Source organism: Cinclus cinclus, chromosome 4 (genome assembly GCF_963662255.1).
Source record: "Cinclus cinclus chromosome 4, bCinCin1.1, whole genome shotgun sequence".
Classification (NCBI taxonomy): domain Eukaryota; kingdom Metazoa; phylum Chordata; class Aves; order Passeriformes; family Cinclidae; genus Cinclus; species Cinclus cinclus.
In genome coordinates, this window is record NC_085049.1 from 65,120,381 (window position 1) to 65,184,687 (window position 64,307).

At 43.0% G+C, this 64,307-nt stretch overlaps 2 protein-coding genes across 2 annotated transcripts; one reads left to right on the plus strand and one right to left on the minus strand.

Moving 5' to 3' along the window:
* Positions 1-5,630: 5,630 nt before the first annotated feature.
* On the plus strand, positions 5,631-46,406 carry LRGUK (leucine rich repeats and guanylate kinase domain containing). The gene is made up of 21 exons (XM_062492536.1): positions 5,631-5,810; positions 6,950-7,057; positions 7,748-7,829; positions 8,906-9,006; positions 9,393-9,474; positions 11,636-11,760; positions 14,603-14,746; positions 16,983-17,063; positions 17,688-17,774; positions 20,295-20,401; positions 24,495-24,614; positions 26,790-26,886; positions 28,018-28,131; positions 29,948-30,149; positions 30,613-30,720; positions 33,580-33,707; positions 38,243-38,301; positions 41,002-41,118; positions 45,587-45,732; positions 46,018-46,082; positions 46,308-46,406. Exons 1-21 carry the CDS (start codon positions 5,631-5,633, stop codon positions 46,404-46,406), a joined length of 2,352 nt encoding a protein of 783 aa, XP_062348520.1.
* A 1,642-nt stretch (positions 46,407-48,048) lies between these two features.
* Positions 48,049-60,463, minus strand: SLC35B4 (solute carrier family 35 member B4). The gene is made up of 10 exons (XM_062492382.1): positions 60,286-60,463; positions 56,910-57,023; positions 56,315-56,417; positions 55,053-55,102; positions 54,363-54,444; positions 52,663-52,723; positions 52,158-52,267; positions 51,901-51,976; positions 51,111-51,186; positions 48,049-50,246 (listed from the first exon to the last, which is right to left on the minus strand). Exons 1-10 carry the CDS (start codon positions 60,360-60,362, stop codon positions 49,997-49,999), a joined length of 999 nt encoding a protein of 332 aa, XP_062348366.1. The 5' UTR covers positions 60,363-60,463; the 3' UTR covers positions 48,049-49,996.
* Positions 60,464-64,307: the final 3,844 nt, after the last annotated feature.

Here is a 64,307-nt window from a genome sequence, read left to right on the forward strand (position 1 = left end):
TGATTAGAAGTCCTTATTAAGAAAAAAGCCCTGGGGTGTTCCTCTCAAGGAACTCCTCCTTGGCTGGGACACAGCCTGGGTCAGCACTGCTCCCCCACAGCTCAGGCCACCCGTGGCCTGCAGCCCTTGCACATCTTCACAACGTCCCCACGGACCCCGGAGGATTCCAGGGCCAAGTTCCACCCCGGCCATTCTCCTGCAGTTCAAAGTGCATTTCCCATCAGCCCAGCCTGTGCACAGCAGCCACACGCCGCTCAGGAGCGCTCAGTCTGCTCTCCAGAGCTCTGAGTATCTCATCTCCCTGCAAAATAACCAGGGAAAGGCACTCGGATACCCACAGGATCTGACAACACGAAGAGCACATGGGGACGTCAGAGAGGGCTCAAATCTCATCTCACATCACCAATGCCTTTCATGTGCTTCTTTCCCTGCTGCTTTCATACTCCGAAAGCTCACCCAACTCTAATGTTCCTTCTCCACACAGGAGCTTGTTCCAGCCTTGCTAAGTGTCAGAGCCACACGCTCGGCTTTTGCTGGACAACCCTGAGCTTCCACAGTCACCTTCCTTACACTATTTGCTTCCAGCGCTTCCTACCCGCACTTACAAGATTTTAGTAGAGCAAAACATCAGCTTGATTTATGATGTAGTATTTCAACACTAAGAACCCAATGCTGTGCTTGACGCACAGAAAATGGTAATTAGCATGAAAATGGAAGGAAAAGATACTGAAAATCTTGCATAACACAAGACACCAATGACATGATGCCATCCAGCGCGTGTTACAATGCATGGAACTGCTCTGGGGGAAATAAGAAATTATTAGAGCAGAAACTATTGAACTATATTAAGGCTTCACAGAGGTGATTTAAACTAAGAATCATAGAAGGTTAAATCCCATCCTTTGAAGCACCTCTCATAAGACAGCTCCACTTCCAAGAGTAACTGGTTCCTCAGGAATAACAGCTTGCTTTTCCAGGGTTCCTGGAATATAGCTGAGATGCCACAGTTTAAGGCCGTGCACTTCCCACTCTGAAGCCACGAATCCAAACACAGCACTGCTCCGGAGCCCTGAGACACAGCCATGGATTCTGGGGCTACAGGATACAGTGAAAAATTGCACAGACACCAAGAACAGTGCAGCACAGGCTGGCAGAAGCAGCATTACTCTCCCAGAAAGTGCCATTCTGCAGCCAGGTTAGTGCCTCAGAGAATTTAATTGCCATGGAAAAAACAAAGTTTTGTCACAGCTGAAAAACAAAGGAAAAAGACCCCAAACCCACTGTCCAGACTACAAGGGTGAACATCCACAGCAATACAGCAAAATAAATGGGAATTTCAGAAAAAAAAGAGACATTCAAACTAGTCCAGATGAACAATCACTGTCTATTGAAACAATGCTTGCATGAAAGAACTGCGGCATGGAGCCTAAATTCAGGATAAAGTTATGGAAGAATACTTCAAGACCCCTTTTAAGTGCTAAAACCAACTAAACCCAAGCACACTTTAATTATCTAGACAGATTTGAAGACGGCTGAGTGAGAGTCTCCAGCACTCAAGTTCAAGTCTCAAGTTCATTATTTACTCTGTTAAGCTGAGGCACAGTGGCAATGAGGGCAGAAAATTGGACTGTTCAGGCCATGGACTTGGGTGTTTGTAATTTCCTCTACTGAGCTGCAGCATGTTTGGCACAGCCAGATCTCCTCTCAGGCTGCCTCAGCTCATCCCATGGCACCCAGTCACTGTCAGAGAGGTGGAAGCAGGGCTGGGAAAAGGAGAGGGAAACACAAAGCAGTAGGAATCCTGCCCCTGGTGCTGAGCACTTCCAAAGGCCTGTGGTGACTTTAATTAACATTAGGGTTATTTTCCATGCCTCTGTCCTCCAGCTGAGGCAGGGCTGCTGCTCTTGTTCCTGGCTGAGTCCCCTCTCCATGGCTGGGCTCAGATGGGAGGCCAAGCCTGAGCTGACCAGAACCAGGACTAAGAAGAAAAACAGAGCTCAGCCCAGGACGGCCTCAGAGCAGAGACTGTCCCCTGCTGAGGGACATCCCAGAATCCTGGGGACAGCTCTGGCCATTCATGAAAAGAAGGTATTGGAGCATGCCCGGGAAGGGAATGGAGCTGGGGAAGGGTCTGAAGAACCAGGAAAAGCTGAGGGAGCTGGGAAAGGGGCTCAGCCTGGAGAAGAGGAGGCTCAGGGGGGACCTTGTGGCTCTGCACAACTCCCGGACAGGAGGGGACAGCCAGGGGGGATTTGGGATCTGCTTCAGGGAACAGGGACAGGAGGAAAGGGAACGGCCTCAGGCTGGGACAGGGGAGACTCACAGTCGATATTGGGAAAAAAATATTCCCCAAAAGGGCTGCCCAGCCCTGGCACAGCTGCTCAGGGCAGTGGGGAATCCCCATCCCTGAAGGAATTTGTATGTGGCACTTGGGGACATGGCTCAATGGTTGCCTTGGCCGTGCTGGGGAACATGGATTTGATGACCTTTGTAGTCTTTTCCAACAACTCTATGATGTCCCAAGCCACTCTTGACCCCTCATCCAAGACTTTCCTGCAGGGTGCTGGCAGCTCTTGCCACATGGGGCCTTCTCCACATTCCAGTCAGTCACCTCTGATGTGACACAGACATGCCTGCCATCAACTCTCCAGGGCAAAATTTTGGGAAGGTTCAGCAAGAAACACAAGAAGATCATGGGGAAATAGTAAATCAAACCATCAGCTGCAGGGATTTAAGGAGTTTGGATATGCTCCCAGCAGGAATCCCAGGAACACAGCCCTGGGAAGAAGCTGAAAGGGAAGGTGTCACATAAATTCCCACCTCTGCCCCACCACCATGAAAGCTGGACTTGCAAAGCTGAGTTTAATGGGATTTAAGCTGGCTGCTTTCCACCTCACTCCTCTTCCTAACTCAGGAACATTTAGAGCTTCCTCCTCCTCCTCCCCACACCCAGCTGGGTCCTTTTATTGCCTAGAGCTTCCTGAGTGAATTTGTGTGGAGCTTTTACAGGTGCAGAGGGCTGCCCATAAATCTGCTTTGCACGTGGCATGGATTTGGGAGCTGATTGTTTTTATAATTGAATAGTAAATCAATGTATTTAAGGCCAGTGTTTGCCATTAACACTCCTGAGTAGGAAGTGCTCCCTCTGCCAATAGTGGGGAGGTTTTAGGAAGACAATAACTGCAGATTTACAGTTTCAGCTTTGGGTTTTGGGGTTATTTTTAATGGTCATTCAGTGTTTGCTGTTCCAGAACCAGGAGAATTTGGGGAACATTTCACACCCCAGCTGAGCAGTGTTTGAAATTCAAAACAAGATGGAATATTTGGGGAAACACCTTACCCATGTGTGCCCCATCAGCCCCGTCTCCTGTGGGGATGACCCAATCCCCTGTGTGCAGGAGGGCAGCAGGGGATGATGATCATGAAGTTTGCAGATGTGGCCTGTGAAGCAGAGGGGTTTGGTAAGGAGAACAACCTGGAGATCACAAATGCTTGGAACAGCCACAGCAGCACAACAGGGAGTGAAAAATCACTGCCCTTGAGCAGCTCCTGCTTGGCTTTGCAGTTCTGCTGATCCACAGTTGTTCTCCTGGATCACAACAAACCCCAAAGCCTCCTGATGCCTTGAGAGGCTTCCTGGAACAGAGGCTGGACAGTGTTAAAGGAATAAAGTAGGGATTTATTAAAAGGCTTTCAGAGGCTTCACCTTGGGCAGTAGTAGCCACCTGGCAGAGGCTCCACCCAAGATGGACCCCGAGTCACCAGTTTTCACACTTACAAGTTTTGGTCCATTTCCATATTGGGGCTAATTGTCCAATTCCAGCTCCAGGTTCTGCAGTCCCACCCTCCCACATTACTCTCCTCAATTCACTGCTGTTTACACTTTTTATATAAATTACACTTTTTATACCCAAAGCTGTAACAGTGTCCTTTGTTCTGGGGCTGAAAAATGATTATTTTGTCTGACTGATCTGTGGGGACAGCTCACTAACCCTTTCTATGAGATTCATAGTTATATACCAGTGCAGTACAGAATCTGGAAAATGTGAAAGCTAAAACTGGAGGCATCACTCCCAAACTCCACTAACAGACAGAGCTCCTCCTTCCCTTCCAGGGTTTCCTGTCCTTTCTGACCTCTCCAGCCTTGCCCTTTGCTGCCTATCCCTGAGGCAGCCGGACCTCAGGGGAAAAGGAATAAATCCCATTTAGGGGTTTTAATATTTATGACCAGGGAAATAATAAAAGGATGCAATTTGGGGTGGCTTTATAGCACTTATCATAATGTTTCCCTGAAGCAAAGAGATAAAAGTCATCGAGTAATGTCCATAAGGAGTTTTTATATCTTCATTTTTTCCTTAGCAATAATCACCTCATTCAAAGATGGGTGTCACTTTACCAACAATGGAAATTCACTGCAATAATCCCATCCCCAATGTTCAATTGTTTTACCACATAGATAAGTTTATACCCCATGTTTATCTTGCAGGGACTTGTATTTGGACATGTCTTCTTCTTCTTTTCCCCTTTGTTTTCTGCCTTTTCATTCTACCCTATCCTGCAATGTAGAAAAAAAAAATGTACCCAAAATCTCAAGCATCTTTAGCATCTTTACTTCAAATTTGTATTAGGAGTGGATTGGTGTAAGATACACGTGATATAAAAACAGGACAACATGCAAAGATATCTCAAAAGCTGTACTTTTGCTTTCCCCTGTTGTGACAGTCTCATTATTTCCCCAAAATCTGGCAAAATCATAGCGATTTTTTTTCCCCCATCAGTTCTGAAGTTGTACCTTTTTCTTAAGGAAAAACAGTGCTTCACCACCAACTATGGAACGTTAATGGTATGTCGTGGCAGAAAGTATAGTAACACATGTATATTTCTATTTATATTTATATTTTTGGGGTGTGTATATATATATATATATATATATAAAACTAATATTCCCAGGTCTGCTCCACTGCAATTGGAGGCACAAAACTCACTTAAAGTCATCCCTTCGGGGTAGAAGAGACACAGCCATTTACTGATCCCTGACAAGATGTTTTCCCCTTCAATCTTTTTGCCCCGATTTCCCACTTTTATGCTATTTTCAGCCCTTCCCAATGGGATGGAACAATTGCGTGTTACAGGTGGGGTTCTGGGGACTGAGGTCATACCTGTGAGACACGTGTAGAAGGCATTTACATTCTCAGGGGTGTCAATGTTAATAAGGAAATCGGGCTTAATGAGGGGCTGGCTTTCTTTATGGTTGACCAAAGGTGTAGAATAAATTCCTTGGTCTCTCTCCACACACTGAGGCGGCACTAAAGGCTCGCCAGCGAGTCTCTGTGTGCCCCTTTATCTCCTTAAACTGACTTATTTATAAGGTTTAAAAGTTTGTTCTGCAACCCGAGGCGGGAGCGAGGCCAATGGATGCCTCACTACAACTCCCAAGATGCTCCGCGGCGCCGCTGAAAACTACAATTCCCATGCTGCACCGCTACACGATCTGCACTCCTATTGGCTGGCGGGGCGTTAGCGCGAATCGTCTCCACGGCAACGCGTAAACAAATGGCGGCGACCAGGCATGAGCGGAGACGGGACTGATAGTGGACTTCTCTCCGTCTCCTCTCTCGTTATTGCAGCTCATGGCGGGCAGCGAGGAGAAAGGGAGAGCAGGCAGCCTCGGGGAGCCGCTTCCTCCTTCTCACGAGCCGCCGCAGCCCCTCGCTCAGGAGTTCCCCGAGGAGCAGCCCCAGCTCGGCCCGCCTCACCGCGAGGATGAACAGGAGGAGGACGGCGAGGAGGAAGAGTCAAAGCTCTCAGAGGTTCAGACCAGGGCTCCCCAGCTGTTCGGGGAGGGGTGTGTGCTTGTGAGGGAACTGTCCTTTCCACCCTCATCACTCAGTGTAGGTGTGGGGGAAAGAAGGGTGAATGAATGGGGGCATCAGGTAATTTGGTCTGTGTCTCCTCACGTCTCATTTCTGCCTTGTTTAGGGTCCCTTCCATCCCCGTGGTGTCCAGGGTACTTCTGGATTGTCCCTCTCTCTCTCACAGAATCAATTAGATTGGAAAAAAAAAGTGAAGGTCGTCAATTCCAACCATTCACCTAACACTGCCAAGTCTCCTGGCCATATGAGATTAAGGATAAACTGGCACACGTGTGGCCAAATTAACCTTTTCCTGTTTAAATTCCCAGCCCTAAGCTTCAGTAAGCCCTATGGACACGTGTGAATTGTTTTCTCCCTGCCCTGCTAGGCTTTAAATCCCAACACCTCAAAATATCACCTCCTATTTTGCTTTGTGGAAATTTTCCTGTGCTCTCCCTTGCTATAATATAAAGGTGCTATAATGCAATTATTCAATTATTTATCTCGGTCCCTGGATTAGCAATTGTTGTGTGGCTCCTCCGAGTTCATAGGAATTTCACAAACCATTGTCTGATTTTCTCATTAAGCCCGTGCCCTGGTTCATTAGTGCCATCTGTCAAGCAGCCTCTTTGGCAAAGACTTTTTTTCCTCTGAGCTGAGCTGGTCATGCTGAACAAATGGAAAGGGCTTCCAATAATGTGCATTTTGGGGTGCAGCACCCTGCTAGTGCTGGTTTGCTGAGGTGTTAACATGCATAATCAGTGGGCTCGACAGCTTGGGGAATGGGTCCTGTACTTCAGCCAGGAGGGAAGAAAATTTAAAATTCCAGTAAAATCCTGATGAACCTTCTCAAATGGATGGAGGCTGGCATGTGGCATGGTTCTGTTTAGCTGCTTTGAGGGCAAGGTTCATCATTTTTCCTAATAATCATTTTTCTTAGTGGGGTGGTGAAGTGTTAGAAGCAGCATTTGATTGAGGACTTTTATCAACCCTGATCCCATTTGAACCCCAGCAGCCTCTGGATTCTCTCAAGTGTGGAATTTCCCTTCATAAACGTCTCCTTAACCCATTTTCCCCTTTTTCCGGTGTTTTTTTAGGATCAGTTGAAGGGGGTGTTGGATGAACACACCGCTGCTGAGGGACTCCACACCTTGGGCTACTCAGCCCCTGGGACTGAGTATGTTTATCTTCATCTGTCACTTCCTGTAAGTACAAGCAAAAAATCCATCAGTTTAAGGTGCTTTTCTGCACAAATATTTCCCTTTTTTTGCAGCAGCAAATAGCTGGCCTTGTTTAAAAAAAAAAAAAAAAGTCAAGAGGCAGATTTTTGTCTCTGCCTGTTTCACGTACAGGGGCTTTGATAAGGCTCAGAGTGGTTCCTGCTGATTGCCAGGGTGGAAGGTGGTTTGGTTTTTTTTTTGGTTTTTTTTTTGGTTTTTTTTTTTTTTTTTTTTCATGTAGTAGAATCAGCAGTGAGATTTTTGATTTCTTTTTCTCCTTATCCATTCCTCAGGTATGAAAAATGTATCTTCCTGCTTTAGTCAGCTGGAGGAAAAAGTAAAGGAATGTGTAAAACACCTGGAAATGCTGCATTCAGGAAGTTAAAGTGGTTGTGTCTTTTCAAAGCTCTCTCCTTTCCCTCCCTTTTCCACACAGCTTTGTTTCCCTGGCATTTTTCCTGACTGCAGCTCTCTTTTTGTTGTTTCAAAGTCGTTTTTGTGGCATTTTCTCCATTTCTGGCTGCTCCAATATCACTTTCTGTAGATGTCACCTTGTTCTGCTGCAGCTGGAGGGACCTTGGGGCATCTCTCCGATGTGCCAGCTGGGTTTACACAACCAGTTATTAAAATTATGATTAAAATTATTATTGAAATCCCTTCCTTTCCTTTTTCCAGGGTCGTGAGCTGAGGGACATCAGCATTCTCTCTGGATACATTCACCTGCAGAAAATGGAGCTTTCCTCCAATAAAATCAATGGTATGGAGTAAATAAACCACAAATTCTTGGGTTGTGAAACCGTCTCAGATGAGAAATGTGCTGGACCACAGAGTTTTAGTGTGACAAAGCCTGGCTGACATTTTAGTGGTGTCAAACATTCCACAGAACCAGGCTTGATCTCCTCCAAAGCACCCAAAACATCCACGGCCCATTAAGACCAGCATATGTTTATCAGTGGGAACATGGAGCTTAAACTCTCAGTTTATTACCCAGAGATAAAATTCCAGCAGATATGTCAAGGTGAAGGTGGAGATTTGACATATGCAGGTGGCAGAATATTCAAGTTATGCTTAGTTTGGTTTTCCTAGCCTCGAGTTTTCCCTTGTCAAGGTTTCCTGTGGGTGACAAAAGGTAAAAAAAATACCTTTATTATTATTTTTTTTATTATTTTTTAATTTTTGCATTTAGGGTGTCAAATGGAGACTGAGATAAAGACTCCACCAGCTGCTCCTTCTAGAACTCTGTCCAATTTTTTTTTAATTCAACATCTAGTGGAATAAGATGTGGTGGGGCAACCACATTATTTCTTTCAAGTTCCTTTCACTTGAGGAGCTGCAGTCCAAGAATAGCAGCACTTTTGTAAAGCAGATCCTCTCCCTGCTCATTTTAATAAGAGGCTTTTTGCTGTTTTCCTGTGGAGGCCAGATATGAACAGAGCAGGGACTTTTCCATAGCAACCACTCATTTACTCCTCAGTTGTGGCCTAAATGCTTTTTTCCAATAATTGATAACTCAAGACAGAGTGAATCTGTCATTGTAGAGGTAGATAGAATATATATTAAAAAAAAAAGAAAATAAATTCTTGCTTAAAGGCAAGTCGGCTGGCATAATGAAAATTAAATGTGGAACTTGGATGTTTAATCTTTGTGGTTTATAAACCTTTTTATTTCCTCTAGGAGAAGGTGTTAATATATCTGATTTCTGCATTTGACACATCACTTTCTGAATGTGCAACTCCAAATTGACTCTTAATTTGTGCAGGATGTAATTATCACATTTTGCATTGATGATCTTTGTATTCAGGCACAGGATTTGACATTTTGTTTCATTTCTAGATCTTTCCTGTATCAGTCACATGCCTTATTTAATAGAGCTGAATGCTTCCAAAAACCAACTGACCACATATTTCAATTTTAAAGCACCTAAAAACCTCAGGGTAAGTCTTCAAAAAAAAAAAAAAAACATTTTGAAGGTTTAAATTCAAAACCGTTTTCTGAATCTAAGTCAGGTGTATTTGAGCATAGACAAAAGTAAATTTTTATACCCTCTTTATTCTTCTTTCTTACCTCAGTTCATATTTTCCATTTTCCTTTTTCAAACGTTTGGGTCTGCCTTCTATTTATGTCTTTTATTTATATTTGTATGTCTATTTATGTGTATTTTATTTATATTTTTGCTAATTTATTTGTATTTTATTTATGTCTCTCATTTTTTTCCACACTGAACCCCTGCATGTGGTGGGAAGGTAGAACACACAGCAGACTCCCAGCCAGAGTCACTGCCAAAGAAATAACCCCAAATTCATCTCTTTTTTTCCTTTAGGAAGTAGATTTTTCACACAATCAAATCCCAGAAATGCAAGATTTGTCAGCATACCACTCACTTACCAAACTCCTGCTGGATTGTATCCTTTGGGGAATCTTCAATGGGACAAAAGTTGATTTTTTTTTTTTTTTTTGCTGTTTCTTCAAATTAATACCTGCTTTCTTTGTATTTTCCCCTTCATGTCAGTTCTGTTCTTAGAACTGAGATGAAATTGTAATTCTGGTGCTGAGACTGATCTTAATTTACTTAAGCATTGATGGTGTTAAAAGTGGGCACATTTGGGGGATTTTCCTGCTAGAGGGACGCAAAAACTCCTTTTTGTATCATGGAAAAGTGAAAAGGGGAGATGTCCCTTATACAGGTAATAAATAATAATAAAAAATGGATTCTTAAATCCCAAATGTTAACAGGGAATCAGCTTGGAACACTTAAATTAAAAAAAAGGAATTTGTTGTTTCATCTTGGACCCAATTACTTATGCAGGCTATTTAGTGAAAATGGAAATAATTTTTAAGAGAGAAAAATTCCTGGAATTTTTGAGGGAAGCACGTGGAGCAAAGGTTGTTCTGATCCCCACTTCTACACCCATCCCAGTTTGTGGAATTAGATACACTTTTCCTGCAGAAACCTGAAAAACAGGAACCTGTAAATTGACTTTCAGTGCTGTTTTTCCAAGGCTTCCCTAAAAATCCCTTCCTGTGCTTTCTGGAGCTTCACGTTACCCTGCTGCCTTCAAATTGCTTCCTGAGGGCTCCTGAATGTTTCTTTTTTTTCTTCAGGAATTGCATCCCAATTTTCTGCTCCCTGAAAAGGTGGGGACAGGAGATTGTGGAGATTTTTCTCTCTCTCACCCATTACCAACTGAAATTAATCCAATGCCTATTTCAGATAAAGCATTTGAGGGTACCCACTTTATTATTTGTTTCAATTATTCCCACTTTACATAGTAGGTGCAGGTGACACAAATCATGTCACTAAATGGCACCAAACCACTCTCCATTTGCAGTCCGAATTTTCCATCATGGAGCAAAAATCCCTCCAGCAAAATGAAAAAGGGGAAAGGGAAAAAAAAAAAAAGAAAAAAGTATATTTGTCTTGTGGATCTGATCTGTAGGTTTTGGTTTGGTTTTGTACTGCCTTGGATTTCTTCATTTGTCAAGGAAGGTGTTGGTGAAATAGGGATAAAAATGTTTTCATATACACAAGAGAATCCCCTAAAACAGAGGAAAATGAGGTCAGGATTGGAAATTCAGAATTCAGGCCAGCAAAGTGGCACCAATCTGTTTCAAACACTCCTCACCTGGCAGACAGCACAATCATATTTTTAATCACACATGAAAAAATCCTCTTTGAAATACCCTGCAGAAGCAGAAACATTTGGCATTTATTTCTCATTGACAGTAACTAAAGTTTCCTTACTATTTTTAAGTGAATTCTGATGCACGTGGTCAGGTCATCATCACTTTTTTTTTTTTTTTTTTTTTTTGTGCACACCTGACATCTTTCTAAAGGAATTGTCAGGGAGGAATTGCTAAACCAGGAAGAGACACAACTTGGCCAAAAATATGTGACAAAGTTTTATAGAGAGTCATTAAAGGGCAAAAATATTATTATTATTATTATTATTATTATTATTATTATTATTATTATTATTATTATTATTATTATTATTATTATTATTATTTAGTGCTGAGCAATTTACTGCCTCACATTGATGCTTGTGGCTTAAACTTGAATTTTTCCTTGTTCAAACTTTTGCCTAACTCCAGTCACCAAAGAATCACATCCTGGGGCAGAGTTTTACCTGATTTTGGGCAGATCCAGAGTCAAGTTCCTCTCACTTCATCTATTTTAAGGAGAAACTGGAGCTGGATTTGTTGTCAAAGGTTCTTTGTTTAAGGAATTTGAGGAGTTCTGTTCATGCTGAAGCTTGCTGAGAGGAATTCTAATTACTTGTACTGCAATGTTAATTCAAAATACACTTTCTCCTCTCAGGATGGATGGCCAGGACAGAACAGGTATAATTTAAATATATAATGAAATAGCCCCATAAAATTATGTCCTGAATAATTTCTGTAGGATGCTTCAAGAAGTGGGATTTAAACCCCCTCAGGATGAATCCTTTCCTACCCAACTCCCCACACCATAAAATCAGACTCAGTTTGTTAATTAATCACCTAATTACTGCTCAGGTTTTGTGTTCAGCCCTTTATTTTTCTTTTCCTGAAAGCAGTGCACAGTTAATGAGATTGAGGAGATCAGAGGGCTGGAGAAGTGTCACAGCCTGACCCAGCTGGGTTTGTCACACAACAGACTCACTGCCATCAGGGGTCTGCAGAATTTACCCATCAGAATCCTCAATCTGGTAAGAAACAATTCTGATGTTTTTCCTGCCTGTCTCTTATCAAGGTATCAATACCTTAATAAAGCTGAAGATAATGATGTAACAAATTTCCAGAGATAGCTGTAACACTGTACTTTTTTTTTAAATTAATAATACATATGTTGACAGAAACACAACCCAAACCTATTTTTGTGCAATCCAGCTGCTCTCAAACCAACAGGCTGCTTTTAACTATCTTTTACTTTGTAATAAGGAGTGAAAAATATTTAATGGGACTTAAAAAAGCACTCCCAAAAAACCTGTATAGAGCTCCTATTGGCTACATTGGCTTTAAGCACCCATGTAAATATTTGAAGTGGATTGACTGAATCCCTTATCAGAAATAGAAATATTCTTTTTCAATTATTTTAAGAAATTTAAAGGTTTTTATTCTGTTCTGTAGAAACAGATATAGAAAATACAACTCAGATTGGCCCTTGGCTGCTGCAATATTCAGGGGAAAACTAGAAATAAAATTAAAAAATAAAATCAGAAGCACAGCTCTAATGAACTGGACTCTTAGAAATTTTCTTTTTAAAGAAAATTTACTTTTTAAAGAATCTATCCCCAAATCCCTTTTGTTCCCAGAATTTTCTGTGCACCTCTGGCCCAGCATTTTGAAACTCTAGCTCCAAGCTGTACCAAATTAACCAGAGGTCTAACGAAGCTCAGGAGCAGAGAGGGAGCTTCCATGCTATTAATAACCTAATTGAACATTTAAAAGTCAGGAAAAATGTCAAGGACAGACAACTGGATTAACATTAGAGTCATCTGGCTTATTTATTTTAACAGTTCCTAAATATTTATTAATAGAAGATGAAGCTTCCAAGCTTTTAGCACAAGGTGAGGCTTGATGGCAAAATCAAATTTGCAAGGTTATGGAGGAATAATCCTGTGGAGAAGCCATCTGGGAATGTGTGGCCACTGGGACAGGGATGAGCATTGAGTTGTTATCCCTGCTTGGAATTTGTGGCCAGAAATGAGTCTCTGATTCCTGAGGCCCTCAGGCATGAAACCATCTGGACACCAGTGAGAAATCAGAGTTTGGAAAAACTCTGAATTTTGGTTATGGGTTGATATAAATGAGGAACAAAGTCTGGATATTTAGCAAAATGGAGATTGTTTTATTTGATCTAGACAGAGCACGCAGCGCTGGGGAAGGTGAGGGGTCAGCGCCCACTCCACGCTCCGTGGAACCTTGGTTTGCAGCTCCTTTTTATAGGATGCTTGTCCTTGTAGTCTCCAGACAGTTTGTCATCTGGTCTTGGTAAATAAGGGACACTAGACCTGGGGAGGGGTCTGGTCTTAACAGATAAGTTGTAATTGATTACACCAAGGCAGGAAATCTGGTGTTGCAAAATCTTTCAGGCTGCAATTGATTATACAAAGGCAGGAAATCTGATTTTGCAATATCTTTCAGGCCGTGGGAAAACCTCGTTTTACAAACTGGTATCAAATACAATTTACTACAAAACACAATATTTGTAACAGGGGATTTAAACAGAATGATTTAATCATATATATTTTTCTCTATCTAATGTCCATGCTTCATTTCAGACCTTAGTATTCTGATTCATACAAACTCCAATGCTTTTATGATTAACACAAATCTTTTATTATTTAGCACATGGGTTCTCCAAATCTGGGGGCATTTTATGTGGGAAAGTCTGGAAGAATTTACAGGAAAATAGGGGATTTTTTTTTTTTTTTTTTAATATTTCTGTGCTGTCACTGACAGTGAATGGAGCCATCACTTAATGTACATTATTATGGATTTATGTATTCCGGAGAAATTTTTGTATTATATCAGAGAATCAGGAAATCAGGAAAGGTTTGGGCTGGAAGGGACCTTCAAGGTCACATCCAGTGCCACCCCTGCCATGGCAGGGACACCTCCCACTGTCCCAGGTGCTCCCAGTCCCAATGTCCAGCCTGGCCTTGGGCACTGACAGGGATCCAGGGGCAGCCACAGCTGCTCTGGCAATTCCAGCCCAGCCAGGAATTCCTAATTCCCAAGATCCCATCCATCCCTGCCCTCTGGCAGTGGAAGCCATTCCCTGTGTCCTGTCCCTCCAGGCCTTGTCCCCAGTCCCTCTGCAGCTCTCCTGGAGCCCCTTCAGGTCATGGAATGTTCTGGAAGGTCTCCCTGTGTCCTTCCCTTCCCCAGGGGAACATTCCCAACCCTCAGCCTTTCTCCTCTCTACCCTGCCTTAATTTTTTTCATTATTTATTCTGTAATCACCAGTGTAAATAGAGCCATGATTACAGAGGGAAATTAAATGTATTTATAAATGTATATATTTTCCATAATTTTCCATGCATCCCTGTGTTCTGAATTTTGAGCTGGATGGTGACAAGAGTGTTCTTGGGCCAATATCAGCATTTAAAAAAATGTTAGAGCTCTTTTTATTGCTGTTGTCTGTTCAAGGGGAGTTGGAGATAAGCTAATTAGGAGAGAGATGATTCCTTTTTTATTTCCATGAGCAGGATTGTGACATATCAGGATGTGCATAAGGCTAATGCAGAAAGGCCTATTTGTGACAGGATTCTCCATGAGAAAGGATCCTCAAATCCAAGAAATAACTTCTTTTTTTTTTTTTTTTCCCTCAGAACTGATGTTTTTCCTAGAGGTTTATCAGTGGGAATGTAACGCACCAGGATGTGCATGAGCCTAATGCATAAAGGTCTGTTTTTGACAGGATTTTCCATGACAAAGAATCTTCAAATCCAACTTCTTTTTTTTTCTTTTACCCGTCAGGGATGTTTTTCATAGAGGTTTATTTGCAGTTTCTCTGCTTTCATTTTTTTCCCCTTTTTTTCTTAGAGCTTTAACCAGATTGAGAAGGTGAATGGGTTGAAGAACTTGAAAAAACTGCAGAGGGTGGATCTGTCCAACAATAAAATAAACAGTCTTCAAGGCTTGGAGGAACATGATCTACTGGAGGTGATTAACCTGGAGGACAACCAGGTACCAGACTGAGCTCAGCTTCTTCTAATAACACAGAATAATTTAATTTTTTAACACTCAGTTCCTGGAAGGGCTCCAAAAATCATCCAGCACTGCAAGAAATTAATATTAGAAAAGATGAGATCTTTTCTTTTGGTGTTTCCCACGTTGACTCTTGGTGTCCTCCCAGCCCTTATTTAATATCTTAGGTGAGTTTCTCTTTACTCAGGTCCCACTTTGGAGTTCCCACACATGGAGAATTTACAGTGCTCCCCTGGGTGGATCACAGAGGGATGAGTTTGCAGCTTTTCCAGCACAATTATTCTGGAGGATCTTTATTTACACCACAGCTCTGCTGCTGCCGGGCCTTGGGGAAGGGGGGGAGTGTTAATATTTCTCAGCCCAATTTTATGACCACAGATCCTTCTGAGCTGTTAGCTGGAAACTCCCTGCAAGGCAGACCTGCAAGAACTCTGTTAAAAATGTAGATTTTGTTATGCAGCACAATTTTCTGTACTGGAAGTACAATGGCACCATCCAACTCATTTGAATTTTGAATGCCAAGCCAAATATCCACAGTAATTTTGATATTGATCTTCCAGCATCCTTAACTGGAAAAAAAAAAAAAAACAACATAACAATTAATGAATCACTTTGACATCAGAGATGTGTGAAAAAAAAAAAAAAAGATAATCTAAGAAAATAAATATACAAGGCAGCAGTGGAACATTTTCTGTCATTTTCCCATCCTTGCAAGAAGATTTAATTCAAGTCACTGTGGGTTCTTTTTCTCCCTGTGTTTAGGTTGACATTTAAAGATACCTCAATTGCAGCAGACAGGAAATTCTCTAATGGTGTAGTTTTTATTAACAACACCACTTCCATTGCCTTATTTATTTTCCACTGTTCTTTCCAGCACATAAAAACTCTTAATTTTACCTCATCAAAATTTGCCTCTTTGAATGATGTCATTGAAACTGTTTAATGAGTCACTCCTTTATGAACTTTGCCTTTTGAAGAATAATTTAAAGGGGAGTTTTAATTCATTAACGCATGGAGTTACTTCAGTTCATGACCACTCAGAATTATCTGATTTTATTTTTAAAAATGAGCACAAACAGGTTTAGCTGCAAATGCGTCCCTCGTAAACATTCAGTGATTTTCAACTGTTGATGGTTGAAATTCTGGGATTTATTAAGAAATCCACTCAAATCACATTTGACTTGGTCAGACTGTCCTGTGTGGGCTTCTGCTTATCTCAAAGTGAGTTTTGACTAGGCCATGGTTGAGGTTTATGTTTTTAGACACTTTAAAAGGATTGAGGATGAATTAAGGAGAATCTGGAGTCTTTTAGGTTCAGTTGGGTTTTCAGGATTTAAAAGGGGCTATGAGAGAGATGGAGAGAGGCTTTTACATGGAAAAATACAAACAGGAGAAAAGGGAATGGTTTTACACTGAAAGAGGAGAGATTTGGATTGGATTTGGGGAAGGAATACCTGGCCTGGAATTCCCAGAGCAGCTGTGGCTGCCCCTGGGTCCCTGCAATGTCCAAGGCCAGGCTGGAGCACCCTGGGACAGTGGAAGGTGCCCTTTCCCCAAGGCACTGGATGGGTTTGAAGGTTCCTTCCAACCCAACCAATTCCACAATGATTCTCTGATTCCATCTTTCAGCAGTGAATGAAAATCCACACAAACCTGAATTAACCCAAATAACTGAGTGCCCAGCTTTCCTTTGTGCACAGATGAGACCCCAAGTGACCTGGACCCACTGGACACCCTGATTTATCCCTCTGGACACATCCAAGGACAAAAAATCCTGTTCCTTTTTAGCCAAGTGCTGCAAGTTCTGTAGGATGAACTTGAACTTCACTGAAAATAAACTCTTAGAAGGATTTTTTTTTTTTTAACTACCCAGCCAGAGCATGAATTTAACTGCAGATTTGCCTCATTTAAGCATATCAGCACATAAAAAGCCAAATGTGTTTGGGCTTGACATTTGAACAAACTGGAAAAATGCAGGTGCTTGGAAACTGCTGTGTGGATTATCCTGCTGCTCTAGCTAACAGCCAAGTTGTCTTCTTTTGTGCCTGGAAGTGCCTCATTGGGTGCAGTTAACATGTAAACCCCTTTTGGGATTAATAATGATTTTTTTAATACCCAGATTTGAAGAGCAGACATTAAAATGCTGCATTTTCCCTGTATAGTTCTCATGGATTCTGTTGCTGCTGATTTATTCTCTGCTTCTGTCCCTGCTCAGGTGGCTGAGCTGAGTGAGATTAAATGGATTGAAGATCTGCCTCTCCTCAGGGTTTTAAATCTTCTAAAAAACCCTCTACAGGTAAGAAAGACCCCAAAATGAGAACCTAAACCTGATGGTTTGAATCCTTTTACCCTCATTTTCTGTCTCTAGAAGTGCCCTCAGGACAGGGCATTTGTCCTGAGTGATCAAAGACAATTCTATCCCAACTCTTGTGATTTCTAAATTTTGTGTGAATTTTACAGTCGTTCCCAATGCCAGAAAGAAGAAAAATATAAAGAGTTTAATTTTTTCTTGTAATTGCCAGGTTTTTATTGGCTTTTATGAGCCTGGTCTGTTGTGGCACACAATGAAATTATCAGGAAAAAAATTACCTGAAATAACTTTTCCTGGTTTTCCATAATCTGAAAGGCTTTTCCTGCTGAGATGTCCTTCTCCTAAGCAAAGTATGATCAAATCCCTTTCCATTTTTAAATTCCCATCTTGGCCTTTCAAATATTGTGGTTACAAACATTTGAACAACACAGCTTTTGCTGCAGCATCTGAGCTTGTGAAGGGTCAGTTGGGGCAGTATCTTGACACCCTTCAGGGTAAAAAAGACTTTTATTTTGCATTGTGTTAATGAAAATTTAACTTTAACAAGAATTAAATATTGGCTGGATGAAATTAAGCATTTTGTGTCAAAACAGAAATTTTTTCCCTCAGGAACAAGGTGGTTATTGGCTCTCAGCAATTTTCATGTTGCTCCAAGTCACAGAACTGGATCTCAAGAAGGTTTCAGTGGAAGAAAAGGTAATCAAACATAATTTCATTCTGGAAATTTTTAAAATAAAGATTATAAAATCCAGGCCTGCAGCTGTAGCAAACCTCCTCCCCAGTATCCTGCTGGACAGAAATTCTGTTGGATTAGAAACCTTTCTCTGCTGTGGTGCCCTAGCTGGAATTTGGTTGCTGCATGTGCTGCGTGGGCCCAAGCCATGCTGGAATTGTTGTATTTCAGGGAATTATCAGTACAAAATGATCCTTTCAGGAAATCCATCACTCCCAGATTTATCTGTATAAATTTTGGGGTTCTGGTTTAGTGCCAGGCTCTCTCCATCCTGATCATACAGATGATGATACCAGAGTGTAATTCACCCCAACTACTCAAGATGTTGATCTTTGTCTTTTGTGCCAGCTTGTGTTCCTCTCAATATAACTTTGAATATATTAATGAAATTTTTCCTTCTCTATGGACTGTAAAAGCAAACCTGAGTGAGTGGTTTAGATCAGCATTCCACTTCTGAGTGATAAAAGTTTTTTCACAAAATCCTTTCCTCGTGTTGTTTTAGGATGCCTCCTCTAGCCTCCAGAATTCTCTTTTCAAACTGAATATGGAGGCACCAGCTCTGTGTCTCACTAACACAAAAGGGATGTACAGCAATGTGGGTTAGATTAGGAGTGTAGCCTGCAAGTGGAATTCCTACTTGTCCAACTCGCCGTGTTTGGTTCTCACTGTGGAATAGTCTTGCAATAAAAGAACTGAACTTCCTTCAGGATACCCTTGACCAGCTGATGTCCACCAGGATGCACCCACTGTGCTCCCTAATTCACTAATTCAGAGCAGAGGACCAAATTACAGCTCAAATGAAATGACTTCTCTCCTCCTACTTTCCCCCTGAATAGTGAGGACATGGAGTTCTGAGTTCTGAATATTTCCCCTCCTATCTCCCCATGTTTCTGGCTAATAAATGGAATTCCAGGCTGGAAAGGACCTCATGGATAATCAATACAAGGCCCAACACCTTGTCCAGCCAAATCCTAAAAGTGACCAGCACTGGTGAATCCACCACTGCCCTGGGGAAATTCTTATGGAATCCAGAATAGTTTGGGTTGGAAGGGACCTCAAAGCCCATCCAGTGCCACACCTGCCATGGGCAGGTATTGCATGTTTTGGTGTTTTGTTTTTGTCGGTTTTTTTATTTTGGTTGGGGGTCTTTTTTGGTTTTTTGGGGTTTTTTTTGTTTGTTTGTTTGTTTATTTTTGGTTTTGTTTTTTTTTTTTTGGTGGGGTTCTTTGTTTTGGTTTGGTTGTTTGGGGACTTTTTGGGTTTTTTTTTGTTAGAATTGGGTTTAAATGCTTGAGACACGATATTTTTTGTTTGGACTTAGACGTTTATTAGTTTTTATTTACATTATGGTGAGCTCTACAATACTTTCAGCTAACAAGTTAAAAATAGAGATGTATCTTATTTTTCACAAGGCCTTTTAAGGCCAAACTGTATAATTAAGAACAGACACTTAAATTATTTTTACTTTAAACTTAATAACTAATCACCTGTGACCTGCAATGTGGATTTTTTTTATCCAATTACAAAAAATCACCCAGACCCATGAAGAAGAAGGTGAAGAAAAAGGACAAAACCTCCACCCTAAAACCTCCATCTTGCTTTGTATATATTGCTATAGTCTAAAACCTTAAATCCTAAGTTTTCCACCCTGTGCTGTTACATACTTCTGTTCAAACTACACACCCATGATCCCAGTTCTGTCATTCCATTTTGGAGCCTTCTCCAAGTCCTCAGGTCAAAAGCAGTGTTCTCCTGGGGGTCAGGGCCTGTCTAAAATTCTCAGTTTCCAGGGTTCCAACAGGCAGGGACACCTTCCGCCATCCCATCCCAGCTTGTTCCAAGTCCCATCCAAACTCCTTGGTGATTCCAAAGGCTGTCCAGTCTCACTGTGGAAATTTTATGTCTCGTGTCCCATTGGAATTGCCTCATTCATTCTCAGCCTATTTCTGAGTGTGTGGCAATAATAAACCCTCAAAAATACACAATTTGTTAGTGGTCAACAGAGCTTTCAACAGGATGGATGGAGGGAATCCTTGGAGTGTGAGTGCTCTCCCTCCCAGAAAAGACAGGAATGCATTGTCAGGAGTTTGCTCACTTTGTTGATGCCCATCCTGTAATAAACACGGCGCTTCAATCCCCAAGGATTTGAGTTTGGCACCTTCCACCAGCACTGAGAGGATGCAAATTAATGGATAATTAAAACCACAGTAAACTGCTTTTGCATCCTAAGTGGCATCCTGTTTTCTTCCCAGGAAAAAGTTGACTATATTAGAGATGCTGTGTCTGGCTGCCTTCCATCCATCCCTCAAATCATCCTTCAATCCCCAGAAAAGATTTCTGCTCCCAGGCAAGCCCAGCACAAAGCCTGACTCTCAGGAACACAAAGCCATCTTTATTCCTGGTTATCTGCCAAACATTTAGCAGCTGGAAACAATTCCATCACTTCTCCCTTTCCTTTTTCCCCCTTAAATTTTTGGGAACAGGTCGCTGCTGTGAATAAACAGGACCCTCCTCCAGAAGTTGTGGCTGCTGAGGATCACAGGACTCACGTTTTGTACAACATTCCGCAGCCCCAGACAGTCCTGCCCAGGTGAGTTCATTTCACAGCTGCTCACTCAAGTAAAGCAGAAGTTTGTCATGTTCAGAGGGACATTTTTTCCCCAAGGAGAAACCTGGAAACGAGGCAAATCTGATTTGGTTCCAATTGATTATGAAACAAAACTCTTCATTCACCTCTAAAATATGAGACAGATTTTCCACAGCTCCACTCCCTTTCCTCAATCTGTTGGAGCAGATGGGCATTTGCAGCACTAATGAGAGATGCAAAATTCCTGTCCTGCACCACAAAAAGATGCAGAATTCCTGTCCTGCACCTCAAATGAGAGATGCAAAATTCCCTGCTCTGCCCAGGATGGCCCAAAACTGAAGCTGTCACAGCAGCCTGGGACACAGAAATGATGAATCCATTTTTTTCCCCCCACTTCTGTCAGCTTGGGGATGATAGAAAGTCAAATTCTAAGTGTGGAAAACGAGCTGGGCTGAACTGGGAGGTTAAGAAAGAGCTGGAAAATCCAAATTTTTATATAGATCCCTAATGGGAAAAGGAGAAACAATCCTGAAAGTGGGGAGAAAAATGGGATAAAAGGCAGGGAAAGTAAAAACCTCAATTAGCTGAGCTTCCCACCAGGATAAAACACTAAAAGCCCACCAAAAAATCCCCCCAAATTTAAATTTATTTAATTAATTAATATTTCATGAATGTGGGTAACAATTAGAGATTGAAGTAATTAGTGGCTCTTGTTCTCTTTGGAAATCAGATTTTTCTCCCTCATTTCTGCTTTGCCATTAAAGGGGCAAAGGTGCTGGAAAAATCACTGGAAGCAGCAGAGCTGGAAAACTTCTCCTTCCCCTTCCGCTTCTCTCCCCACTGCTGGCATCCTGTTGGGATAAAATGATTTTATGTGGGGGCTTTGGGGCACATTTCCTGTTCATAAGGGGAAATTTCCATGTTTTACTGGAAGGAGGAGATGATTCCATGAAAAGCATGGAAGGGAGATGCAGGTGGATGCTCTTGTTCCAGTGTCACCATTCCCAGGTGACTTCTCCCAGTCTCATTTGTCCTCTGGAAAATGCAATTTTGCTGCTCTGTTATGATATTTGAGGAATTCTTGGAAAAATTCTTCCACATAAATTGATTAAGAACACTATAAATATATGTGGATTATTTTTATATTGGCTGCAGTGGGCACTGAGATCAACCTTTGTGCCCCACACCCTGTTTTGGTGCTGAATTAATTCATAACTGAGTAACCTGATAGAAAATCCAGGATTTAGTAACTTAGAAATATGTATTTTTATTTTGACTCTCTTTTCTGGGATCATCCACAAAAAACAGGAGCCTTCCCAGTAATGAAAACAGCTCTGAGAATTATTTTAACAACAAAAATACCCAGAGATGTATTTATTTCACAAGGATGGAGATTTCTTAAAATAAAAAACAAAATTGGCTTATTTTTCTTCTTCTTCAAAAAAAACCCCTAAAGACATGGATTTTTTTTTTTCCTGGGCTGTGTTTAAATATTTGCTTAGTGGATTTTGGGTTGATGGAAAGAAGGAATTCTGCCTTCTGCCAGAGGAATTGTGCACACAAACACAAAAAAACATCATTGTGGGACTGCCCTAAAAATTGGCCCGTGCTCAGCTGGACAGAACTCCAGAGTCATTAATGACATCTGCCTAATGATTATTGCCTTTTCCACCCTAAAATGCTTTTTTGGAACCAGGTTGGGGCAGTTCATTTGCATCTCTCTTTCTCCATCAGGTTATAATTAATTCTGGGTTAGCGATATCTTGATTATAACAAATAAAACCTGAAAGCAAAACAAAAGGTTCTGTTCTTGCCTGCCCTGCAGGCACAAAACATTGAATTTCCTATTCTATTCTTCTCTCTCCCAGTTTGTGAATTTAGCTGTAATTATGTGGTAACATACCAGTGAACATTATGGGTATTTTCCCCTCCTAGAGATGTAGGTGACATTTAAAAACTTTGCTCAGAGTGACAACAGCTACATGGGGAGCAGAAATTTAATTTAATATCCAGTCTGTTGGGCCAGGACAGGATGATTTTCGGTATCTGGCTGTTGGGGAGAAACCCATTCAGAGAAGGACCAGAGCATGATTCTTTTTGACAATTAAAATAATTAATCATTGGAACAATTTACGAAGATTTCTCCACAAAAGGAAGGTTTTTAATTCAACTATGATTTCTTGGAACCAACAGTATCAGGCTGGAAACAGGAACCAGCTTGGGGAATTCCAAGTGGGATGAGGGCAGGATGATTTTGATCATCAACAATAGTCCCTTCTGGCCTTAAAATTGATAAATCTTTCACAGCAGTGCCCACAAAGACAAAGAAATTCAAATTATGAGCCCAAGACTTCTCCAGACTCTTCTTCCAAGCTGTAGGAACCCCTAAATTTTAGTGTTGAGAGCCAAGAAGTGGTGATGGAATGAAATTCAGGATTATGGAAATGTTCTCCAAGAAGTGGTGATGGAATGAAATTCAGGATTAAGGAAATGTTCCCCCTGTTCTCCTGATGAAATCATAAATCCAAGGAATTTGAGGATGTGGGGAATTGGGAATTTATGGAAGAGAATTGGAATTTTGAGAGTGATCTTGTCAAGGGATGATTTATTTGTAAGATTTCCTTGTAGAAGGAAAGATGCCAGAAGAATTCTCCATTTTCCAAGCCTGGAACAAGTCCTGTGCAGTGAGAAGGCAAAAAAAAAAAAAAAAATCTTTATTTTAAGGTTTGGGGAATCCTGGCACAGCATTCCCAGAGAATTCCCCATTCCTGGAAGTGTCCAAGGCCAGGCTGGATGGAGCTTGGAGCACCCTGGGATAGTGGAAAATCTTGTGAAGGTTTGGAACGAGATGGGCTTTAAATTCCCATCAAATCCATCCCATTCCATGATTTTCACAAGAACAACTTGGGACAGAACAAAAAGACCCTTTCTGCAACATCCTGATCAATTTTCAGCTTTTTTTTTTTTTTTCCCTACCCACTTCAGCTTTTTTCTCCCCTTTGAAATGGTTCTTTCAGAATGGATTTTTAAAGTGTATTTTTACCTTCTGCAGGATTTTAATGTATTGTGCTAATCAGCTTTTTGTGCTAATTATATCTGTATATTCTGGTAGGTAACAGAGCTGCTTTGCTGCTCCTAAAGCAGGAGTCAAGCCATGATTTTGGATTTTTTTTCTTCCTTGCTTAAATTGGGATGTTGTCCATATTTCTTAAAGAATGAGTTCTTTGTGAGAGGGATCATAAAAGAAGTAAATTCTATTTTCAGGCGTCTGTTCACCAGTTTTAAATCACATTAAATTGACACACAGGCAGTTTTCTTTCACTTAAAATTTAGTTTAAACTACTGTTAATTAAAAATCACTGACTTTGGAATTACTTCAATTATTCTTGCCTTATTTCGAAGCGTCTCAATTTTAAAATCTACCTGAGATTTAAGGATGAATTTTAAAAATTTAAAAATTCATCTAAAATTCTATTTTTAGCTGCCTAAATAAATTGCTGAACACAAGTGCAGAAATCCTCTTCAATCTCCTACTTACAGCTGGAAGTGGAAAAAATGAGGATTTAATCCTCAACTCAGTGTGGAGAAAATGGAGAATTTCATATTTTTGCAGCACTTTGGCTTCTTTTATTGTGGTTTTATTTGTGTTCAGTGGAGTTTTAACGATATGAGTGGGTTTTTTTCTATTTAATTAAAGAATTTTTACACCTTCACATAGCACAGGACATGGAAGTCAATGAGGTCATGCAGGAGAGTTGAAAAATCTGTAGGATTGAGTTTATTCCACATTTATTCCAGTTATCCTGCTCATTAAAATATTCACATTTCTGGAAAAAAAAAAGCCCTCAGCAAATTCCAACCCTTTAGAAAAGCCTGTAAATCAGGTGAGATCAGAGTAACAATAACATTATTGTTTTGGAACAAGAGGCTTTAAAGCAGATTTTTTTTTGTGCTATTTTTTACATTTTGAGCACGTCAGTTTTTGACGAATATGAGATGGGTTGAAGGGGTGATAAAATCTCTGCCAAGCTTTATAAAAAGCTGGTGAAAATTGCTTTTAGGTGATTTAATTCCCTCTGGTTTGCCTTTCTTGCAGCACTTTGCCTGGTGCTGATGAACCCTACCCCATGCTGGTGTTACTGGGCCCTCTGGCAGGTGGGAAGAGGCAACTTTCCCTCAAAATCTGCAGAAAATTCAAGAATTCCTTCAGATTTGGGTAAGTTCTGCTCCCTGAGCTTAAAAAAAAAACACCAAAGGATTAAGGTTGGAATAGCTGCTGGTTTGGTTTGTGGAGTTTCTTTGTAAAGAAGTTAAAAAATAAAAATTTTGCTGGGTTTTCTTCTCTTCCCAAGGTTTGGCTGCCTGAAGTCATCACTGGGAGAAAAGATGTTTAAATTATCAAATTGTTACCAAAGGTGAACAGCAAACAAGTAAAAAAAACAAAACGAACAAACATATTAAAAAAAAAACCAGAAACCAAAACAGAAAGAAACAAAAAACCCCACACACAAACAAACAAAAACCACAACAAAAAGAAAAAAAAAATCCGAAAAGCAAAAAAAAAAAGCCCCACAGACCAAAACCAAAAAAAAAACCAAGAAAACCAAACCAAAAACAACCAAAACACAACACAAACCTCATAAACCAAAACAAAAAGACCCAACGCCCCCCCAAAAAAACCCAAATAAACAAAAAAACACAACCAAAAAAACCAAAACCTAAAAAGAACCCAAAAAAATCTACAAAAAGACCCCTGCTATGCATTTCCTTATTCCCATTTTTTATGACACTAATTTATCCATTCATTTTCTTTTTAAAGGGAAAAATCTTTTATGTCACTGCAAAAAATTCCCTTGTCGTCCCCCCCACCCCGTTCTTTAAACCTATATTTTGGGAATGATAAATAAAAAAAAATCTTCCAAATCTTCCAAACATTCCATGAAGGTTGTTTTTTGTTGTTGTTTTTTTAAGAGCATTTTTCTATTGTGTGTTTTATTCCCTACAACTTCCATGAAAGAAAAAAAGGGGAGAGACAGAATTTTAACAGAGCAGAAAATTGGAACCATAAAGCAAAGTTGTATTTTTAGTTGTTCAGGGGAGATTTGAGCAATTTTATGGCTTGAAATTTCAAACATTCTGCTCATTAAAAATGGATTTTATGCAAGTTCCTCTGGCAGTCTGAATATAAACACAGCCCTGCAATTAAAAAGGGCTGAAATGTGTAAAAATTGCAAGAAATCAAATTAAATTTTCCCACCCCAACTATCTGGCTCGTGCTCAGCAGTGACTTTTGGATGTGCTTTGTGTTGTCCCAGAAAAAATCTGGGAATTTTACAGAGCCTGTGTGGAACTCATTGCTCTCCTTTTTAATATTTGATTTGATTTGATTTGATTTGATTTGATTGGGAAAAAAGTGCCACCCTCTGATGCTGACAATGAATTTCTATAGAGGTTTCAGGCCCCAGGTCCCTGGAATAAATGAGAAAAAAAATCTGATTTCCCAACAGAACGAGAGCCACTGAATACATCATTCTCTAATTGTTACCTGCATTAATTAGCTTGGGTTTGGGGTTTTTTTGTTGTTGTTTTTATTTGGGTTATTTTTTTAGGGATTTTTTTTTTAGTGTTTCACCCTAGTGGCTGAGGTTTGTCCTTATGGAATAGCAGGGAATAACTTTCCCTGCCTTTTGTCCCACTTTATGGCAAAACAGAAATGAGGAAAAAAATCTGATTTTCAAAAAAAAAAATGAGAGCCACTGAATACTTCAGTCTCTAACTGTTACCTGCATTCATTAAATTTTAATTAATTAATTAAATTTAAATTTGGGGGATCTTTTGATGGGTTTTTAGTGTTTTATCCTGGTGGGAAGCTCAGCTAATTGAGGTTTTTACTTTCCCTGCCTTTTATCCCATTTTTCTCCCCACTTTCAGGATTGTTTCTCCTTTTCCCATTAGGGATCTATATAAAAATTTGGATTTTCCAGCTCTTTCTTAACCTCCCAGTTCAGCCCAGCTCGTTTTCCACACTTAGGATTTGACTTTCTATCATCCCCAAGCTGACAGAAGTGGGGGGAAAAAAATGGATTCATCATTTCTGTGTCCCAGGCTGCTGTGACAGCTTCAGTTTTGGGCCATCCTGGGCAGGGCAGGGATTTATGGCCAAAATACCACGTTACATTTAAAATTTTTTGGGTGTATTTATGGGTTAATCTTTCAAATACACAGCATTAGGGGTGTGATTTGCACCTCCTTATATATCTCATATTTCTTTGCTGCTTAAAAATAAAATTATTTCTACCTTCCCTGCTTTTCCCCCTCTTCCCACTGCTATTCAAGAGTTGCTGCTGGGATTGAAAACATGTTATTTTTTATTATCCCATAAATCTCCCAGGCCCTGTCACACCACCAGGACAGCTTATTTTGGGGAAGAAAACAGACTTGATTATTATTTCATTTCTCAAGAAGCATTTGACAAAATGGTGAAAGCAGTAAGTACCTGACTCCTGTCCTTGTAGCTTTTTCCTGCTCCCACAGTGAACTCAACTTCTCTGTCCACGCCTGATTTATTTTATTTTTTATAATAAGTTTATGCCTGGGTGTGAATCTTATTTCACTCTCAGTTGTGTTTTTAAGTTCATAGACAGAAACCACAAATTTCTTGTAGATTTTTGCTGTCTTTTCTCCTGTAAATGAATTTCTAGAAACTACTAAATGGGCAAAATTGCCAGTGGGGGATATTTAAATAATAGTATAACATAGAAATAAACTTCTTTTCAGACACAAATATAGTGTGGGGTTTACTGGTTTTATTTTCTCAACTTTTTCCTGCAGCCCTGCAGGGAATTCCTTGGCAGTTTAGCAAATCTCCCCTAAAGGAGTGAGATTTCTCTGAAGGATTTCTGCTTCCAGCTGCTCTTTTTGATGCCTTTTCCAACACAACTTTGCCTTGAAAAGCCACAACAGAGCCCATTATTTGTATTTATACAGAAGGGGGAGCCAGCAGAGCCTGAAACAACTGAGCTGGCCCTTCGTGATAACAATTACCAAGGAGTTTAATTTTAAAAACACCAAAATAATCTGTTTCCATCTCTCCAGGGCTGCAGAACTTTGATATGCCTCAGGCAATTCCACATCCTCCTTGCAGATGTCATGCAGTTCTTCCTTTTCCTTGGAATCTCCCATATAAAACATTTGATATAAAATCACCAGAAGGAAGCCCCTTGCTTTGGATTTTCCTTTCCAGTGGGAAGGGATAAGCCAGAAATGTTCTCAGGACTTTGTTCTCAGGATTTTGGGATTTCATTATCCACAGACAAGGCACAAGCCCAGATATGGCCTAATTTTTTGGTGGTCTTTGGTAATTTTTGGTAATTTTTGGCAATTTGGGGCTAATATTTTGCTGATTTTTGGGCTCTCCCTGTCCTCATCACTACTGATTTTTTGGGCTTTCCCTGCTCCCATTAATGTTGATTTTGACCTCTCCCTGCCCTCATTAAAACTGATTTAAACAGGAAAAAAACTGTAAGGAGAGAAAGAAGAGAAATCCAAAATTATTCATTCGAGGAAGTATTTTCCCCTTGAAACATTTCCTCTGGCATTATCGTTGTTCTGAATTTCAGGGGAAATTTCTGGCAACCTACAAATACAGTGGCCACAGCTATGGACTGGCAAGAGACACCGTGGAATCCATAGCCAGGGAGGGGCTGGCTACCTGTGTTCACCTGGAAATAGAGGTGAGGGTCACCTGGTTGGGACCATTTCTTCAGGGCATTTGGGACAGGACAAGAGGGAACAGCCTCAAGTTGTGCCAAGGGAGGCTCAGGTTGGGTATTTTGGGGGAAAATTCTTCCTGGAAAGGATAAAAAAAAAAGGATTGGAAAAGGAAGTGGTGGAATTGTTGAAGAAACACAAGGATTTTGCACCTGGGGATATTGGTTAGTGGTGGGGGAATGATTTTAGAGTGTTTTTCCAACTTTGGTTTAGTCAGAAAGATCCCTCTGCTGGTCTGGTTTGATTAAAATTTTCAATTTCAATTTATGGGAAAAAAAAAAAAAAAGAAATCCTTTTTAGTGCCTGAATCCTAAAGTGATCCAACCCAGAGCCCTGGTGGGAGAGACAACTCCTGTCCTAAATCCCTCAGGTCCAGAACTTCCCCTCTCAGCTCCTGTTTTGGGGAATGTGCACAGCAGGAATTCCAGAAGTTCAACCCCACTTCCATTGGAAATGGCCCAACCCCTGGAATTTTGCAGCTGGAGGAGTTTTTCCTTGCTCTCTTGGGGGGATTTTGTGGCTGTTGTTTAAATTCCCACTTTTTGTGTTCTATCACATCACTTAAAGACCAAAATAAACCCCTGAGATATTTTTAGGTGCTCTTGAAGGGCTGAGTCTCTCTCCTCTACTTAAATTTTTCGGTCTATTTTTACAACTTTCAGCATCACCAGCACTTCCCATTCCAGCAGCCTCAGCTTTCCAGCCATGAGCTTCCCACCCATCTCCACCTTACAGCAGGATCAGTCCAGATCACCCAAAAAAAAAAAAAAAAAACAAACAAACAAAAAAAAAAACCAACTTATTTCTCCTTTGCTGATGAAGCCACAGAGGGTTTGAGGCAATATTTGGGGTAGAACTATTAAAAATTGCAATTTTTTGAGGGGTTGCTTTCCCAAAAGATAAAGCTTTTCACTAATTTTCTAATTAAACTTTTCATTCTTTTATATCAGCCTTTACTAGCCAGGTGGGGGGAGGGGGGGGGGGGGGGGAAAGAAATACATTCTGCCTTTCCTTCAACATTATTTCTTCAAAATAAGCTGCCTCTAGGTGAGGTTCCAAAATGAGAAGCTCCGGAGTGCCTGGAATGTGGCACTGAGTAAAAAAAAAAAAAAAAAAAAAACAGAGATAAAAAAGAAATGGAGGAGACAGCAGTGATAACACAGGATCCTGATCTGAGCATCCTGATCAAAACCTGATTTTAAATTTCATAAGTTACAGGGTGATAATTTTGTTTGGGGAAACTGGTGATCAAAAATCTGATTTTCAGTTGAGTATACCTTGGTGTTGCATGAGGAGTTTGGGCCTTTTGAAGGGGAAAAACCACAATTTCAAGGAAAAAATACTTTTTCTCTGTTTTATTTTCCAGAAGAAAAACTCAATTCCAAATTCAACAAACATTCATTTTCAGGAATACACCCTTTGTGTTTCTCTGCTTTATTTTCCAGGAGAAAAAAACTCCATTGCAAGAAAAAACACTGTTTTTCTGTATTTTATTTTCCAGGAGAAAAAAACTCAGGTCCGAGTTCAAAAAGCACTCAGTTTCAGGAATAAACCTTTGTTTTTCTCTGCTTTAATTTCAAGGAGAAAAAACCCCATTTCAAGAAAAAACATTGTTTTTCTTTGTTTTATTTTCCAGGAGGAAAAAAGTTCAACAAATACTCAGTTTCAAAGAAGAAAATGCTTTTTTTATCTGTTTTCAAGGAGGGGGGAAAAAAAAAAATCAACAAATACTCAGTTTCAAAATAAAAAACCACTGTTTTTCTCTGTTTTATTTTCCAGGGTGTTCGTAGCTTGAAAAATACCCACTTTAAGCCCAGGTACATCCTGTTGGTCCCAAAGGACAAAGGGAAATATGAGGAACACCTGAGGAGGACAGGATTGTTCAGCAGGTCAGAGATTGAAGAGGCAGTGTCCAGAGTGGACATGTACTTCCAAATAAACCAGGATTTCCCTGGATATTTCCATGCAGTCATCAACACGGGTGAGTTCTTGGTATAAAATATTGGAAAATTGTAAATATGGCACAGTGTGGTGCAAAATATTGGATAAATGTAAATATGGCACAGTGTGGTGCAAAATGTTGGAAAATTGTAAATACAAATTGGTATGGTACATGGAGCTTACAATTTAAATATGGCCCTAAAGAAATAAACCAATAGAAAAATATTTAGGTGAGTACAGAGCCTGAATTTCAGCTTTTTTTTTTTTTTTTGGGAATGTGGTGCTTATGAAGGTGAAGGTTTTTCTCCCCAAGAGATGTTTTAAAAAAAAGTATTTCCGTGAAAAAAAGAAAAAATGTTTCTTTATTTTCTGGCTAAGTTAAAAACGTATTTCTATGTCAAACTCATGTGATTGGTATCTTTGCACTGAAGAAAAGCTGGTTTTTATCTTCTTTTATTCAATTTCTTTTCTCTCTGCCATGAAATGCATTTCCCTCTCTGCAGATGATCTGGATGAGGCATTCACAGAGCTGAGCCACCTTGTCAAGGTCTACCTGGGCTTGGAGCCACCTGAATTTTTGGACAACATGCAAGGCACCAAGAGCAGGACAGGTAAAGTTGGGCAGTTTTATCAGCAGAATATTTATTGTGAATTGATTTCTTGAAATCTGTAAATGATGCAGCCTGTGAGAGCTGAAACCTCCACGAGCTGCTCTGCAATGGCTCTCCCAGGCTGCTGACTCCTCCAGAAGGACAGGTTTGGAGTCTGGATGGAGTTTCCTGACTCCTCTGAGGATGGTTTTGGGCTCAGATGGCATTTCCTAACTCTTTTTTTGGGCTCAGATGGAGTTTGCTGACTCCTCTGAGGATGGTTTTGGGCTCAGATGGCATTTCCTAACTCTTTTTTTGGGCTCAGATGGAGTTTCCTGACTCCTCTGAGGATGGTTTTGGGCTCAGATGGAGTTTGCTGACTCTTTTTGGGCTCAGATGGAGTTTCCTGACTCTCCTGAGGATGGTTTTGGGCTCTGGATCTCCCATTCCAGATAAATCCCAAGTGAGGGCATTTATTTTATTTCAGCTTGCTCATGGCTGAACTTTTGCCTCCCAAACTTGAGCAACAAGAGACTGGGATGGCACCCGGACCTCACTTTACTGTTTTCCCCATGATGGCACGAAGAGCAGGAAAATCAGGATAGGAAGATGAGAAAACAACTTAAAATATCCACTCCAAATGCTTTTGGGGTGACCCACTGATCCCAAATGATCTGTGGTGTGCTTCAAATAAGTTTTTAACCCCTGAATGCCTGAAGCTGGAACCTCGTGGCCACTTCCAGCTAATCCAAGTGCTTGCTCTCATTCCTGCTTGTGTAGAACTTGGGTCAGGGAATGGTTCCATGCAAAAAAAAATCATGGAGTTCCTGAATGGAAAGGGACCCACAAGGATCATCCAGGCACAGACACCCCAACAATCCCACCCTGTGCATCCCTGGGAGTGTTGTCCTGGAGCAGCCTTGGGAATGTGTCCATTCCCTGGGGATCCTGGGCAGTGCCCAGCACCCTCTGGAGAAAAAGCTTTTCCTAAAATCCTAAAATTTCCTAAACCTGGCAGAGCTCCAGTTGTTTCGGGTCACAGGGAGCAGAGATTGGAGAGACCCTGAGGAGTCTCCCCTCACCTCCCCCAAACTTTCAGACAGATCAATTCCTTGATCCTGCAGCCACAGAATTGGCACCAGGAGGGAAAGGGAGGGAGAAGAATATTACTGGAATTTTAAAAATTAATAAATAAATAAACAAAAGAGATATTATGGTAAAAAGAGGATGGGCAAGATGAATTAAAAAGAAGCTCATTTTTAGGAACTTCTCCCTCTGACTCCAGGAGTTTCCATGGTTTATGGATTTTGTCTCCATTTTAGATCCATTGGAACAGGGTAGAGAGTCAGTTCCCTCAGGAACACAGAGCCAAGGGAAGTAAAAGTAAATAAAAGTAGCTGAAAAAAGGGCAAAATACCTGAAAATTCTAATAAAGGATGGTGCAATATTTATCAGTTCATCATTTCATGTAATTTTGGTTCATGAAAGAATTCATAATATTAATTTCCCAGTGGACCCAGGAAAAGCTTCTGCACACATTGTGGCTTCTCAGAGCCACAGCAGTGAGGGCTTTCATGAAAAAAATCTTATTTAGCCTTAAATTAAGTCGATCTTATTGTATTTTCCAGAACTTCCACATTCAACTGAAATGAAAAAGGTGATTTCCTTGCCTTATTTGCTATAATATTGTCTTTTCTTGCCTTAAAAACTCTGGGGACATTTTGTCTCAAAGGCAAAAAACCCCACCAAACCCTAGGGAGTTTATTAGAAAAGAAGAAAAATGGGTAAAGATTAAAAATAAAAGATTTTTATATGATCCTGGTATTCTTGGAGTTAGATTTAAGTATCTGGAGCTCCTTTAAAGGATTTTGTATTTCTCAGCAGCTCTTTCAGAGGGTGACATGTCACTACAGAAACTTCATTAACACTGCAGGATTTGTGCAATTCTGCTGCTCCTAAAGTAACTTTTAAATTTACTACACACTATAAAAGTCACTTAGAGCCCCATTTATGGGTGTTTAAATAAGCGTAACTCTTCTGTTTCTAGAGCTCTTCTCTTCTCATGGACTGGGAAATAACTTTTTTTCCAAACCTTGCCCAAAGGTTGTCTTTAAAAGGGATGTTTTAAGTGAGATTGGAGCAGGGGAAGGTTGGTTGTGGGACATTATGAGAGGTTTATAATTATTTTTTTTTTTTTTTATGAACTGCTGGGAAAGATCTTCTGCTGGTGTACAAAGTAATAAAAATCCTGGGCAAAAATAGAAAATAGATTATTCTAAAATATTTTTAATGGCAGAACATTTTTTTGGAGCTGATAATTCTTTGTATTTCCATTGGCGGCTTTTATCTATGGGATCCATCCAGTGGTTTGAAACTATTAAAATCCTGGAATGGTTTGGGTTGGGGGGGAGTTTAAAGCCCATCCAGTTCCAACCCTGACACCTTCCACTATCCCAGGGTGCTCCAAGCTGGCCTTTGGACACTTCCAGGGATGGGGAATCCACAGTTTTCCCTGGAAAACCAGTGCCAGACCCTCAGAGGAAAGAATGCCAAACAAAAATATTTATAAGGTTATTTCTGTGGCTTCATTTCATATTTTGGTGTGATTTTATACACAGGATAAATCCCAGTTTATAGATTTAATTTTTTTCCAATTTTGAAATAATTTTAATGATTCAAAATAATTTTGGTTTTAAAAACTTGAGTTGTGTGGAGGGACTTTAAGGCCCATCCAGTGGCATGGGCAGGGACACCTTCCACTGTCCCAGGTTACTCCAAACCACCCAACCTGGCCTTGGACACTTCTGGGCTTGGAAAATGACTGTTCCTTCCTGTTTGTGTCCAGAATATTTTTATTGAGGATTGTCTTTTCCACCCCAGGCTCCAGAACTCAGCTGTTCCCAGAAGAAGAACCATCCCCGGGAGAAGTCAGTGACTTCTTGGACCCTTTTACCAAAAGTTATCCCAGAGACCTCCTGGATGTGCTGACTGCACCACCAGGATCTGTGGTAAGGTGTTGGAACCCAGAAACCTGGGAGTTTTGAGCTTTCTGTGCTTTCTGGCACTGACCCCCAGGAGAACACTGCTTTGGATCTGAGACCTTGGAGAAAACTTCCAAAATTGAGTGATGGAGTAGAAATTACAGGGACGCAGATAAAATAAAAGTGTGTGATCTCACATGGTGAAGGGATTTAAATTTGAGGTTTTTAGAATATAGTAACAGGCATGGGACAAGATGGAGGATTTTTGGGTGTTGTCTCTTTCTGTCTTCTTCATGATTTCAGGTAATAGTTTGTGGTTGGACAGTTAGTTCTGCACTGCAGGTCACAGGAGTTTGGTTATTGGGTCAAAAGTATAAATAATTTAGGTGTTAGCTCTTTATTGGAATGTTTAGCTTTAAAAGACCTTGTCACTAGCCAGATCCAGCTCCATTTTATTCTCTTTCAGCTGATAGCTCCAAGTGTTGCAGAACTCTCTGTACTTTAGATGAGATTTAATCAGCCACCAAGTCCAAACGTGAGAAATTCGTCTCCTTCGTGTTTTTAATCCTGACTCTGAGTGAAGACAGAAGAAAATGAAGACAAGCCACTAATTATATGGTGCAACTAAACCCACAGCAGTAAGGTTCCTGTCACCTTAGAAATGAGGAGTTGGGGTCAAACCTTTCTTTTCTCCAGGGAAAATTGACTCCTGTTCTCTGTCTGTATTGATTTCAACACTAATTCCTAGTTCTCCTGAATCATGGAATGGTTTGGGTTGGAAGGGACTGTAAACATCCAGTGCCACCCCTGCCACGGGCAGGGACACCTTCTGGAATTTCTGTTCTGGAAGCTTTTGATGGAATAAACAGTCCCAAGAACGTGACAAGGAGAGGAGAGAGATTCAGCCCTTCAAGAGCACCTAAAAATATCTCAGGGGTTTATTTTAGTCTTTTTTAAGTGATGTGATAGAACACAAAAAGTGGGAATTTAAACAACAGCCACAAAATCCCCCCAAGAGAGCAAGGAAAAACTCCTCCAGCTGCAAAATTCCAGGGGTTGGGCCATTTCCAATGGAAGTGGGGTTGAACTTCTGGAATTCCTGCTGTGCACATTCCCCAAAACAGGAGCTGAGACGGGTAGTTCTGGACCTGAGGGATTTAGGACAGGAGTTGTCTCTCCCACCAGGGCTCTGGGTTGGATCACTTTAGGATTCAGGCACTAAAAAGGATTTCTTTTTTTTTTCCCTCCCATAAATACCCCATGGCAATAAAAATAATGGAGAGAAATCCAAATCCCAGGATCTGTTCCCTGTTTTTCCCCTCATGATGTGGCTGAATCTGTGCTTGTGTCCTCAGCTTGGCTGTGGAGGAACTTGGAATGCTTTGGATGGGAAGGGACCTTAAACTCATCCAGTTCCACCCTCTGAACACTTCCCACTGTCCCAGGTTGCTCCAAGCCCTGTCCAGCCTGGCCTTGGACACTTCCAGGGATGGAGCAGCCACAGCTTCTCTGGGAATTCCATTCCGGGGCCTCCCCACCCCCCCAGGGAAGAATTCCTTCCCAATATTCCCTCCAACCCTTCCCTCTTTCAGCTTAAAGCCAATCCCCCTTGTCCTGTCACTCCATCCCCTCGGGACTGAGGCAGCAAAACTCAGAGGAGAGCACAAATTGTATTTTCTGCTCATTTTCACTCCAGAACAAATCCATCAACGATTTCATCCATTTGTGTTCTGGTGTCCGGAGCAGAATTTCCTCTCATGGAATTGTCCTGTTCCATTGGAATGGCTGGATGTGGTTCACAGGAGCACGGCGATTCCTTATGAACATCATCCCACAGCAGTGGAAAACTCATCCAGCCGAGCCCTTCCCAGTTTTATTCCAGTGATAACTGCCAGGGATCAAATCTAATCATCTTTTTTTCACTTGCTGTTGCTTTTTTCATCAACAGAATGCTTTGGATTTCAAACAACCCCTGGCAACTCCAGCTTCACCCCTCTTCCTTTTTTCCCTCTTTGCTCCCAGGACGTTCCCTCTGTGGCTGCTGCTCCTTTTCCAGGACAACAGCAGCAAAAAGAGGAAAAGCTAAATGAAAGCTGTGAAGTCATTTCCCTCCCAGGGTGATGCTGTCACCATGATTTCCCCCTCTCTGTGTGTTTGTAACTCCTCTGACGTCTAAAATCAGTGGATTTTTCAGTGGAAAATCAGTGGTGGAGGAACAACCCCTGCCTCCCTTCCCAGCATTTAAAAATGCTGTGGAACAAAGGTACAGCTGAGAAATGGGTGGTGCAAACAGGGAAACTCCCATCTGGTTTGAGCGAGTGGGAAGGGACCTTAAACTCATCCGGTTCCACCTTCTGGACACTTCCCACTCTCCCAGGCTGCTCCAAATCCCGTCCTTGGACATTTCCAGCGACCCAGGGGCAGTCACAGCTTCTCTTGGAATCCTGTGGGAGATTCTCCCCACTTAAACCCACCAAAAAGTGGAATTAATAACAGGGGATGACGATGTGAGGGGGAAAAAAAATCCTAAAAACAAGCAAAGAAACCCCTCCAACTCAGCATTCCCTGGAACAGCTGGCTGTTATCCCTCTAAAATCCAGACTGCTCTTCCTTCTTTTGCCCTCACTTCATTTCCCAGGAACCTGGGATGAAAACCAGGGAATAAACCCCCAAACAAATCCCCAGGTTCAGCCCCTGAGTGTCATTTCCCAACTGGTTCCAAATATCTTTTTTTTTATCCTGAAGGGGATTCAGGTCCAGGGAACAATTGCCTGGAAGAGAGGACAGGTCCAGCCTTGTCTGGATACAAACAGGGAAACTCCCATCTTTCAGTTTTTCCTGCTTTTCAAGGACAAAGTTCCTAAACTGCCAGTGCTGTTCATTTTCATTTTCATCCAAAGCTTTGTCGATTTAAGGTGTGGGAGAAACTGAAATATTTCCTCTGTGATACTCTGCCATCACTCCTACCCCAACAATTCCTTTTTTTTTCCTTCACTTTTTCTTTTCAAAGTTTACGTTTTGTGGTTTATGGTGGTGGAGGCCTCATTTACCTCAGGTTTCATTCCCTTGGTGGTCACAAAGCTCTTTTTTCTTATTATTCTCCTTTTCCAGGAATTCCTTTGTGTTATTTACTGCTCTGAGTTTTCATTCCATTTTTCCATGCAGCAAAAGCTTCACAGTGTCAGCATTCAAGGCGAAACCCAGATGCCTCTTACACCAAACTGAATGGGAAAAATCAAAATATTTCTGCAGCCTTAAAGCCAAATTTTGGCTCAGCTGTTACATCTGGGACTGTAAATTATTTTGGCATCCAAACAATGTCCTGTCACTGCAGTAACCACACTCTCCTCACTTCATGGAGATCTGAAATAAAAAATAAGAAGAGATTCATGTGAATTATCCATGAACAAAATAAGAATCTGATTCCTTGCAGCCTCCTCCCTTGGGATCAGCCCTCATTTTCTTTGGCTGTAATTAATTACGAAAGGTAAGAACAGAAAGGTGATGTACCTGTAATCCACCCAGGGATAGAAACAAGGGCCAGAATTTTATATTTAACAAAATAAAATTAAATTAAAGCCAAGATCAGTGGGCATCTTGAGCAGAGTAAAATTATTTACTTGGGATAAATAGTGAAGGAATTCACAATTCTAATGTGAATATTGTGCAGATTAATTGTGCCCTGTCTCAGCCCATGACAAAACAGCTCTGCTGCAGCCAGAGTTGCTCATTAAATTGATAAATAATTGATAACTATCAGTGCTATGAGCTGAAACACAACAGGATTTAACAAAGCTCCCCTGTAATTTCCATTTTTTCAGCTCACCCTGGTGCTGGGTTTGTCTGACCTGACAAATTCCATTGTCCCTCGGCACATGGTAATTAACACACCCTCCAAACTCCACATTTCCCAGTCTGCTGAGACCTCATTCCAAAAATTTCACTGTAAATCGTTCAGATTTGCTCCAGGAAATTCCTTCTTTCATGGAATTATGGTTGGAAAGACTTCCAGGATCAGGGCCACCACCAAACCGTGGCCTCAAATGCCACATCCTCATTTTTTAAACTTCTTTATTTTTTTTTTCCACATTTTTTTCAACACTTCCAGGCTTGCTGACTCCACCACTGCCCTGGGCAGGTGTTCCAATGCTTCACAGACTTTTCCATGGAGAAATATTTTTCCAAAAATCCACCCTGGCCCAGCCTGAGGTTGTTCCTTCTCCTGCTGTCCATGTTCCCTGGGAGTTGTGGATTTTTTTTTTCACTCCTGTGAACAAATTAAGCTTCATCATTCCAAGCCAAAATTATTTCAGACCCAAATTTGTTATTTATGTCGATCCAGCACCTCATTAGTCCTAATGCAACCCCACTGTTTACCCAGGATATCTATTATTATCTTAACAATAAATAAATATTGAATAAATAATATTTATTTAGGAAAGCTAAATGCAAACTGTCTGGAATCTTAGCAGGAGAAAGGATAATCCCAGACATTTAAATCACCACAAACAATTTTAAATTACTGCTTAAAATTGGTCTTTTTATTGTTTTTTCTTTCCCAGGAAGAAGCCTCTCTCCAAAGACGTTACTCTGCAGCACGTCAGGTGCTTCTTCTCCACAGGTAACCTGGAATAATTCCAATTAAAATTCCTTGCAATCAACTCCAAAATGCCTTTTTAGGGTTTCTTTCGCTCCTGTTCTGAGGGATGAGTGATCAGAAATCACAAATCTCACAGAGAAATCTTCTTTTTTTTTAATCCCAAATAAATCACAGCCCACCCTAGCTTTTGACTTGGGAGTGCAGCAGTCCCCAGATGAACACTGCAAATCTCACAGCCACAAGTAACTTGTCTAAAACTATGAAATTGTTACGAGTTTCTCTGAGGGAAGGAAAGAGCAGCTATTTTTTTTTTTTTTTTTATTGGCAGCTCACAGTCCCCGAGGTGATTTTTAACACTAATAATTAGTGTTGGAAGGTCACCACAAAGGTTTTTTCTGCAGTGGATATCTCTGTTTAAATAGGATTTCTAAAGCTGATTCCACTTCTTTTTAATTTTATTATTTTTTAATGGATGTTATCTCGACTGCCTTTCTTCCCCTTCTTCCTCATGGTCAGAGCCTCCAAGAATTGGTTAAAAACTCTTGAAATTTCAATAAATCTTCTTGGTTTGATCTTTTGTGGCTCTCCTGCCTTGTTCCTGGTGCCATCCTTCTTAATCCAAATTCTTTTTCTACATTCCACGGAAAAACTCACAGTGGTGGAATTTAAAGCAGCAAAAGGAACAGAAAAGTTCAGCTCGTTCCAGCCCCTAGCTCCACATTCCAGATGTGCTGGTGAGAATTATTCCAGTGGCAGAGTCTGGAGATTCAGTCTAAAAAGAAAAAGAAAATTATAAAAACCTCCAGGATCAAATTGTCTCTAAAAAAAACAGTGGTCCAAGCTTATAGGCAGATGCATTTTGCAAATGTTTACTGAAAGAAAAGGTTTTTAAAGTAGCTGATTCATTCATTTTTAGATTACTTTGAAATGAGGGGGAAAAAAAGGTAATTAGTGTTTTCTTTTGCTGGAGGTTTGGGGTTTGATTTGAAGCATAAATTCTTCATTTTGATTTGCTTTAATTATTGATTTTTTGCTCTTTTTTTTTTTTTTTTTTGCCTTTTTTTTTTTTTTTTCTCCACAATTTTCACTCCCGAGAAGCTGATTTTGGAGTTAAACTCCGGGGCAGGTGAGAGAAAAACCTGGCAGCCCCAATCAGCATTTCCTGAGGAAAACAGGCCCAGAGGGACAGGTGGGAATGGGAGGCAAGAGCAGACAGTTCCCAATCCCTGCAGGAATCCTGTCCAAAGGTGCCACGGGCAGTAATGTTATAAAATACTTGGAATTCTGAGGTAGAATCTGAATCCTGGAATGCAGGAATGTACAGAAAACCTGGAATCAGGCAGCCCAGCCAAGTATTTGCTGCCTGGTTGTGCTTTGGAGTGTGTTTGTTTAGATTAAATCAAGAATTAAATCAAGAATTATCTCGGAATTAAATCAGAATTAAATCATGTTTTAAACATCCACCAGAAAGGTTTCACCTTGGAAAACTCCCCGAAGTTTTAATGGATCTTTTTCTGGCTATGGAATTATGGAACCATCCCTGGAAGTGTCTAAGGCCAGGTTGGACAGGGTTTGGCAAAACCTGGGATTAGGGAAAGGAGTTCCTGCCCATGGGATTTTTAAAATCCATTCCCACCTGTTGAGGTAGATGAGGAGAATAAAGTTGTTTAAAGCTGATTAATTTCAAATTATTTGGGGAAATGAGAGAAAACTTGGCTCTGAGGGCTTTGCAGGAAACCTTTGAAGTAACCTAAACCAAGTATTTTACAAAGATTATCAATTCTAAAGACCAAAATCATTAATTATATAGGTTAAAAAAGTAATGAATTACACAGGTAAAAAATTCTGTGGTTTTTTGGCACTTGGAAATACCAACCCATTTGAGCTGGAATCATACTGGGAGCAGAAATACCTGGCTGTGACCAGAACTGGTAGAACCTTATTCCAATTAAAAATAAATCAAAATCATATGAAATATCTAAAGGTGCTGTCAAAAATAGCAATAAAGTTCCTCAAGCACTTAAAACTTTGACTTTCTGGTACATCAGTAAATATTAAAAGATGAATCTCCTCATTGCACATTTTAATTTCAATATTTTACATTACGCATTTTAATATTGCTCAGTTTTCCTGAGTCTGGCAGAAAATTTGAGGCAGCGTCACACAAGAATCCAACTTATTTTATTTATGGCAACCCTGCAGGCTTATCTGCATAAATTTGGATCCTCAAATCCAAATTATTCTTTGCCCCTGGCTGTGTGCAGGTGTAATTAAAGGCATTTGGATGTCTCATTGGCAGGCAATGCTTGGTAATTTGCTCTGACTGATTTCAGTGGTTGGTTGTGTGTTTTTAATTAATTCAATTGTTTCAGAATCACAGATTTAGAGCATCATTAAGGTGGGAAAAGTCCTCTAAAACCTCTTAGCTCAGCGTTTCATGTAGGGCTTCTCTCGTTTTGCTGCTTCTCTTGGGTTTAACTCTGGTTTAAGCCTGGAAATGAAGTGCTCTCCACACAAATTTGTCAGAAATACTTATTTTCAGTTGTCCTAAAACAAATTCCTCACTTTGGGAGTTATCCCACAAGGGGTGGGATTAATCTCACCCCATCTGGGGTGTGCTAAATAAAATTTTTAAAAAATCTCAATTTCTCTCTGAGCAAGTTGCCCTCTCCTGTTTTGTGTTCTGTGTGTGACAAGAACTTTATTTTGGGATCATTTCAGGGACTCGAATCCTGAATTCAAGAGCTCCCATCAGCAGCCCCTGAAACCAATTCCACCTCTGTCCTCAGATGTCTGGAGTGCCCTCCAGGAGCAGAATTTGGCTACCTCAGAGAGCAGGTGAGCTCTGTTTGGAGTGGGATGAAGGTTAATTCCAATTAATTAATTCCAAACCATCCACATTAAACTTGTGGTGCTGCAGCATCAAACAAACCTGGCACGGACAGGAATGGTCTCATTTTGCCCACAGGAAGGGATTTTCAGATTTTCAAGAGCTTTCTTTGCAGGGGATGTTTGAAGGGGAAAAGACGCTGAAAGAAACTCAGTCCAGGTGTGGGAAACCAGAACTCCAGTGAGAAATAATGGTTTTAAAACTCATTGATCAGGTGTCACTCTCAAAGTTATTCTCTCTCTACGTGATTAGCACAGTTCCTGCTGAGTGGCATTAGGGAGATATCAAGATCTTGAAATTCCTCAAGACCTGAATCAAAAATCTTGAAATGGGTGGTCTTTAAAATTCTTTAAAACTCCACCAGGTGCTGAGTTCTGTGGTGCCTTTAACTTCCTCCCTCCTTCAGCCCCTGGAACACCCAGGAACACCCTCATCTATTTATTTATTAATTGGTTTATTTGTTCCACAGCCAAACAGGTGATACCTCCTGTGCCATTTGAGCGGGTGACACCTCCTGTGCCATCTGAGGGGTGACACCTGTGCCATTTGAAGGAAGGGACACTTCCCATGCCATGTGAAGCTTGTGGAGAGAAGATCTGGAGAGGAAACATCTTCACCATCTCCCAGCTCCCCATGGCTGTGTTTTCTTGGTGCTGCCCTCACAAGGATTCTGTGCTTCCTCTGTTCCAGGAGGAGCTCTGAGCTCTGCCTGTGACCAGGGACACCCCCTCTTTTCCTGGATAATTCTGTTTTTCCCTCTCTCGTGTCCCTCTGTTGTCACCTCATGCCCACATGAGGCACCCAGAACATCCTAGGGAAGCAGAGCAGGCTGGATCCCATTCCCACACCTGGAATTAGGGCTGTGCCTTGGGCCAGGCTCTTTGGAATGGCCCCAAAGCTCATCTGAAAGCTGGAATTCAGAGTCAGCCGCTGTCTGTGCCCCGTGGCTGTTGGCAAACTGAAATTTCATGGAATTCTGGAATGGTTTGGGTTGGAAAGACCTTAAAGATCATCCAGTTCCATGGGCAGAGACACCTTCCGCTGTCCCAAGGTGCTCCAAACTGCATCTGTCCTGGCCTTGGACACTTCCAGGGATCCAGGGGCAGCCACAGCTGCTCTGGGAATTCCAGCCCAGCCCCTCCCCACCCTCCCAGGGAAGAATTGGATCAGAGCCTCAATCCCAGGCCTGATTCCCTGTTCTCCTCCCATCCAAACCAAGGCACCTTTGCTGCTGTGTCTGAACCCACCATCCCATGGATTTTCACCAACAGATTCTCACACCTCGTAAAAATCATCATTAAATAGCAATCACATGAGTGACAATCACATAAATAACGATCACATTCAACAATAATCACATTCAACAATAATCACATTCAATAACAGTCACATAAATAATAATCACATTAAATAACGATCACATTAAATAATGAGGTGTTTTTCATCTTACATCACATGAGAAAGGCTCAGCACCTTTAGAGATTTCAACGCATTCCCTTCATCTTGAAGCAGAATTCCTTGCTAAGGAAACCCCTCAGAATTCCCTTTCTATTCCAGCCACTTCCCTAGATGTGATATACAGGTGTTAATTACAAGCACTTAATTGATACCCTAGAAAAAGGTTGGATCCAGAGGCTTCTGCAGATCCGTTTATCCCAAAAATTTGTGCTCAGGGAGCTCCTGGAAGGAATTGGGTTTGGGATGAGCTGCTGAGGGATTCTGCATCATCTGTCCTCAGCAAGAGGCAAGACCTGGAAATGTGAAACTGGAAAAGTCTCGTCCTTGGCAGATGGGAAAAAAATCTGGATTTCCACCCTAGCATGTTTGGGTGTTGTGACTGGAGCAGTGTTTGCATTTAACACCCTCAGTAACAGAGTGGAGAAACAACTGTGAGGGGAGGGGAAAAGCAAACTGCTCATCAGAGCCATTCCCTAGGCCTTGCAGCAAAATTGGGATGGAAATACGGAAAATTCGGAAAAAAAATGGATTTAAGGGCTGATTGATTAAAATCCTCTTGTATAGAAGCAGCTGGAATGTTGGCGAGAAAAATCCCCCATTTCTGAAATATTTTGGTCCAACCTGTAGTGGATTTAAAAAACTATTGAAGTGTTTTATTAATGTTTTTTTTTTTTCTTCTTCTTCTTCCTCTCCAATTTTATGCTTCCAACTTTTGGGATAAGAACATGAATGTGTAGAGCTCCAGATAGATCCAATGAAGGAAATTATATTTTCCAAAACCAGGGATAAATCCAGTCATGGAATCATTAAGGCTGGAAGAGACCTCTGAGATTACCAAATCCAGCCCCCCCCCCCCCTTTTTTTTTTGTTTTCATTATTTGTCCAATCTGACAATTTTTACTTAAAAATATAAAAACCTTCAGCTGTGTGGGAACAACATCACCATTCCTCAGGTCATTAACACTCCTTGTAATCAATCAAGTCCTGCCATTGCTCTGCTGCTTCTGCTCTGCAGTTAAAATAAATCTAATTCAATTTATTCAGGTAAAAACTCAAGGTTTTGGTTGGACATTCTTCCCTCTAACCTGCAGTTTTCAGCAGGACAATTTCTAATTTCACTGCTAAGACCACAGCTCTGATCTTCAACTCGTGATAATTTATTTTTCCTGATTCCACACCATTTTCTAGAGATTTTTGGGTTTTCCCACAGATGGAAGTGTGGATTTTTTTGGCTTGAGCTTCCATTTGTTTTCATTTCCATTTCATTTCCAATCTATCCCTTCAGAGCAAAGTCCTTTAGGGCAAAATATCCTACAGCTGTCCTTTAAAGTAAATGATAAATTCTTTGGGACCCTGTCTGCTTTATTTCACTGCTCACTTTTCCCAGTAAACCTTATTTTATATTTTATTTTATTTTGTATTCATTTTCCATTTCTTTTCCATCTAGCTAAATGGGAAATTCTACTAAAGGGAAAACAAAAATTTGGCTGCTTCACCACTAAATAATTCTCAGTGCTGAGCTTTTCAGGGCAGGACTAAATTCACATTATCCAAACTCATTTATAGGGAAAAAGCAGGAAGGAAAGGGAGGTTTTCACTCCTAAACACCTCAGACACATCCCATGGCACAGTCCTCCCCATATTTTTTACATTCTGGAATAATTTTAGAAGTCTTTTTTGGGAGTTTTAAAAGTCATGGAGTAGTTCTATAAGAATTATAGAATTAATATTAATTAAATTCTACATTTCTGGTGACATTTGGACTAGAAAAACCTTCCCTCTGGAAAACATTTCCCAGTTTTCCTGATATGCTCCCCCTGTAGAAGGGACAGCCTGAGAGAAAGGCAGGGAGTATTTTGAACATTGCAGGATGCTGGATTTTGACACAGTGAAGTCCTGTAGGATAAAATGTTCCTTTTCCAGGATAAAAATATCCCTTTCAGGGGATAAAGTGTTCCTTTTCCAGGATAAAATATTCCTTTTCCAGGATAAAATATTCTTGCCCCTTGAAGGCAGTGACAAAAGTCCCTAAGACTTCCCCAGTACCTCTGGTAGCAAAAAATTCCCTGTTTCTTACGTAATTTCCACATTTTTATCCCACTATTCCTGATCTTCCTGGTGTGTGGATTTATTAAGCCACCGCTGAAATATTTTTTTCCCCCTGTAATCACAGCATTCCCACAAGCTAAAATGCTCCTTGCAAAAAGAACAGGGTGAAATTATTTTGGATTTCTGCACCATGGATGAGGTCAGGGTGGAAAAATCTTTGAACTCCCTCCCAGACTGATAAATCTGTAAATCCATAAATCCTGAATCTCTGAGCTGGCCTAGACCAGAGACATTCTGGAATGTCTGAAGCACTGCCAGAGAAATTCTTCATCAATCCAGGCCTTTTCCTTGCTTTCCATTGATGATATCTGGATGGGGATGAGAAGATTTTATCAGAGCGGTCTCGTTATCCCTGAGCACTCAGATTTTGGCTCTGGATTTTCTGCAGATCAGGAATTTGGATTTTTTTCTGCAGGAGACACAACAACTCAGAGGTGCCTTGGGTGCTCCTCAAGGTTTATGTTGTCCCTGGGGTATTACAGGAACTTTTTCAAGGAAATTCCTTTTTTATTTACTCAGAATTCTTTCCAGCAGTGCTGCTCCACAGGTTTGGGAACAGGGAGCTCCAATTCCGCTTTCCCACCTGCTGCCGAACCTCTTTATTGCCCCTGATTAATTAAATCAAGAAATGAAAATTGAGAGTTGTGGGTGTTGTTTTTGCAAACTCCCCAAGTTCTGAGAGGATTGGGAACAGGTTTTGTGTGATGAGGAGGTGCCAGGGTTTATTTCTCACTGTCTCAGTGTGACTGCAGCATCAGTAACTCTGTCAGACACAAATTTCCTTCTTCATTGCTATTTTAAACCAGGAATCTTTTCCCCCCTCAGCTTTAGGCAATTCGGGTGTATTAGGGGACAGATTTGTGTCCCACCTGATGCAGCTCTTGTGGAAGGTCTGCAGACCAAAGTTCCCATTCCTCAGAGGCGCCTCCCTGAAGAAGCCAAAGCTGAGCACCAGGAGCCAGGAGGAGCTGGAAAAGGAGTGGGCACATCCAAAGGTCGGAGTGATATTCATGGAATTACAGAACCAGGATGGTTTGGGTTGGGAGGGACCTTAAAAATCATCCAGTTCCAACCTCTGGACAATTTCCACTATCTCAGGGTGCTCCAAGCCCCATCCAAAGCTGGACACTTCCAGCATTCCAAATAATTATTAAAAAAACCAGTGACCGCTTAGGCATAAGTGGATGAGGTTGAGATATTCCTCCAAAACTACTGGAAATCTGTGGAAAATGTTCACTTATCATTGGAATGAACCCCCTTCCCTTCTCTAATTCCTGCAGAGACTGAAGTGCCTGGTGAGAACTTCCAGAGGAAATCCAGCAAGGTCAAGTTGGGTTCTTCTCCTGTGCCTGGTGAGAACTTCCAGAGGAAATCCAGCAAGGTCAAGTTGGGTTCTTCTCCTGTGCCTGGTGAGAACTTCCAGAGGAAATCCAGCAAGGTCAAGCTGGGTTCTTCTCCCAAGTTGGGTTCTTCTCCCAAACTGGGCTCCTCTCCCAAGCTGGGCTCCTCTCCCAAACTGGGATCTTCTCCCAAGTTGGGTTCTTCTCCCAAACTCGGCTCCTCTCCCAAGCTGAGTTCTTCTGTTCCTCAGCTCCAATCCCAGCCAGACTCCCATTCCAAACCTGTCCTACCTCCAATCCCACCTGGATGGAAAAGCACCAACCCCTGATGGCCACTGCCATCTCCATTTTTGTCTGACTCTTTCTAAGCCTGCTTTTCATCTCTTTCTCTTCAAAATCTATCAAATATTATTGCCGAATGCATTTCTGATTAACTCTCAAAAAAAAAAATTATAACTTTATTAAACAGCAATTTCTGTATTTCCCAAAGCCAGAAAATATTTCCCTGGGCAGTCTCAGCTGGGAAATGGTGGAGAGATACCACAGATTTGTATCTTCCATTAATTTCTCTCTTTCTTCCCCTTCCTATATTATAGATTTAATTGAGGTGTGGAAGCACCAGGGCTTCTGATAATATTGTCTGTATTGTAGGACTGGTGAATTATTTAAAAAAAGCGATTTTGTGAAATGTTGAGGGAAGTTGAGAGTGAAAAGCAGTTTGGAGTTGGGGATGTTTTTTAATAAAATGTGATTGAGTCATAATTATTTGATATGCAAGTGGATTTAAACAATCTAGCGAGGAGTCATCACCAAAAATGAGAATGATTGAGAGCCAGCTGAAGGGGTAAGGAGTGATTTGGATTTTTCACAAGACAAAAAAACCTCCTGAATTAATGTTTGTCCAAATTAATTTTCGTTGCCTTCTGCTTCCAGAGCCCTTTTGCCTCAGCAGGTTCCTCCTTAGAGCCCTTTCCCTGCACAAAAAACGGAATTTTGTCCCAGTTTGGAGCCAGGATAAAGCCCAAAATGTACCTTGTGGCCAAGATTTTTGTTGATTAAATTGGATGAAATGCACCAAGCAGCTCAGGATAAGCAATTTGGATTCAGGGAGCCTCAGATTCCAAAGTGTTTTAGGAAGCATTTTCCATGGAGCAGCAGGCTGGATCCTCAAGCTGAAGATCAGCAGCTCTTCCAAAGCTCCAGATTTCCATGGTGGATTTTGGCAGAACAAGAAGTGATTCCGTAGCCCTGGGGCACAGGGAACTCGGAGCCAAAAATGCAAAATTTTGGGGTTTTTTTGGCCACAGCAGTTCAGTGAGGCGAGTGCTAGACTGGACTGAAAAACCACCCAGAATCCTGCAGCAAACCATGGAATCATGGAATAGCTGGGTGGGAAAGGACCTTAAATCCCATCCAGTGTCCAGGGACACCTCCCACTGTCCCAGGTGCTCCCAGCCCCAATGTCCAGCCTGGCCTTGGACATCCCAGGGATCCAGGGCAGCCACAGCTGCTCTGGCAATTCCAGCCCAGCCAGGAATTCCTAATTCCCAAAATCCCATCCATCCCTGCCCTCTGTCAGTGGGAAGCCATTCCCTGTGTCCTTGGATCTGATGGTGGGGTCTTCTCCTGAATCCCACCCAGCCAGAATGAGTCTTTCCTATTTTCTCATATTAAAGAAAAAATGGCGAGTTGTTACTTAGATTGGATATTCATTAAAATTTCTTTCTGGAAAGAGTTGGAACAGTGGAGTCCCCATTCCTGAAGGATTTCAAAGCTGTGTGGGTGTGGCACTTGGGGACATTCATTAGTGGTGGCCTTGGCACTGCGGGGAATGGTTGGAAGATCATAGAGTGCTTTTCCAACCTAAACAATTCCATGATCCTGTTAATTTTCCAGCCACCAGCACAGCATGAAAAGAGAAACAAACCCAACAGCCTTTGAAGAGGATACAGATTTATTTCACTTTAAAAGAAAAAAACCAACCCAAACCCTACCCTAAACCCAACCAGCCACCCCAAAAGCAGTCGGGCTCCTTCCCTTTTCCAGCCTCTGCTAAAAAATAGGAGATCTGATCTCTACACAAACATTAAAACCAAACTAATCAGCAGCCCCCAGCCTGGAGGGGGAGCCTGGATTTAATTAATTTTGGCTAACAAGGCCCTTCTGCCTCAACCTTTCCTCCTCTGTTCTCCAGCAGGAAGGGAATTGCTGCTTATAAATATTCCAAACACACTGATCATGCCAGGAAGTTAAAAAAAAAATATCCCCCTGACAGCAACAACCAACCTACAGCTGATGTGTTGGGAGTGAAATGCACATGGTTAAAAAAAAGGGGAATGCCCAAATCCCCCAAATATTCCCATGTCCCATGGGAACTGGGGACAACACACAAGGTCCTGGAGAGGAAGAGTGACCCAGAATATGCACAGAATGTTACACCGGGGAGCAGCTCTGTGCCAGCTCTGCTCAGTCCCTGGATCCTACAATCCCTGGATAAAACAATTCCTGGATCCCTGCAATCCTACAATCCCTGGATCCTGCAATCCCTGGATAAAACAATCCCTGGATCCCACACCCACAGACCTTGAGTTACGGCTCTGGTGTTTCACCACCATGCTTGATCTCTGAAGAACCTCACCCTGTTCCTAAAATCCTTCATCCCAAATTTCTGTTTGCTTTCCTACCTCCCCAGTCCCAGCTGAAGCTCCATGGGAAGAGCCTGGAAGATGAAAATCAGGGATAAAGGTTTTGACTCTCTCTGGGTCTTCCTGGAGCCACCACAAACAGCTGGAACACCTGACCCGCACCAGGTCAGCCTCCCCATCTACAAAATCCTTGGAAAAATCCCATGGCACTTGAAATCCAACTTTTTCAGGCTCAGAAAAACAGGAACTCGGGGAAAAAAATCCTTCAGGACCTCAAGATGGAGCTGCAGGTCCTGGCACCACCACGCTGGCTCTGCCTGGGATGGAGTTCCCTTTTCCCACACCAAGATTTGGGGATAGGGTTAAACCAGTGCTCCCAGCACAGCATGGAGCCTTTCCCTTTTCCCACTCTGTCTCCCAGCAGGGGCTTATCCCAGACAGCTGATAAAAATCAGCAGTAAAAACAGAAGGAAGAAGTTTTAGAAAGGTGACCTTGGCTCAGGGAATGCCTGGGAGGGAGGTGTTGCCTTTTCCTCATGCTGGGATGGTTTTTTTCCATCATTTTTCCTTTATCCCTCCTGGATGCCTCAACTGTCCCAGCTGAGCAGGGACAGCAGCAGCACCACGGGAACAAGGTGCTGCTCCAGGAAAACCACAGGGAAACTCCAGGAAATCCAGCCAGGGGTGACACTGAGGGACAAGGAGCCTGTGCCAGGCTGACATAAAAGCCATGAGGAAGCTGATTCCAAGGGATGGGAGAACTGAGAAAGGGAGAGTAAACCCAGCCCTCTCAGGATCCACTGGACTGACTGGAAGCTCCAGCTGGGGCTATATCCCACATCGTCCCAGCACAGGGATCAGGGATTCCCACCAGAATGGGGCCGAGTCATCAGCTCCAGACACTGGGACAATTAAAGGTCAGCACCAAACTGGCTCAGGGTCCAGCTGATCCAGGCCAACAGCACAGAAGTTGGGCTCCCAACAAAGCTGAGTCAGCTTTTCCTTAAAAAGGGTTATTCCAATTGGAAAAAAAAAAAAAAAAACAACAGGAGGAAAAATTGGAAGCAAAAGGAGTCACATAAAAATGCCAACTCACAAAAAATAACCTGATTGTTTCTCCATGATCCATTCCCAGCAGAGGATCCCCATTTTCCCAGGAGCCTGGCACAGCCAACACCTCCCCTGTTATAAAAACACCCCCTGGGAGGGGGGACAACTCCCTGCTGCTCTGCTCTTAAAAACAACAAAAAAGTCCCTGCAGAAAATCCCTGGATTCACTCCTCCTTGGGCCTCCTCCTCTGGCAGCAGGCCAGGAAAGGCCTGAGGCTGTTCCACACCTCGGTGTACATCAGGGTGCCCACGAACACAAAGGCAGTGCCCAGCCAGTGCCAGCCTGTGAAGGGGTTCTGGAAGTAGAGGATGGAGAAGATGAGGCTGACGAACTTGCGGAGCGTCACCACCAGGGTGACCGTGAGGGACGTGCACTCCGTGGTCAGGATGAACACGCCACGGATGCAGATGTACCTGGGAGCAGGAGGTTAAGGGATAGCAGGGATGGACACTGGGGATTCCCTCGGGGAATGGGAAGGAGAAGAGAGATGGGCAGCCTGGTGGGGATATGGGGGAAATTCCCTCCTGGGATCAGCTGGGTTGGAACAGGGCGCTCCAAACTCAGGGATATCCCAAATCTCCCAGTTTCTCCAGCGTGTGGGCAAAGGGTGACAATCCCGGCCACAGAGCCAAGGGAAGCTCCAGACTCCTCCCTTTCCATGGAGCAGAAGTCCCAGAATCCCAGAACAAACCAGGTTGGAAAACACCTTTTAGATCACCAAGTCCAACCCAAAAAACAAAAGTTCCCTTTCCCTGTATTTTTGGAGTTACACAAACAGCAGCTCCTGACGGCAGGGAAGACTCCAAGGATTCAGCTGCTCCAGGGAGCAGAAGGTAAGGGATAACAGGGATGGAGACTAGGGATTCCCTTTGGGAACAGGAAGGAGCAAGGAGATGGGCAGCCTGGTGGGGATATGGGGGAAATTCCCTCCTGGGATCAGCTGGGTTGGAACAGGACATTAGAAACTCAGGGAAACCCCAAACCTCAGATTCCCCCACTGGAGCAACTGGGGCTGAGTTGGACAATGGAAGCTCCAGACTCCTCCCTTTCCATGGAGCAGAAGTCCCAGAATCCCAGAATGAAACAGGTGGAAAAGACCTTTGAGTCCTCTGAGATCACCAAGACCAACCTAAAAAACCAAAGTTCCCCTTCCCCGTATTTTTGGAGTTACACCAACAGCAGTTCCCGAGGGCAGGGAAGACTCCAAGGCTTTAGGATCCCAGCCGCAGCGCTGCTGTGCCACCCCAGTGGGATAAAGGATAAAGGATGAAGGATACTGGGTGATGACATTCATGAGGAGGTAGAACCACATGATTGGCAGGGTCAGGCCGATCACTGGCACCTGGAACAGTTCTGCAGGAAATAAAGGATGGGATCAGGTCACTGCTGGAGGAGTCTCTCTCCTTCCCAGGACTAACCATGATCCAGGACTCCCTGCAGCCTTACATAGCCCTTCAGCCTGGAATTCCAGAGGGAAGAATGGAAAATAAGGAAAAAATAGGAAAAATATTAGGAGAAAAGCTCTGTCTCTCTGTGTCAGAGCTCTTGTGCTGGAAGAATCCACTGTTCCCATGGCAAATCATGAGAAACATCAGCTAAAAAAAAAAATCCCAGCAGGTTCATGTTTACATCCCTCATTAAGGATTACATCCTGGTACTCCCATTTTTGAGCTACCACATTCCTTTTCCCAGGGATCACTCTTGGATGTGGCTGGTGTGTGGGAATTAGTAAGAAACTTGGGCTTTAGTAATGGAATGGTTCTTTAAATTCCACCCCGTGCCATGGGCAGGGACACCTTCCACTATCTCAGGGCGCTCCAAGCCCCATCCAGCCTGGCCCTGGACAATTCCAGGGATCCAGAAGCAGTCACAGCTTTTCTGGGAATTCCATCCCAGCCTCTTTCCACCCCCCTAGCCAGGAATTCCTTCCTGCAAATTCCTCAAAATTCAAAAGGTTTGGAACACCCCGAGCTGCCAGCATACACAGCTGCAGGAAGGAAACTTCCCAGAGGATTTTCCAGAGGGAAGGCAGGCCCAGGACCACGGATGCCTGAGCACAGCACTCACCAGACTGGTTGAAGAGCACAGCGTGCTGGTAAATGTTGGGAGCCAGGAGCAGGAATCCAGGGAGTGGCAAGGCGTGCTGGGGGGAGAAACAAATCCATGGTGGGATCAGGGGTGGGAATCCAGCCCAATTCTCTGCTGGAAAGCAGCTGGATGAGAGCAGGCTCCTCACTGCTCCACATCCTGCAGTGTAGGATCCTTTTTGTGCCCAGTCCAGGAGCGGAGGGGACTGTGGAGAAGGAAAAGGCCCAGGGACTCACATTGTAGAACAGGGCCTCCTTGGAGTGTTTCCCAAATTTCTGGTACAGTGTCTCCTGGAAAATCCCCATCCTGGCAGACATCAGCAGGGCAAAGGTGAGGGCAGCAATACCTGCAAGGGAAGCATAGCCCTGCAGCTTCAGCTCGCCATATCAGGCTTTCAGGGCAAAAAAAAAACACAAAAAAACCAAAATGTCCAAACTTGGTATGAAAACTGCTAAGGATTCAGGAGTTTGAAATCCCAGAGATGTCTTAAAAATACCAGGGATGCAGTTTGTGCCACTACTGATAATAGTCAATCCCAGATTTCTGAAAGAACCACCAACAGACCCAGGGTGGAGGTAGAAAACCAGACTTTAAAGCCTCCTCTGTGAAATCCTGTGCTGAAGGAACACCTGGAGCAGCCCCAGCCCCTCTCCTCTCCCTCTCTGCTCCAGGACAGGGCTGCTTTTGCCAAGAGAATTCCAAGAATCCTGCTAGCATCCCAGAAATGTGGCCCTCACGTACCCAGCAACCACCAGAGGAAAGCCTGGGGTCCATCCTCTTGATTTAAGCTGGAGTCAGATGCCTGAAAGGAGACACAAGAATCACCAAGAGCCACCAGGTCCCTGCAGCTTCCCCAGGCTTCCCACTCTGCTCCAGGAAATGCAGAGATTCCAGCAGAAAAGTGGCAGAGTCTGAACAAATCTGGATTTTTCCTAAAAAACACCTTGGTTTGATGAGACTGAACTTTTTTAAGCACAAAAATAATCAGTGTCACTTTTCAAGCTCTCAAAGCCAGCACATTCCCAGGTTCCTGTGCCCCCATCCCACTATCAGGTTCCTGCATCCCCATTCCCATGCTCCCGAGTCCCCATTCCCAGGTTCCTGTGAGCCCATCCCATTCCCAGGCTCCTGTGTCCCCATTCCCATGCTCCTGAGTCCTCATTCTCAGATTCCTGAGTTCCCATTCCCATGTTCCTGTGTCGCCAGCCCATACCCAGCTTCCTGTGTCCCAATCCCATCCCCAGGTTCCCGAGTCCCCATCTCCATGTTCCTGTGTCCCCATCCCATTCCCAGGTGCCTGAGTCCCCATTCCCAGGTGCCTGAGTCCCAAGCCCATTCCCAGATTCCTGAGTCCCCATCCCATTCCCAGGTTCCTGTGCCCCCATCCCATTTCCATGTTCCCGTGTCCCATTTCCATGTTCCTGTGCTCTCATTCCATTCTCAGGTTCCTGTGCTCCCATTTCCATGTTTTGTCCCCATTCCCAGTTCCTGTGTCCCCATCCCAGAGATGAAGGAAGGAATAGATGTAGGAAGGAATAAGAGCTCTGACCAAGCCCCAGTCAGGAGCTAAAGCCAGACCTAAACCCAGGCTTATGATCAAGAAATTGAGGAAATCAGGCTGAGGGTATAACTTCAGCTTGACCTGCCTCAGCTCTTACCCTGAGCTTCAGGGAAAATCAAATTATTCACCTTTGCCACAACTGTCAGCTCTATCCCAACATTCCAGCCCTGCTGGGAGTTGATCTGGATTAACACAGAGGCAGAGCCCAGCCCTTCCTCAGCCATTCTAAGGATAAAAAGCTCTGAAATGATGGGGAACTTGGAGCTTTGACAGCTCCATTCCATTTCCAACCTCTCTGAGCTGGATTAAGTGCAGCCAATTTTCACTTGGCCACTGCTTTGTGCCATTTTTTTTGTCATCAGCTCATAGGGTCAGCCCGTGGGTGCTGACCCAGGAAAAGCTCTGCGTTGTGTTCCACATGGATTTGCTTCCCTCCCTCCTCCTCTCCAAGCACAGGCACTTTATTTAAGGGTCAGGCTGGATGACAAGAGGCCTGGAAAAATCCAGCCTGAAAGGCAACAATCTCGTGTGGGATAGGAAGAGGGAGGATTTCAGATGGCTGAGTTTTGTTTAGGATTCACCTGCTCCTGCCTGCAACACAAGCCAAGAAAAAGCAGCTTCTTTCTGTTACCTCTGAGGCCAAAAAGAAAAAAAAAGAGGTTTATTCCCAGCAAAAAGCAGCATGAACAAGTGAAGAGACAGCTGTAATTAAATGAATCCCACATGTCTGTGCATCCAAAACACAGGAAAATAAAACCAGGAGGAAAAGCTTCTGGGGAGCAGATGTAGAGGTAGGAGATACCTCATGTCTCCATGAAGCATCAGGCAAAGGGAATTCCTGAGGTTACCAGGTGTGACCTTGTCCCTTCCCAGTCCTTACCACTTGCTTTGCAGACATGAAAGTGCAGGTGAAGATGCCCAGGGACACCAGGGCTATTGAGGTGTATTTTGACACGCTGTACCTGCACAGGGGACAAGGGACATGTCACTGACCCTACCTGGCTCCTGTCCATCCCCTGTGTCCCTGCATTCCTGCTCCAAACCTGGGATAAGGGGCACATTCCCACTTCCTAGCTGGGAGGACCAGCTGACTCCAGCTCAGCACCTAAAGCAGCTTTTCTCCCAATATTTATCCCAGTTTATCCCACAGCCCCAGCCTTGGCTCTGTGCAGGCACAGCTCAGTGCCAGCCACAACAGCAGGCTGTTATCAGCCTGTTATCAGCACTGCTGGAGCCACAATCCTCAGAATCCTCAGCACAAGGGAGGCACTGAGCTCCATCCCAGCCACAGCCAGCACAGCATCCCCCAGGAGCACTTCCAAAAGAGCCAGGAGTGAACACCGAGCCTGCAGCTGTGTAAAATCTCTTCCCAGCCTGTAATTCTATCCAAGAAAGGAGGGAGAGGTGGAAATGCAGAAGGAGCTGTTCCAGCCTCTATTCCATGCTCTCTGTCCCAGTTTCCCATCATTAAAATCAGAATATTTAACAAGACAGCCACCAGGATGAAACCCATGGCAGAGCATTCCCTGAAGACAGGAAGTTTACCTTTTAGTAAATTTAGAAAATTTACCTTTTCTTCAGGATGATGACCCCTAGAGCCATGCTTGCTATGAGAGAACCCTGGAGGAAAAAAAAAGAAGGGAAAACCACAACAGGAGGTCAGCAGGCCCGAATTCCCCAGACTGGGATGCTCAACCCAAAGGGACACTGCAAACTCAGTGTGCTGGATGCCAAAACACCAAGAGAAATTTTGAAGCAGAAAAACTGACAGGGAGAAACAACAGCTTCCTTAAGGTTGGATATTGGGAAAATTCCTGCCCTGAAAGGGTTTTCCAGCCCTGGCACAGCTGGAAGTCCCCCTGAAGGGATTTCCAAGCCCTGTGGATGTGGCACTTGGGGACGTGGGGCAGTGGTGGCCTTGGCAGTGCTGGCACTGGTTGGACTCCACGAGTTTAAAGTTCTTTTTTCTGCCTCAATGACTCCATGATTCTGAGTCCCTTCATCTAGGAAAAGGGGAGAAGGTGAGCTGGCTGCCTTGAGAACAAGGACAGTGGGTTGGACTTCCCCTTTTTTCTTCAGTGCGTGACCAGAACGTAGCCAAATCCCACTGGTTTAACTGGGAACAGGAGCCCAGCTCCAGGGATTGACTGCAGGATCAGAACCACCCCCTCCCATTTCATGTGGGACAGATCTCCTTCAGTGTGGGCTGGTTTTATCCTTTTGAACCTCTCCTGATTCCAGATATTCCACCCCCAAGATGTGCTGTGGGAAAACAGCTGCCATGGGGAGATTTTGTAATTCCAAACAGCTGGGGCTCCATTTTCCTTGAAAAGATCTTTTAACCTGTAACTCACCCACACTTAAGTGAAGATGCAGTTTAATGTTGGGTTTTTTTCCAAAGCAAAGACTTGTGCAGGTGGAATTAGGCCAAATTCCAAATCCCAAATCCATGCTCTCTGACCTGTGATGTTCAAGACCGGAGCATTAATTTGGTGGCAGGGAAAGCTGGATCCCTTTGGCCAACCAGAGTTTGGGATTGGTTTTGTCACTGTCACTTTCCCCCTCACCTTTGGAATTCCAAAGCCTGCCTGAGCCTGTTTTCCTGTCTGGGAATTTAACCATTAAGCAGGAATGTAACGATCAACACCATCAAGTGAAACCTTTGGAGCTGTGCTTTGGGGTAAAGCTGCTCTCCCACCTGCTGGAATTCAGGATTTCCACAGGGGTTTGGTGCTCTCAGGTGGCAGGACACACGGAGCAGGGATAGTTCCAGCAGAAATTATGGGATGGCAGCCCCAGGGGGAGCAGGCGGAGGAGGAGAAGGGGGCTCACCGAGCGGAAGATCATGTGCAGCGGCATCGCAATGTTCAGGTTCAGGGCGTAGTTATTGACCACGCTGACGGTGAAGAACATGGCCACCATGATGAAATAGTTCCTGAAACATGGAAGAAGACCTGGGAGATGTGCAGGAACCCTCCTGAGATGCTGAGAGACCCCTCAGGAATGACTGTGGGATGCACGGAGAGGTCTGGAGCAGAGCGAAGCTCCCACGTGTGTCACCAAGCTCATCCCCAGTGGAGAAATGCAAAGTGAATTTGGGTGATTTTCCAGGAAAATTCTCCTTTCCCATTCCCACCACACCAAATCCCAGAGATAAAAAGCTCTTTAAGCACAGCAAACTCTACCCTATGCAAAATTCTGTTCCTGTGACAGGGAAGGATCTGATGGCAATTTCCCATTAAAAACTCCTGATAAAACGAGTGTGGATTTTATCTGGCCTGACAGCTTCCCAACACGGCTAGGCAGATGCTGCAGGATGGATGGGATTTACACAGGATAAGTGGAAAAAGCCATTTTATGCAAAGCTTTTTGGAGATAAGAGAGATCCAGGTACAATTCCTGCTAGGGAAAAAGCTTGGGATTGTACCTGATGGGGATAGCCGGGTGCTTCCTCCCGAAGTTGGCTTCGAAGATAAAACCTTCCACTGCAATAAACAGGAATTGGGAGAAGGTCACGATGTTGCCACATCCTGGGAACTGCCTGCAGGCATGGAGAGAAAAGCATCAGAGGAGAACAAACACTGGGATCAACAAAAAGAGGCGGCAGCTCCTGATCCCAAAATGAGAGTCACCCTGTTAAGGCTTTACTCTGGGTTTATTCACCTGAATTTGTGCAGACACCTGCAGGGAGCCCTTCCTCAAACACTTCCCAAAGGGAACCCGTCTGTCAGGACAGCAAGTGAAAGAAAAAACTGCTGGATCTCACTCTTTCCCATGGGAAGTGGCTTTAGAAGGACTCTGCCCCTTCCTAAAAGCTGCTGTGTTTGTTAGAGGTCAGGTAATCGGAGAGGAGGAAAAGGCAGCTGGAAATTCAATATTCCTCATTCCTGCTGCTGGAGGGAAGTGTCAAGGTCAGGTCTGCGCTCTCCCTTGGTTCAGATTTGCTCAATCTCCTCTAAAAAAGCTTCAGCACTCCTGGGATTTCTGGATGCCAAAAGAAAAACAAAAAAACACAAACAAAAAAAAAAGGCCAAAAAAAACCAACAACAACAAAAAAATCAACTTTGGTTGTAGGTTCTAGACATGACTACAGCTCATCACAAGAGCCCCAAAAAGTCCTGGCAGTAAATCCCACGTGACATCCATGGATCTTGTTGATGTGACACCAATTCCAGAAGGCTTCAAAAGCCACAAAATTTTGTCTTGAGCTCAAAAGGAACACTCTTAGACCCTTTTTGTCCCTCCTAGAAGGACCCAGGAATGCAAAAATGCCACCACCTCCCAGCAAATCAAGGTTTGTGTTTATTTACAGGAATTCCACACCAGGGAATTCAAATAAAGCCTTCCCTGCACCCTGATCCTCCCTAAGGAGCTCCCAGGGAGCAGGGAAGGATTTTCTGGGAAGGAGAAGCTCAGAGCAGATAATGAGAAAACCCATGGGAAATAGAGGGATTTAGGGAATTTTCCCCTTTTTTTTTTCCCTCTGATGCAAGACAGAAACTGAGGCCAAGGATTCCTGGGAGAGTCCTGCTCCTCATGGAACACGCTGTCCCTGAATGCAGTTTTGCAGGATTCAAGCTGGGAAATGCCGTGGAAAACAGGAATTTCCAAGCCGTCTCCTCCAAATTCTCCTCGGTCACCCCACAGAGCTTTCCGGAGCAGCAGCGACCTGGGGAATGCAGGAACAGGAAAAATCCCCTTTCTCCCTGCTTTTTCCAGGGATAGGCACCACCCTGAGCCCCTCACCTCTGCCCACATGGCAATTAGCACCTTCGTCCCAGCTTCATTATCCATAAAACTTCAATCCCAAGGCCGAAGAGGTTCAACAGTTCCTCAGAGAAAGAGAGGAAGCAGAGCCAGAAGCTCCAGGATTGCAAATCTTATCTCCAACCTTCCATCTCCAGAGGGAATCACAAGGAGCTGTAAGCCTGGAATAACCCGAGGCTGGTTCCAAGCACTGGACTTTGCCTCTTCCCAGATCATAGATCCCTGGACATGACCCCACTTTATCAACACTGTTGGCACTCAGGGTTTTGTGCTGGCTGATAAGAGAGAGATAATAAAAGGCCCTGTCTTTGGCTCACAATCCGCACTCAGATCTACCTAAAAAAATCCAGATCTATCAACCCAAGGTCTGCTTCAGCTGCAGACAGCTGAAGAGAGTCCTCCCAGCAAGAAGTTTCCCTGCTCTTTCTCTCTCTCTCTCTCCATGGAAAGGGAGAAAATTTGATTTTTGGGCCTGATTTACATCCCTTCCACAGCAATTTAAGCCTCTTAAATCAAGACATTGGAGATTTCTTGTTCTGCCTCCACAGCCCAGCAGAAATATTCCTCTCCTCCCCTCTCCAGCCACTCTCCACACATTTAAAATCTTCTGTCTGCCCTCAGGCATTTCCAGACTAAACACCTCTCATTCCTTTACTTTCCTTATAAATCCTGAGCATATTTCTTCCCAGTCACCTTTGCTACTCCTCACCAGCCTGGTCACCGCTTTTTCCTGGGATCCTGCTCCAGGATTTGGTTTGTTATGGGAATATTCATCTGCAGGAGGAACTCTTCCTTCCAAAACCCAACGAAATAATTGGTGTTATCCCAGTTTTGGGACTAGATGTGAGCAGGGCAAGTAAAAGGCACAGGAACTGAGCTGTTAGGAATGGAGGAATTTTTAAAGTGGATGAAAGGTGCTGCTTAAAAGAAGGTTTTGTGTGAAAAGCAACTTTTCCTCGATGTCTGCAATTGGACTTTTGGAATTTGCTGCTCTTGGCTTCAGGCACCTTTGAATAATTCAGTCTTTGAACACGGCCAAATGTTTTGCTTTAAGGTTTGCTTGGAGGAGCCACAAGTGGCAAAAAGCCAAATCCAAAGGTTTCTTTGCTTCCAGAGGGTTCATCCCTCCTCTGTCACTGATGCTGTAACACAAGCCAAGCAGGAAAAGCAGAGGTTGGAGCAACCCCTGAGAGGAAAGACAACTCCTCACAAAGTTTTCTTTTTCCAGGAACTGCTTCTTGATTTATGCAGGGATTGTGCAACCTGGTGTGAAAGCACCTGAATCCCACTTTGGAGCAAATATCCCAACTGCTGGATTTTGCAGTCCCTTTTTCCTTTAATAATCTGGGATACTGATGAGCTGGATTTGAAAGCTGAAGTGCACTGAGGGCTCAGGGGGTGCAGCCCCACGCTGACTCACTGGGATTTTACACACTAAACCAGCTCTGACATCACTTTTTTTTCCACTCAGGCCTTCCCAGCCCTTTCCCAAGCTCTTCCAGCCTTCCTCCATCAGAGTGAGGAAGGCGAGAGCCCCAAAAACATCAGGGTGAGGAAGGTGAGATCCCCAAAAACACCATGGTGAGGAAGGTGAGATCCCCAAAAACACCAGGGTGAGGAAGGTGAGAGCCCCAAAAACATCAGGGCGAGGTACAAACATCAGTCAGCCTCCGATCTGGGAATTCAAGGGGACTCGGTGACTTTGCAGCGAGTGACGATTCCCAAGATCGCACTCCCAGATGGAAAACGTTCCCTGCTGTTCCCAGGGACAGCTTCCTCGGCGGGATTTCAGCAGGGACGGGTGGGATGAGCTTGGGACACGCCGAGGGGACAGCCCCAGAAAAACCCCACACAAGGCGATGATCCAGGTGGGCGCTCATCGCTGAACGGCCCCACAGCCTGAGGGGGTCAAACCCCCTCAGTGCACACCCCAAACCCACCCCGGCACCTCACAAACCCTGAGGCCTCACCCCGATCCCACTGGGATGGGCTCCCCGACCCTTTATCCCCCCCAAATCCTCTCCGAGGCCCCGCACCTGGCCAGCAGCTCCAGAAAGACCACGTTGCTGCAGCAGCCGCCGAACACCAGCCCCACCGCCACGGCCGGGTGCATGGTGTCGCTCCGGGCAACGAGGCGGCGTCCCGGGCCGCCCCCGCATCCCGATCCCGGGATTCTGCCCCGCTCCCGGCCCCGGCCTCGCCGCCCCCGCTTCCTCTGGCCGCCGGTAGTTCGCTCCCCGCCCGCCGCCACAGGGACTACAACTCCCGGCAGGCTCCGCGCCGCCTTGGCGCGGCTCCTGGTCGGTGCTCCGCCGCGGGGCACGTCGGGAGTTGTAGTTCTGAGATGAAAGAAGTAATGGCGGAGCTGAGGTGGCGTCAGGGGGAGGCGCGGCTGAAGCGCTGTTTGTGATGAGGAGCAGCCTGTAATTGACTTTTGGGGGGTTATTTAATGACCCCAAAACGACAGTTAGAGGCAGTTCCTAAGGATTCCGTGCAAAATAATTCTTTTGCTGTTCAAAATAATAATTTTTACCGGAAGGTTGGGAGAGCTGGGGGCCTTCACCTGGAGAAGGGAAGGACCCAGGAAGAGCTTCCAGCACATTCCAGGGCCTGAAGGGGCTCCAGGAGAGCTGCAGAGGGACTGGGGACAAGGCCTGGAGGGACAGGACACAGGGAATGGCTTCAGATTGGGAAAGGGGAGATTGGGGTGGGATTTTGGGAATTAGGAATTCCTGGCTGGGCTGGAATTGCCAGAGCAGCTGTGGCTGCCCCTGGATCCCTATCAGTGCCCAAGGCCAGGCTGGACATTGGGGCTGGGAGCACCTGGGACAGTGGGAGGTGTCCCTGCCATGGCAGGGGTGGCACTGGAGGGGCTTTAAAGTCTCTCCCCACCCAAAAAAATTCTGTAATTCCACCATGGGTGGAACTTCCAGTTCTAAAGTTTTGTGGAATCCCCTCAGAATCTTCTGTCGACACTCCCCCCCCCTCCCCACCCCGTGATCAGTAGAAATTCCATCCTATAGATACTCCGTTTTCAATCCGTATTTTTTTTTAATCTCAATCGGACCCTAATCTCTTTTTTTTCTTTTAATAGCACAGGTGTGAAATCGCAGGAACAAATCCCAACGAGCTACAAGCAGTCCAAGGATGAAGCGCTTTTTATGAAGCTGCTTTTTTATGACTTCCAGCACCTCCGAGAATGTGAATGAAAAATGAAACCTTGGCAGCTCCTTTACTCCTCAAAGCTGCTACAGACAGGCTGAAACTGCGAGGATTCCCTTTATTATTTTTAAATTTTTAAAATTATTTTAATTTTTTTTTAATTTTTCTTTTTTGGCTCACTGTGAGAGCTTTCAGGCTCTCTGACTCCAAACTGGAGATCCCAAGGTTTTCATTTCTTACCTGGGGGCTGGAATTGGAGATTGATTGGAGCTTGGGACATGAAAATCTGGAAACTGAAGCAACAAGAGCCAGAAATTTTTGCTTATCTAGAGGGTTTTGCCTGCAGAGAGAAACCCTGTAGTCTCTTGGTGGAATCATACAAAAATCTGGGGATTTGCAGCCTCCTGTGTGACATTTCAAGATATTTTAGTTTGGATGTGTGATAATTGATAAAAGATTTGTGTTAATCATAAAAGCATTGGAGTTTGTATGAATCAGAATACTAAGGTCTGAAATGAAGCATGGACATTAGATAGAGAAAAATATATATGATTAAATCATTCTGTTTAAATCCCCTGTTACAAATATTGTGTTTTGTAGTAAATTGTATTTGATACCAGTTTGTAAAACGAGGTTTTCCCACGGCCTGAAAGATATTGCAAAATCAGATTTCCTGCCTTTGTATAATCAATTGCAGCCTGAAAGATTTTGCAACACCAGATTTCCTGCCTTGGTGTAATCAATTACAACTTATCTGTTAAGACCAGACCCCTCCCCAGGTCTAGTGTCCCTTATTTACCAAGACCAGATGACAAACTGTCTGGAGACTACAAGGACAAGCATCCTATAAAAAGGAGCTGCAAACCAAGGTTCCACGGAGCGTGGAGTGGGCGCTGACCCCTCACCTTCCCCAGCGCTGCGTGCTCTGTCTAGATCAAATAAAACAATCTCCATTTTGCTAAATATCCAGACTTTGTTCCTCATTTATAACACATGTTCTGACAGAAAATAATTCTTTGGGGGTTCAGTGGGACCCTGGAAACCCAAAGGTTTTGCTGAGCTCTTGCTCTGTATTTAACCAAAGTTCAGTTTGCTCACACTTGACAAAATAATTTGGTGTTTCCTCACCTCTCTCTGGGTAGAAACCTTCCAAGTGACTCCCTTGAACTTCCATCAAGTCTTTTAAAGTGGTGCACTTTTAATTAAAAAGCAAAATTAACTTAAAATTTTAATTAAGTAAAGGATGAATAAATAATAATTGTAGTGAATTTAAAATTTAAATTAAAATGTAATTTAATTAGCAGCAAGCAAAGCTGATTTCTGGGCTTTCCTGGTGCTTTTTTTAACATTTCCAGGTTTTCCTGCTTCCATCTCCTCAGCTCTGCACAGGTCAGGATGATGTAATTTTGTTGTTGTTGTTGTTGTTTTTTGTTCCCTTCACTACTCAGCTCTTGCTACTTTTGGCCTTTTAATTTTCCTTTCTTTGAGCTTCAGAGGGAGATTTCTGGGGAGAAATTGAGGTGGCTTTGCTGCCACAAAAGTGCATCACCTTGACTCTAATTTTTTTTAAGTGCTCCAGTGTGAAAATAACCCCAAAATGTCAGCTCAGGAAGCTTTTGGGGTTTTGTTTTTTTTTTGTGGGGGGGTATTTTGGCCATCTCTTCCCATCCTGTCCCCTATTCCTTGGGATAAGACCCTGACTACCACCTGGCTCCGTCCTCCTGTCAGGAACTTGTGGAGAGAGATTTAATAACAAAATTCACTCCCATTAAAATTAAAATTTAATTAATTCATAACTCCATTCACATCAATTCTGTGGCATCCAAATAAATGACAAAATAATGTTAGGAAATAGCAAAACATAATGAATACTATATATATATAGAAGTAATTTAAGAATCAGTTCACCTTCACTGGTATAAATCTGTGGCACTCCAAACTTTGGGATAATCCCTGGCAGCAGTTTGAGTTCCTGACTCCTGGAATTAAGGAAAAAGAATTGTTGCCTCTTGGGATGTTTGGGTGAAGGATCAGGAATCCTTCATCTGTGCCCAAGAATCACAATTTGAGGGATCAGTCAGAAATTGGGAGCAGGGAATTTAGAATCCTAGATTTTCTTTTAGTAGTTTGTCACCTTTCCCAGCCTTGATTCCACAAAGATTCAATTTTTGGTCTTTCCTTTGGGTATAAACCCAGTGATTAGGGACGCCAGGAAGAACTGCTTGGTCCTGTGTGAAAAATTATCTTTTATTTATCAATGGGAAATAATTTGTAAGCCTGTTAAAAATGTGATAAAACACCAGGAAATTTGACTTCGTGACATAGAGAGGTTGTGGAAATTCCATCCCTGGATGGAATGACCTGGATTTTCTTTTTTCTCTGTCTGTGGTTTTAGGAGCTGAGGGAAGATGAATCCTGATGATTCATGAGTTTGGAGCACCTTGAAGATTCCCAGTGTGGGAGGCTGATTCCAGGTTTTAGTGAGATGTAAAACTCAATAAACAGCTTGGGAAAAATGCAATCAAACATGTAAAAATTATTTTCCTAATACCCCAACAAACTGAGATCCCACACCTGGCTCCTCCCCATTCCCCTGTCTGAATCCCATCCTGCTGCTTTTCCTGGAGAAAGATGAAGAATTCTTGGGGAATTTGGCTGTGCAGACAAAGCTGGACCTGTCCTCTCTTCCAGGCAATTGTTCCCTGGACCTGAATCCCCTTCAGGATAAAAAAAGATATTTGGAAACAATTGGGAAATGACACTCAGGGGGTGAACTTGGGGATTTGTTTGGGGGTTTATTCCCAGAGTTTTTCCCTTGGTCCAAAGTTCCGGGCTCCTTTCTCCTCATCAATACTTAAATTACCCCTAATTTTTATTCCTTTTATTTTTCTCTGCC

Coding starts and splice junctions, on each gene's coding strand:
- LRGUK (XM_062492536.1), top strand. CDS start 5,631: ATGGCGGGCAGCGAGGAGAAAGGGAGAGCAGGCAGCCTCGGGGAGCCG. Junction 5,811..6,949: donor AAGAGTCAAAGCTCTCAGAG/GTTCAGACCAGG, acceptor GTGTTTTTTTAG/GATCAGTTGAAGGGGGTGTT. Junction 7,830..8,905: donor TTCCTCCAATAAAATCAATG/GTATGGAGTAAA, acceptor TTTCATTTCTAG/ATCTTTCCTGTATCAGTCAC.
- SLC35B4 (XM_062492382.1), bottom strand. CDS start 60,362: ATGCACCCGGCCGTGGCGGTGGGGCTGGTGTTCGGCGGCTGCTGCAGC. Junction 56,418..56,909: donor CACCCGGCTATCCCCATCAG/GTACAATCCCAA, acceptor TCCATGTTTCAG/GAACTATTTCATCATGGTGG. Junction 55,103..56,314: donor TGCACATGATCTTCCGCTCG/GTGAGCCCCCTT, acceptor TTTTTCCTCCAG/GGTTCTCTCATAGCAAGCAT.